General features: G+C 37.0%; 6 protein-coding genes across 7 annotated transcripts; 3 read left to right on the forward strand and 3 right to left on the reverse strand.

Moving 5' to 3' along the window:
- The first annotated feature begins 5572 nt into the window (after positions 1–5572).
- Positions 5573–8193, forward strand: LOC104222400 (probable folate-biopterin transporter 7). Of its 2 annotated transcripts, none has more exons than XM_070171109.1 (2): positions 5573–6237; positions 6695–8193. In XM_070171109.1, exons 1-2 carry the CDS (start codon positions 6094–6096, stop codon positions 7739–7741), a joined length of 1191 nt encoding a protein of 396 aa, XP_070027210.1. In that variant the 5' UTR covers positions 5573–6093; the 3' UTR covers positions 7742–8193. The 2 variants fall into 2 exon arrangements, with proteins under 2 accessions (XP_070027210.1, XP_009771933.1); XM_009773631.2 differs by having other exon boundaries at positions 5575–6237; positions 6684–8193.
- Positions 8194–8612: 419 nt separating this feature from the next.
- LOC104222401 (RNA polymerase sigma factor sigA) lies at positions 8613–14714 on the reverse strand. The gene is made up of 10 exons (XM_009773632.2): positions 14527–14714; positions 13036–13853; positions 12089–12287; positions 11874–11966; positions 11468–11596; positions 11325–11378; positions 11172–11249; positions 10701–10763; positions 9645–9757; positions 8613–9123 (listed from the first exon to the last, which is right to left on the reverse strand). Exons 2-10 carry the CDS (start codon positions 13722–13724, stop codon positions 9015–9017), a joined length of 1527 nt encoding a protein of 508 aa, XP_009771934.1. The 5' UTR covers positions 13725–13853; positions 14527–14714; the 3' UTR covers positions 8613–9014.
- A 1240-nt stretch (positions 14715–15954) lies between these two features.
- On the reverse strand, positions 15955–33847 carry LOC104222402 (dual specificity protein kinase YAK1 homolog). The gene is made up of 18 exons (XM_009773633.2): positions 33196–33847; positions 27954–28153; positions 27296–27449; positions 27094–27203; positions 26938–27007; positions 26759–26841; positions 26597–26675; positions 26479–26519; positions 25783–25905; positions 24599–24749; positions 21034–21148; positions 20838–20920; positions 19640–19714; positions 19084–19158; positions 18156–18955; positions 17645–17806; positions 16717–17000; positions 15955–16574 (listed from the first exon to the last, which is right to left on the reverse strand). The coding sequence occupies exons 1-18, from the start codon at positions 33352–33354 to the stop codon at positions 16498–16500; spliced, it is 2841 nt and encodes a 946-aa protein (XP_009771935.1). The 5' UTR covers positions 33355–33847; the 3' UTR covers positions 15955–16497.
- A 1955-nt stretch (positions 33848–35802) lies between these two features.
- Positions 35803–39111, forward strand: LOC104222403 (protein BOLA4, chloroplastic/mitochondrial). Its single transcript, XM_009773636.2, has 3 exons — positions 35803–36185; positions 38468–38535; positions 38656–39111. Exons 1-3 carry the CDS (start codon positions 35931–35933, stop codon positions 38801–38803), a joined length of 471 nt encoding a protein of 156 aa, XP_009771938.1. The 5' UTR covers positions 35803–35930; the 3' UTR covers positions 38804–39111.
- A 1486-nt stretch (positions 39112–40597) lies between these two features.
- Positions 40598–48619, reverse strand: LOC104222404 (DNA polymerase alpha-associated DNA helicase A). The gene is made up of 7 exons (XM_009773637.2): positions 47646–48619; positions 46762–47070; positions 46387–46670; positions 44062–45093; positions 42578–42746; positions 42012–42169; positions 40598–41211 (listed from the first exon to the last, which is right to left on the reverse strand). Exons 1-7 carry the CDS (start codon positions 48391–48393, stop codon positions 40969–40971), a joined length of 2943 nt encoding a protein of 980 aa, XP_009771939.1. The 5' UTR covers positions 48394–48619; the 3' UTR covers positions 40598–40968.
- Positions 48620–65683: 17064 nt separating this feature from the next.
- On the forward strand, positions 65684–67433 carry LOC138888220 (uncharacterized). The gene is made up of 2 exons (XM_070170041.1): positions 65684–66578; positions 66946–67433. The coding sequence occupies exons 1-2, from the start codon at positions 65684–65686 to the stop codon at positions 67431–67433; spliced, it is 1383 nt and encodes a 460-aa protein (XP_070026142.1).
- The last annotated feature ends 3763 nt before the right edge of the window (positions 67434–71196 follow it).

Raw genomic sequence — 71196 nt, forward strand, 5'->3', positions numbered from 1 at the left:
TTGTAAACCCATAAGTAGCAACTGGATATTTAAGAAGAAATTGAGACCTAATGGTACAATTGAGAAATATAAGGCTAGACTTATTATTAGGGGTTTTAACCAAAAGAAAGGCATTGCCTACTTTGACACTTATTCTCTCGTGACTAAAATAGCAACTATTAGAACTCTTGCTGCCTTAGCCGCTATTCATAATTTAGTGATACATCAAATGGATGTTAAGACGGCTTTTTTAATAGTGATTTAGAGTAGGAGACCTATATGACTCAACCTAAGGGTTTTGTGATCCAAGAACAAGAGAATAAAGTATGCAAATTGAGAAAGTCTTTATATGGTCTTAAACAAGCACCTAAGCAATGGTATGAAAAGTTTAATAGCACACTAGTAGATAATGAATTTGTTGTTAATGCATCTGATTCTTGTATTTATTCCAAGATGGTAGGATCAAATTGTGTGATTATATGTCTGTATATGGATGACATGTTAATCTTTTGCCCTAATGGATATTGTAAATGAGAATAAGAATTTGTTGTCTTCTAAATTTGAAATGAAAGATCTTGAAGAAGCGGATATAATTTTAGAGATTAAAATTAAAAGAATTGCTGTTTTCATTGTCTCAATCTCATTAAATACAGAAAATGTTGAAAAGGTTTGATTATTTCGATGTAGCTTTTGTGAGAACTCCTAATGATCCTAGCATACACTTGAGAAAGAATAAAGAATCTAGTGTTTCTCAAACTGAATATGCTAAGATAATAGGTAGTGTAATGTTTCTCGTGAATTATACACGACATGATATTGCTTATGCTATTAGTAGATTGAGTAGATATACTCACAACTCCAGTAGTGAACACTGAAATGCTCTTCATCGTTTACTAAGGTATTTGAGAGGTACTATGGATTAATGTTTGCATTTTAATAAATTTCCTGCTATTTTAGAAGGCTTTTATGATGCAGACTAGGTTACTGACAATGATAAAGTTAACTCCACTAGTGGCTATGTATTTACTTTGGGTGCATGTACTATTTCGTGAAAATCTTCAAAATAGGCTTGTATAGTACATTCGACCATGCAATATGAATTTATTGCTCTTGAGTTAGCAGCGCAAGAAGCTGAATGGTTGAGAAGCTTATTTGCAGACATGCTTTTATGGGGAAGACAAACTTTACCAGTTTCTTTACATTGTGATTCACAAGCGACAATTGGAATTTCCAAGAATAGTGTGCACAATAAAAAAATAAGACATATCCGCATTAGACATGGTGCGGTGAAACACTTATTGAAACATAGTGTTATTTTTAAAAAATATGTAAGATCTGAAAGAAATTTGTCGGGTCTTTTAACCAAGTGTTTGGCAAGGAGAGTTATCCTTAAAATGTCGAGGGGGATGAGGCTAAAGCCCATGGATTGATGAAGTATGGTGGATACCCATTTATGGTCAAACGAAGCCATATGAGACTTCAATATGCAATACATTTCCTGTCCCTATGTCGTATGGTAGTGCTTTATAAGGTCGAGCCTATTGTGCTCTTAAGGATTCCCTAGCGTTAATGTGGTCTAAATGTTGATAGACTTGATGGAATCACCTAGGTGAGTGTAAAGGTGCGATCACCTTTTATGAAAGAGGGATGTTTTTCTAGAGCACTCATGAGACCCAAGGTGTGTGCATGACCATAAAAACACTTTGTTAGTATCGCAGAGTTTGCATAAAGATTATGGACATAGTATGTGTTGTGGGGGTCTCAACTCATGTCCATTTAGTTCAAGAGTACTTCACTTTGTGGATATTAGTCGTTGCCTCATTTCACTACATGTCAATTCAAATCGAAAGATATTGACACTTAAGTACATGTTCCTTCCTTTTGCCCAGAAATTATTCTTATTCTTTATCTTTGCATTAGTGGGGGATTGTTGGTATTATTCCTCTTAGGCGTTATAGTCTAATTTGATAATGCAAAGAATAAAGAACTTCTAATCCACTATATGTGGTTAATTCTCATATCTCTACATCATTAATTTTGTAACATATCAAGATTGTATGTATATCAGAGTGGGAGAATAAAATTACTACTTCATAAATGGTTCACATTCATTCATACGACGGTTTCTTAATTTTTGTGACTTCATTTGTGAAAAGATATTAACTTTTTCGAAAGTTTGAAGTTACTGTCTTTATGACAATTTTGTCATTAAGACAAGAATAATGTTACATAACATTAATTCCCATTTCATTCTTATATTTTTCTGATGAAAGAAACCATAGATGATTTCCCTATATAAGCATCATCATTTATGAACTAAATAACCAACCAAAAATATTATTCTCTCATCCCCAAAAGACTATTCTTCTTCCTTTTTTTCTGGGCAATTCTTTTTTTGCAAACTCCAAACTTCCAGCCATGAGTGCACGTGTTTGGAAGTACTATGAAACCTTGGGGAGTGACCGGTCTTAAAGATTTGCACCTAGTCGGATCGAAATCACTTTCAAGGCAGTGGCTTGCCACAACATAATATTTATTCGAAAAGTTATTTCTATTCTCTTATTATTCTTGGTCAATATTATCAACTATTTTTCTAACATGATCTTCATCTTCACTATATCATCATATATATACTATCTCCCTAGGAGTTTGTTTACCCATAAAACAGTACATTTGAATTTATACCGTAGTTTATAGACAAGCTCCCAAGGAGATGTATAAAGACCATTCAAAAAATAAGTTCATCTCTAGTAAGACATTTTTAAAGATTCATATTTAATTTGAAGTTTACCCCATATATTTTATTTTTAGTACAAATAACCAAATACTCGATAAAACGTTACTATTAATCTCTGAATTATTATTATTAATCCATATATATATATATATATATGTTTGTTTGTTTTTAAAATCAAACCATCCATTAGAGAATATAAGATCAGATTATGACCAAACTCTTCCTTAAGTGTGTGCATCACGTTCTAATTCGTGGGATGTGTGAGCTAACTCACTCAAGACATAAAATACAGATGAAACAAATTACTCAACTATCAGACGTTAATCCCCTGAAATATTAGTCGCCCATAATCGTCTCAAAACATTGATTAGAGCTTTGTCTCATCTTGAAGCGAGTCTCAAAGCAGTCCAAATTTGTATTTTTTAAAACATTTCATTAAAACTACTGAATGGATTTGATTTAATTAAGCAAGTTACTGATGACAGATGCCACTATTTCCTCTTTTCCTTTTGCCCATCTTGTTTTTCCCAAAAGCATGTTGGATATTTGGTCAAGAATTAAAGTTGCAACTTAGTAATAATTTTTTTTTTTTTTTTACATCAGATCACTTTAAAGACCCGTCTGACTATAGATTATTTTTTTTTCAGAATTTTTTTTCAAAAATGTATTTGTTCATGTAATTTATAAGTTTTTTAAGATTTTTCGAAAATGAGTTTTTCAAAGCAAAAAGTGGTTTTGGCCACTTTTCAAGTTTTTTGAAATTTTTTTCTCCACTAAAAAATTGCAATATTTTTTCAAGTGAAATGTATTTCTAAACATAATTTCAAATTCTAAATATTATTTTTCAACTTTAACTCTGAATACTATTTTTTTTTAAATCGCAATTTTTATGTCCAAACGCCTACTAAGCTCCCGTTTGCACATAAATTTTTAATTGAAAACTTTATTCATGGAATTTGATCAGTTTTTAAAGAAAATTTTTTCAAATTCCAGAAATTGTTTTGGGCCAGTTTTGGGTGAACTTTTTTTTTTTCCTTCCACTCATAAAGCTTTAACTTTTTTTCAAGTAAAATGTATGTCCAAACACAACTTCAACTTCCAAATGTTATTTTTTAACATAATTTTAAAAATTCTTTTTTGCAACTTTATGACCAAGTTTATGTCCCAACGGTAGCTTAAACTTAGGTATGATATGTTGCCACTGAAAACTCTCGTCTTTTTTTATCTAATCTAATTTTCCCCATTCCCGCGCCCCTCCCACCTCATTTTTTTATTTTTTTTTATTTTTTATATATAAATCTTTTTTGAAAAGAAAGGTGCCAAAGGGAGTAAAGGACGATTTTTTTTTGGCTTGTAGAGCCAATGATGCCCAATTGCCCCATTGGCTGGAAATGGAATTTTAAAGTCGCAGAGGGGACGGCCGGCGGAAACGCCTTCAATTTCATTCAACTAACTTTGCAGAATTTGAGGAAAATATGTATGGAGTAATACTTATTTAAAACTAATGCTACAAGTGTATTTTATGTAAAATATAGCTTGACAAATAGTAGCGTCACATAAAAATCAATTCAAAATTAACAAGATCGACCTTAAAATTTAGGGAAAAGGGTCAAATATGTCTCTCTCCTATGCGAAAAGGAACACATATACCCTTCGTTATACTTTCAATATAAAGTATTCCCGACGTTAATCTAATGGTTCAAATATATCCCTCTTCTTTTAAAACTGTCCAAAGTGGACACTCAATCCCGTGTGGCTCTATAATTTGATGACATGGACACATGACGTTAAGCTAATGGCTAGTGATGAAAGAAGAAGTGGAGAGAGGGCATAACATGGGTTGGGGCTGATAAGATGGCATGCCACGTGGTGCCATATGAGATTGGGTGTCCATCTTGGATAGCTCTTACGGAGGAGGGGTATATTTAAGTCATTAGATTAACGTCGATGGTATTTTTGAACCGAAAGTATAACGGAGGGTAAATGTGATCCTTTTCGTATAGTAAAGGGACATATTTGACCCTTTTCCCTAAAAATTTATAATTACAAATCAAATAAGTTTACAAATCTTTTTGTAACAGTAAATCAAGTAATCAACACTGCTCGGATAAAATTCTGCATATGTCAATTAAGGGTTTGTTTGGTTGGGGCTTTAGCATAACTTATCTTTACATATAAATCGGCAGTAAATTATACAATGTGTGGTATGAGTTTGAAAGATTTTAATCTCCACACGAAAATCAGCATAAAGTTGTGCTTATAATGTTTGGTTGCTCTATGTTGTTTTCTTTATAAATAATTATCTACATAAATTATGCAGAATCGAACTGAGATAAAAATGTAAGGACAAATAATACATGACCAAATGACAAAGCTAACCTTTTTAAGTGCTATATCACACACATTGGGTTACGATCTTTCTCCTAACTCTTCGTAAATACAGAATATTTTGTATATCCGACTACTTTTTATATATATTATATATAATTTAAATATGTCTAATCACTATACAAGAAATAATATTTGTATTACTAATTTATACGTGACTAATTTTTATATTATTAAACTATAACTAATTCTCATATTACTAATTTTGCAAAATTTGTATTTAAACCAAACGATCCGAAAGGTGACTATGTGCCCTTTTAAACGAATTAAGGTTGCCAGTTGCCACCATGTGATTATGTAAAATGTGGTCCAAGATGTAACATGCTTTAAAGCGCTACCACGTCACTTTTTACCCAACTTTGTGTCCACAAATGAATTATTGAATCTTGTTAGTACCTCCTCTTACTTTATGCCCAAAAGACAAATGAAAAAGATACGCAAGTACTAAAATAGGCAGACAATAAAATACGAATCTTCCTACGCATACTCGACGTGAAAACTCGCCACGTTGCTATATCCAGAAACGTTGGAAAATCTTACCGGTTGCCACCCCCCTACAGAACCCTCCTTCCTCCCCCCACCAAAACTCTCTTTTTTGCTTTTACCTGCCACTGTCTTGGATCGCACAACGAATCTTGGAATCATACCCATTTCATTGTCTTTCTGCCAAATTGCTGTCAAAACCTTAAACCATTGAATCTGATCAAAGGTATCACCTTTTTGGGTTCTTGATACCTTACTGTAGTAACAATTAATCATAGTATATATATTATCAAGTCAGGTAGATCTGTTTCGGAGTAAAATAATTATGGTATCATCTGAGAGTATCAGAGAAAGAGGGAGAAGAAAAAGAGACAAAGGTGGTGATAATGATAGTAGTAGTGGTGGCAATGAGAGTGAAGGGATGAGGAAATTGTTGTTAGGGTTAGGATTTTGGGTGCAAGGATTCAGGTGTTTCCCTTGGATGGCTGTTAATTTCTTCCTCAAAGATGGCCTTAAGGTGGACCCCTCCACACTTCAGATTCTTCAGAGTTCTGCTAATCTTCCTATGGTTGCTAAGCCTTTTTATGGAATTCTATCTGATTCTTTTTACATTTTTGGCCAGCATCGTGTTCCTTATATTGCTATTGGAGGTGCGCACACATTCTCTTATTGCTTGTTTTACTTGCCCTGTTTTCTTCTCTTTTAGTGGCTGCTAAATTAGAAAGAAAAAAGAAAGATTGCACCTTTATATGTCCACCACTCTGTAGGTTGTATTTACTTTCTAGAGTTTTCTGTGATTTACAAGAGATTAGTTGTTTAGTGAATATGAAATTGCAGCTTCCTTGTTCTGTTGCAAAGGTGGGAGTGGTACTTGATTGATAATTTAGTTATCGAGATTCGGCAATTCTAGGCAGTAATCCTAAAGTAGTAAAAGGCAAGGGACAGAAGAGCTTCTTTATTTGTTTTGTACATTGCGTAATGGAGGTTGATCAGAAGATAGGTTCCAGAAGCAAGTCATTTTGCGGTTTTGCTGTAGTTTACTCTAGGCATACAATTTAATATGCATTTGAACTCACTTAATTATACTTTTGTTCAGCTTTTCTGCAGGCAGTGTCATGGACTGCTATATTCCTCTCCCCTTCAAATATTTCATTTTTTACAATCACTCTGTATCTCCTGCTTGGAAACTTGGGTGCTTCAATAGTTGAGGTTGCCAACGATGCCATTGTTGCGGAGTTAGGAAAACCACCTAGTTCTTCATCCAAAAATAAGCAACATTCTTCATCAGGTCAGCTCCAGTCATTTGTTTGGATCGCCTCTTCTGTCGGTGGAGTACTTGGTAACCTTGCAGGCGGTATTGCCATTGATCGTGTTTCTGCTCAAGTGATGTTCCTTATGTTTGGCATTCTCTTAACTATTCAATTTCTGGTTACGATTTTTATTCATGAAAGTTCCTTGGACCTTCCCAAGAGTCCATCTAATCTTGGAATCAAAAAGCAACTCTCAGAGCTTCTAGATGCATTGCGGAAGCCAGAGATTTGTTATTCAATTTTGTGGTTCGCAGCTTCTTATGCAGTAGTTCCAGCTTTAACAGGAACAATGTTCTATTACCAGACACAACATTTAGGTATTGAATCATCAGTATTGGGTATATCTAAGGTATTCGGGCAGGCAGCAATGCTGTTGTGGGGTATAATCTATAACAAGAACCTAAAATCAACGTCTCCTAGGAAGCTAATCTCAGCAATTCAGGCTACTATGGCTGTTCTGATGTTTTCGGATTTCTTGTTCGTAAAGGGGGTATACAGGATGTTTGGTATTCCCGACTCATTGTATGTGGTGCTTTTTTCTGGCTTTCTGGAGGTTCTCTACTTCTTCAAGATTTTACCCTTCACTGTTGTTATGGCACAGCTCTGTCCTCCGGGGTATGAAGGATCTGTCATGGCATTTCTCATGTCTGCCATAGCACTGGCTGTTATTATAAGTGGCTATTTTGGTGTTGCACTGTCATCATTTGTCCAAGTGACAGGGAATGACTTCTCGGGCTTACGACATGCCCTGTTAATACAGTCAGTATGCACACTTTTGCCGCTTTATTGGTCATCATGCATACCTGATGGCGTCAAACCGAAAACCAAATCAAAGGAAGGTTGATGAGCTCTAGCAGTGAGTGTTAGTCATTTCAGCTCAGCAGTAGTTCAAACTTACCTTCGCCTCGCCTCGGCCTTGGCCAATTTCCTGGGAATACACTTGTCATTCCAGGAGGATCTCATACAAAACTTTGGGAGGAAATTCACTTCATAATACATGTAGAGTTTACACAAGTGAATAGTTTATAGTTTAGGTTTTCGGTTAGTGCTATTCAAAGTTTAACATTGTGTCTTATATTAGCATTCGCTATTTAATAATTTAATTGGTTTATGGCTTTAGCTCCAATTAGCCTCTTGTTGATGTTGTCTTCAGTTTAAAGAAGCTCTATTCCCTTGAGATAGCTTCTGCTTCACTCTACACTCTGATTCGGCTGTTACTATTTAATATTCTTTTCAATGTGTTGTAACTTGTAAGCATATGATTTATTTCTAATGCTAGTGAACCTTTTATTTGTCTTCGAATATGTTATGAGTATTATAATGCAACGGATTCAGGTATAGTATTTAGAGTCGCAGTATTAACAAGAGAATAGAAGGAAAAAGCAAAAGAACAGAACAGTAATAGCTTCTCTGCTGTCTTTGAACCATAGAATAGTGTAAACAAAAGTAAATATGGCAGGTGTGGTCTAGCAATTAATAAAGCTAGAATGAGCCGTGTGAAACTTGGTTCAAGTTTCAGGAGAGACAAGAAAGCTAAGTTATTTTTTACAATCTAAATGTTGGTGGACGAAGTTACCCTGTACTATATTGGTGAGTAACATTAGCTCTAAAGAATTAGCGAAGTGTGCACACAAACTGATCTGGCCACCACTATTATTAAAAAAAAAGGAAAAAATTGAATGATAAAAAACGCTTTGAAATTCTGAATGCTTGACTTTTAGCTGGTAATCATGTAATACGTATGATTGGGAAGCATATATGTTCTCTTATCAACAATAAGCTATCAGCATCAAATCAAAGTGGAAACACATATTCATGCAGAATATATCCACATCATTTGCTTGTAATTATCTCCTATCTCAGCAAACGAACTCTTTGCTCTTTGCACGTCACGCATCCTAAAATATACCGACACAAAAAATTTTGCTACGTCTTTCTGTCTCTTCACATACAAATTTGGGGCTTGGTTTTGGGGAGAGGGGTGTTGACGGGTGGTCAAGAATGTCGTCGGGTCCTTATCTGTACGTTCTCCTCATCAAAAAAATAAGTTGGAGATGGAAGTTTCTCACATTTTATGTACAGTCAATTTGTATTATAGTCGCAGCAAATGTTCCAAATCACTGTTTGATCAACATTGCGTCTAGTTGCCTTTTCCTTGCAGCATGTTTTAGTTTCTCAAGTGCAACTAATCCCACCTGTCTGACCCTTTCTCTGGACAAACCTATCCTGTTAAAAAAATAAAAGTAGCATTTAGAACAACTCATTGGTGTGTATGCACTCAGGAAATGCGTGTCTATAACCAAAACATGAATTTCCATACAGTAAGCAACATTAGCATGGCGAATTTCAGTACAAAGTACGGGTAGAGGCTTGTGCAAACTTCCATGTCTTAATATGTCCCATTATGAAGCTTGATCAGTCTGTGCAGTTTCTTTACATTCCACTATGTACTTAATTGTTTCTCATTATTCACATGGCGATTGTGGCAACCTGAATACCTTATGTGCTTCATACCATTTCATTTTGGCTTCTAAGAGATAAGAGCTCTAGAGTTCTAAATTATCCCAAAACTACCCTAGTTAAACTAAGATAAGAGCTCTAGACTTCTAAAATATCCAAAAAGAACCCTAGTTAAACATGTGAGCAAACGTTCATTAACCATCAACATAATCTCCACAATGGAAGTGTATTGATGCGACAAGTAATATCTAATTAAAAGTTAACAACCACGGATATTTGAGTCTTACCTTTTACTAATATCCTCCCAGGTGAGACATTCATTGTCCAGACCATAGTACAGTCGGATAATCTCCCTCTCTCTGTCCCTAAGAGTTGATGAAATGAGGTTGTTTACTTCATCCTGTAAAACTTATAAACGTTAGCGATGATATTTCTTCACCAGCGATATAAACTTTTGAATCATATAGACATTGCTAAAAGAGTTGGTAGAAGCATATAATGGTACTTTTTCCTCTGAAGCAAACCTGATGAAAGTTTAAACATTTTAGTTACTAGTCAGTTTCTCCTTACATACTGGTTTTCTAACTGACAGATTACCGCTTCCTCCAATAGGAAATGGAACAAGAAGATGATCAAACCAAAAGCGGCATGGCACTTAGACATCCAGAAATCTAGAAGAGACTCCCGAGACATCACAAGCAGGGGCAGGTCTAATGCATTTGGTTACAGGTTCACGTGAACCTAGTAACTTTTTCCCAGACCCTGTATTTATAATAAGAAATCTACTAAATTTCTATAAATATTTGTCTGTGAACCAAGTTAATATTGTAGTATTAACTTGAGGTCGTTGTAGGAACTCATAAACTTCAAATCCGGGATCCGCTTCTCATCACGAGTTTATATCCAGCAATATATATGGAACTCAAGCCTCGATAATGGGATCGGCATGGGAAGGACACAATTAACTGCTATGCATAAAAGTACGAAGAATGTAAGAGGTTATTTTTCCATGAGAGGTTTGGAATTTACCCATCATTATGAGCTGATGTACTTCAGAACTGCATTACAGTTAAGGAAGATATATCTAATGGAAATAATGCTTGGCAAAGAATGCTAGAATTGAATTCCATTGGGAAGTAAGACCATCTCTGGAGATACATCAATTAGGGTGCAACCACTACTTTTTTTTTCTCATTGGTTTGGTGTAGGGAGGTAAATCAGAACATAAATATTCCAGTAGTTGGCTCATAGAGAATTCTTTGTTTTATGCCCCCAGGTTAGATATTAAGAACCATTTATATGTTAACCATTTTACTTGTGACAGCTCTACTTCACTAAATTACCTTGAGTGCCCATACATCGACACCATGCCATGGGTTGTTCTCCAGATGGTTATCAGCGATGTACTGCACAAAAGAAAAGATAAAGAAAGACACGAGATCATGAAACAATGCTCAGTAATGAAGTATTGACTGATAAAAAGAATCCACGTGGCCTCAATGACCTCAGGCTCTTTTTGCCCAGTAGCAGGATAGTATGATACAGTTACAGTTCACCTTATGTGAGTAATTCTAAGGCCCCCAGTCTCCCCCAAAAATGAGTAACTTTTATTTCCATTCTCTGTCACAAATCTTTGAGAATTAAATCTAAATTTCTGATAGCCAATACTGTAATTGTCAACTCAAATATCAAACGGATCGTCAACGTGCACTTTTTGAGATGCAAGGCGGTGCTTGAACTATTTGATAAAATCCATAAAAGTTGTCAACCACAATGTTAAATACAATATATGAACATTTGGAGTTTGGACTTACACTATGAAGGGTTTCTCCAGGGAGACCATTTAAAGAGGGAAATGCTTCCCTGTCAAGTGAATACATCTTGCTGCTTGCCTGTAAGAAGAAATGTTTAAGCAACATTTTCTGAAAAAATGCGCAGGACAAGTTTAAGCGACAAAATTATTATACCTCAGTTGCATTTCTGACTTTCTTCTGGGACATATTTAGGGATGCAGCTATATTCTGGAGAGTGCAACATGAGCCAGTAAGAAGAGAACCGCATAAGTGATATGAAAAATTTCTCTAATATATCAAAATTTGACAGAACTTACATTTACAGATGGAGTTATTCCCTTCTCTTCAAGTCTCGCCTTTGCATTACGGATTAGACTGAGTCTTTCATGCAGATATGTTGGCAATCTTAAGGTTCGTGAATTCTCAACCAGCGCTCTCGAGACACCCTGAACATAGGGCAAAAAAAGTTAGGAAAGGTCCTGACACTATTACAAACTTGTGACCAGATAAAAGATCTCAACGAGTGGAAGGTGGCTTGACAATTCTTGCCAAGACAAGAAATCAGAGAGTATATCCAGACGCCAGAGACAGAAGCCCCTCAATAAGCATGAACTTAATTGTTTTGGAGAAACTAGAAATAAGAAAAGCATGGGAAATAATTTGTTGGTTGAAATCTTTTATGTCACTTTGTTGGTTGAGGTTCTGGACAAACAATGACCATACCTGGCGAATCCACCAATAAACATAAGTTGAGATTTTGTATCCTTTAGAGGGATCAAATTTCTCTATCCCACGAAGCAGCCCAATAAGGCCTCCCTGCATGAAAATTAACGACTTTTCTTTCAGAGGTGCAAATTTTGATTTCAAACAATATTGATCAATATACGAGTGCAAGAAATTTGCATGTCTATCTTTTGATTGCACAACATTGGAGTCACCTGAACGAGGTCAGCCATTTCAGCACCCACGTTATCATATCTTTGAGCAATTGACATGACAAGACGAACATTGCTCATTGCAAGCCTTTCTCTTGCCAAGGAACACTCAATCAATGTAGATTGTAGATCAGTACGTGACATTTTCAAGGAAACAGCAAGTTGATCATCAGAAGGCTCGCATCCCAATCTTTCCTTAAGCCTGACGTTTTCCATGATTTTAAAAGACACTGTGTGAGACATCTTTAAAACCTTCAATAGTTAAGATTGTTCCTATTTAATGATAGAATAATGGAGCCATAAATATGGTAAAACACTAATTCCAACCCCCAATCTATCTCAAGAGCTTAACTACTTCCCCTGAACTGAAACATGTTAACAATAAGGAAGTAGCTAGAATTCTTGATACAGAAACTTTTGAAGTGTATAAACGAAATAAGTTACACAGGCAAAGTACACTGTCCTTCAGCATTCCAGCTCGGTTGTACTTTTTTCTTTTATGATAAGACAGGACATGAACCGTAATCACCCCCAAAATTCAATTACACAGTGGCATAGCATTTCTAAAGGCACAACAACCTTCCTCCTCACATGCTTTACTAAATTGTTAAGTGTAGAGAAGTATACAGCACAGTCCAACAAATGGTGCTAACAGTCTGACATCAAATTTTATGAAGATCTTTCTGTTTTTGAAATAAATAATTTTAGAGAAGTAAAGAGATCAGTCAGACAATCTGTGAAATAGACTGTTTCTGAATTTGATAACAACTACTATTAGTTTCATGAGTGTGTGTTTTGCCTGGCTAAAAAGCTAAAGAAAGTGGGATGGATCCAGACAGGTTTCTTTTACTTCATTTTGGTTCTTGTGCACTAGGTTCTGTTACAGTCGTGATATGCTCAGCTTGTAATCTCAGGTTTACACTTAAGAGAAGAGGCATGAAGTTGGTTACCTGGATTTCTGCTCTTCCAAATAAAGGCCAACTTGAATTTTTTTGGATAGTTGAAGCACTTCAGCATGGGTGAGCAGTTCTTCGCTTACTACACCCTTAACGTAACCTTTTAAACGATTTTGAAGTAGCTCTGGACCAATAATTGATCTCAGTGGCTTCGCTGCACTGGTTGGTGTAGCTGAACTATGTCGATCAAGAACTCTTTGTCGAGAATCCATTCTCCTCCGCCTAGCAGATGTCCCTGAGCAAGTAATATGCATCTTCTTACTTTTCTTTTCATGTTGCGGAGAAGCTGTCAATGTCTGCTCAAGAGAAAGATTCCATTGCTTTTCAAGCATAGACTTCTGCAGCAAGAGGAGAACCTCCACCGACTCGTCCTCATCATCGCTTTCATTTTGCAATTGTTCATACATTTCAAACCAGGACGGCACATCAGAAGGGTCGGCTGTAATGTCCACATGCTCTTTAAGAGACTTGGTGGATTGTGATTTTCGACTGGATACACAACTGGGGCTGTAATCGGATGACTTCTTCGCAGTGATCACATTCTTAATGGAAGGAACGTGATGGCAAGGCAAACTATGATCACTGGTACAAGTTAGCTTTTCATTAAGATCGGAATAATAGAAGGAAGAGCTGAGGAGTCTTTTTCCTGCACTGAGTCCAATAACTGCTGCTGTGGACATCATGAGGGCTATGCCTTTCTAAAAATCCAAGACCATCACACGTCGTTTAACAAGGTAGATGAATCACAACAATATCAGCTTATGACCAAGTTGCTATGCTGATATTAATCTCCTTAATCACTTAGCAGCTTCCTGCAGGTAGTCCACAAGGGACAAAATCCAAAAAAATTCAAAAAAAATTTGACAATAGAGAGAATTAGTTTCTAAAATAAGGAAAGCAGACAGAAATTTGGACAAACAACAACTAAACGTTTTCTGAACATTTAAAAAGTTCATTTTCTGGTCTTGGTATCTTCCGCAGTACGCGGTAAATACAGGAAAACAAATTATAGCAGAAAGAAATGGTATATATGTTAGTTTCAGTGAGCTAGCTACTTGTTCCATACTTAGGTAAGGGAATTAGAAGCCTCAGTAAAGTTGTACTAAGAAATTTCAATCATCAAGTAGTTTAGCAGGCCAGGTATGAAATAAATAAAGCGGAGTTGCTTAGGTGCAATCTCATATACACAATCTTCCTACAGAGCTCTTTGAAAGTTCCAATAAAGCTTGAAATTAACTACTATAAAAGCCATTACAACACAAAGTACAACCATAACAAGTACGCAATGTAAATAACAGCTTGCATCTCCGCACGAGGCGATCATTACGAGGGAATTAACAGATTTGTATACAAGGCGAACATTACGAGGTGAACAGATTGTAAAATTATGTACGATAAGAAAGTTAGAGCAACCTCTGTCACAATTGAAATCAAATGGAAAATGAACAAGACGAAGATGTTAAAGTGATCAGTGCAGCTACATACCTGGATTTGGCAGTTGAACCGCTAAAAGAAAAAATACAGATAAGAGAGAATGAAGAGAAGTAAGTGACAGTAATGCTGTTGCAATGGCGGTGGGACAAGTTGAGTTTGTTGCAACAGAATTGATATTCGTTAAATTTTTTTTGGTTGTATTTTTCATAATTTTATTTGTTTTTTTTTTTTGTTTCGATAATTAAATTGATGGAGGAAATGAAAATAACGCGAGGGGAGAAGAGTGCATTTAGTTCTGGATATGGGGGGTGGGGTCAGTAGAGATCAATAGCCATTGCCTATTGGCTGGAATAGATATGCGGGTCCCATATCGTGTGGCGTAGGACTTCTTATTTGTTTTGTCAGCAGTACACGTTTCCACTGCCTTTTTTTTTTTTTTTTTTTAAACTTTGTCCTCTTTCCTATTCGAGCTTTCTCTCTCTCCAACTCTTTCCAATCAATAGTTCTAGATCCTGCTAATGTTTATTTCTCCCTCAATCTCATTTTACAGATAATTTATTTATCATTATTTAAAAGCTAATTAGTGAAAGAGCATTGCACAACGATAAGAGGAGTCACTGTATAATCAAGAGATTTTATGTTCACATCATCAAAATAACATCTCGTAAAAATTTAAAGTAAATTTGCGACTGAATTTGATTCTACCTTTCCTTGTGTCGAATGTTTAACGAGAGCTTAGTGCATCTAATTATCTTTTTTCAAAAAAGATATTTCTTAAATAAAAATTATGGCTTCAAATTTAAAATATACAATAAATATTACGAATAGATGTTTAAATTCACATTAAAAGACACTGGTATTAAGTAAATTCCTGAGTCTTAGAAAGGAGACTGTAGGTTGCCTGGTCTTCTGGATATCATTATCTCAACATATTTTACCACAAAAAAAAAAAAAAAAAACAGTATTTCACATATCGAGGTCACCTGGTGTTTATCAGCCACGTTTTCGTTCTTGTCATCGTCTAATGAGAGATATTCATTCATATTTATTGATATCGACTAGCCAAGGTATATTCCGAGCCTGTCCAATTTTTGAAGCTTAATGAGATCTTTAACATATTCAGAAAGTGAGATTTACATATTGCTTAATTCTACCAAATCATTGTTAAATTTAGCATTCCACTTATCAGGATAAGCCAACAATGTGTTTCTAAACGTATTATCTTATTCCAAATTTAATGCTAACCAGCAACAAGCTTCTATTGAAATACGGGGGATTATTGAAATAGAAAATCAAAAAAATGAATCTCAAATAGAATCTTACTTTTATTTTTATGTAAATCAAAAGGAATAGATCACTGAAAAAGAATAGTACCAAAAAACTAAATAGCTGCTAGCCTACTACAACCCTCATAATTAGCTTCTGCTGTGAAGATTGACTTATATAGTTATATTTCAATGAATATCAATGGTAAACAAATTAAGAACACAAATTACACGCTTCTTCACGTCATTCCATTTTATGAGTAGTCACATTGATGTGTTAAGAGGATATTGAAATAAATATCCAACTTACAAGGAATCAAGTTTCCTGTCTTAGCTTACAAAGAGATTGCTAAAAAATAAACCTTAAAACTATGATTCAACACCCTACTCAACACAACCAAGCTTTGCTCAAATAAATAATTAATAAATCCCCCTTAATCCCCTGGAGCAACAATGCTAACAGACAACTTGGTTAGAGTTTTCTTGCAATAAATTAGATCCGGGGAATTGACATCCACGTCTTTTGGCCCTTTGGAACTGGAGAGAACAGCATAATTCGAGCTCCCAGATCGAGCATGGTGATGACAAACAGGCATGACCAGATCATGGTGGTGTTATAACCATTAACATTTATGCAAGCACTACAAAAGGACGTCGATGAGGATTTGTAACGCAAGCCACTAAAGCAGGCTTACCCGCTTTGCTTCACTTGTCTGAACTGCTTATCGAAATAATCGCCGATGAAGACTACAAAAAGTTAAACAACTCTCTTGTAGTCTTTTCTTGTCCTGGAAGTTGGTGGAATGTTTGGAATAGGGTTGCTACCTCTACGCCCTACAACAGCACAAGGTTGTGGTTGGAAACATGTCAAAACCTATCTAATCAACTCTTAAGAGGCTATTTGAACAAATACAAAAGGAGAAAAAAGAAAAAAAAACAGAGAGAGAGAGAGAGAGAGAAACTAGTGAATCTTTACCCCATGATGCACCATTCCTTGGAGCAGAATTTGGAGCATCCATATTATAGGTAGAATGAGATGACTGCGCCTTGGCATGACTTTCATTGTAATGAACAGCTGGTCTCCCCTGGTTAAATCGATAAAGAGGCTGCTGTCCCAAGCGGCTTGGAGAACTTTGTGCAAAATGAGGCATTAAATATGATGGATTTCCCATTGTGTGCATGAATCCAGCATGCGGCTCATGACCTGAAGGAGGGCTTCCTACCTCTCCAGGTAAAAATGCTTGAGTTTGCCCCGTTGGTCTAAATCATGCAAGCAATAGTGAAGAGAAAGAAAACAAGAGCACTTGCACAAGCAGGAATGGATAAAAAGAAAGGACAATAAACAAAGAAAGAAGTGTGCGTTCTAAATAATGTCCATATCCCAAATAAAGAAATTCCCATACATATCATATTCTATAAGATTTAAGTCAGACCCACTATTACTTTTTTTCAGTACAATTTCTCTTTAAAACCAAAACTCATTAAGTTGACCCTACATTTTTGAAAAAAATACTAAACAATACTAATTTCAAAACTTACCTGAAAAGCATGCAAAGTCAACTAAGACAATTTAGGAACAAGGAAGCAGAAAATCCATGAGTGTCCTAAAAAAGCATCTTGAAGCATAAATTTCAGCTATCAAATTGTTTTCAACTATTCATCAAAATTAGATATTAGATGTGAGTTCCTGGCGATCAGAGCCTCCAGTATCTTATGGGAAACAAACAAAAGTCTTAACTGCCTTGATACAACTTCAATTTTACCCAAAGCAGGCATGATGAGAGATATACCTGATATGTTTTGTCACATAAGACTCTTAAGGAAAGAAATGTATATCAACAAAGAAAAGGGATGTGAGGACATGTAAGGTTATTCCTTTAGAAAAATATAAAATTAAAACTTACCTCTGAGACATACTGGGATTTAGATTAGAGATCTGGCTTGGTCTTCTCACTCCAGTCAATGGTTCTTGGGAGACTGCAGCTTGACCAAGATGTATCCCCTTGGCGAATTCACTTGTTAAGTTGCTCATTTCTGAGCTATCTTCTTGCAGAAGCAGTTCTTCACTGATTCAAAAACGAGGCAAAACGAAACATGTTACGACTCATTATATGAGCTAGGGATTAACCCAACAATCCATAGAGAACTTCATGAAAGAGGTTTCAACTTAAAGCCAGTACATTAGATAATCATGTTTTACTGTACTACACCTATTGAAAAGGATAAAAAGGGAAACATTGATAGTCAATAGAATAAATTGATGTGTTAGAGCCCGAGATGTCAAAAACATAGAAAGAGATATAGCAAGGATACAGCTACCACCTTCTGCCAATGAGCTCTCTATATTTTCTTTTCAAAAAGAATCCAATTTCTAAGCTGTTTGGATTTGTTAGATGATGCATCCCATTAATTTACCTGTAATTGGGATCCCAATCGCCGGGATCAGGCAATGAGTTACTACCCTCAGGTTTATCATGTACACCATGAGTTTTCTGGAATTGTGTATGCCCACCTTGCATTGATGAACTTGTAACATTATGCACATTAGAGTAACCAACGGTCGCACTGCTTGATCCTTGCTGTCTGGGATTTGAGTTACTGTGTAGATGCAATAGAGAGCCACCAAAGACAGGAGAATTGGCTTGGCTGGAGTTGTTTCCATCTGCAACCTGCCCTTGCCAGTGAGGGGATGATGATATTTCTTGAGACTGATAGCTACCAGGATATCCCCACCCTTTTCTTCTATTATTATACTGACTACCTGCTGCCATCTTCCCTAAAGGTGATCCATGACAACTACCCCTTGATGGTGATGAAGGGCCATAATTTCCTGGAGAACCAGCAGAGATCTGACTATACATGCTAGGAGGAGTAAACTGTGATGGGCTCGTTCCAAGAGACATAGGAACAAAATTTCCTGGGCTGACACCAAGCCCATTCCCAGGAGGGAGCTGCTTAAATCTCCTGGTGTCTGGACTGCTTCCAAGAATTGATACACCATTCTGTGCATAGAGATGCATGCCTGATGGACCCGCAGGCGAATAAAATGCATGAAGATTACTGCTATCTCCATAACTTCCATAACTGCTACTAAGCCCAGCACCATCGTGGTAGCTACTATGACTTCCTAGACTACCATAGCTACCTACATGTGCATATTGCATAACCTGATAATGAGGGCTGCTCTGCACGGGCACTCGATTTCTGCCTGGAATCTGCATGACAGTATAAAATCCTTTGCATAACATTACGGAAACCCATATTTGCCTTTGAATGTTGATAAGGTAAACGAAGATGACAAGTAGGCATATTTAATTGTGTATATATACAGCAGTTTGCTCACATTAGGGGATAGACCAGCAGCAAACCAATGGCCTCCAGCTGGGTGATGATCCACCTTAACATTCTGAGAAACAGGCTACAAGAAAAGATAATCAGTCAGAAGATCAGACGTGATTACGTTATCAAACAAAAAAGAACATATGTGATTCCATAAGCCCTCATCTTCCGAAAGTTCATTTTAAATAAATAATTCTTACCAAAAGTGCATCGTACATTGGAAGCAAAGTGAAGAGTATGATCAGTATATAGAGAAACCATCATGAAATTGTCAACTTCAATCATACTAAGGCTTAGAGAGGAAAAAACAGCTCAGGTCAGAGCAATCCAGATTCTATGTAAAACAAGGATGAGCACAGGCATAACAATGAAGTAAGCTAGACAACGGAAATTCAGAATTCCTGTTGACATACATAGTTACTCCTAAGAACTGGACTGACAATCATATTTTTCTTATAATGTAAAGTATGGGCAGACAAGCATATGAGATAGATATAATACTCGAGATCAAATAGATAGAAAAACAAAATTCCTGGTAGCCTAAAAGATGATCCACTCACCAGTCGAGGTGTCTCTGGTGCAGGTCTATAAGGACATATGAAAGGCTCCCCAGTCACAAAAGGATGCTTTGATGCCTACAGCACAATATTTGAATCTCTTAAAATATGAAAAATGACATAAAATGCTGTGGGTGATTGTTAATTCTCTCTTATCATCGATCAACTTTAAGGAAAGTAATTTCCTCTCTATTCCATTACTAATGGTGCTATCTGACAACATTTGAATCATAGTTGCATAATTTATTATTGCTTTTGTAGGAGTAAGATGCATGAAACTTCTTAAAATTGTGAAAGTCAGTTACTTCCATTCTCCTTTAATAGAGTTTAAATGAAGTAGTTTATCATATAGCAGAAGATCTATATCAGTGGCTATTATAGCTTATTCTGTTTAATCTGAGAAATAAAAAAGAATAGAGATATTGAGCGAGAAAATAAACTCCATTTCTAAAGGGAGGGGGTTCTGCAGACATTAAATGAAATAACCTAGAGCCTGATGTCACCCTGAAAGAATATCCTGCATCCTCCTACTACAAAGTTAACAAAGCATTATAATCCATCTTCTAATATTGTGTCCACCTTTGGCCCTAAGACAATTATTTGCCTTAAGTTTAACTACCCAGTGACGTACATGAAATCCAGATTAAGTCTGAAGAATCAAACTAACACCCCATGATCTTTAACCTATCGGGTTAAAAATGAGTTGTTTTCATCAAAGAAAGGCCTTACTAAAAGTTCTTATTAAATATTCTTTAAACAGGGTCCCACCCAAGATTTCTCCAAAAGCATGATGACAGAATGACTTTATACCAAGGACATCACAGTAACAACCTCAAGAGTGAGTTACCAGTTAGAGAGCATGCAACTACCTGTGTTACGAATAAAAGCATTCAAGTAGCTGCTGCTGGACAACTTTACTGTAGCTGTGGTGCTCATTATTCCACGAACTCACAATTATATGATCAGAGGGAGGATGGAACTATTGAGAGTTTATGTGAGAAAGCATTAGAGTTCTCCGACTCAATAGGGTCAACTGCTTTTTTTATGGTACCACCAATTAAGAGTTGGTTTGCCCAACTTGTTGTATCAAGAACCATTTTCAAACGATTTCACATTGTTCACAAATATTTATCTTTCACCAAAAAAGGCATTTAACAGAAACTAGAAATCAAATTTTTTCTACAAGTAGATAATAAGCAACCTGCACAGGTGACCATCGCTTGGCTGGATCAAACTCCACAAGCCCCCTCAAGAAATCTATTAGTGCTGATCGTATTTGACTCTCTGCAACAATAAAATTTTGTAAAGCATCAGAAACTCTTCGGAAATATGTAAACAACATTCACGATTACCTATCTATATACAGTATTTATGCCTTGAAAAGTAAAAATTCTAACCTTTAATAATATCCTCCTCTGCCAAATTCTTCCTGTAAGGATATTTTCTGACGATTGCTTCAAGGTTCATGTGATTGAAATACTCCTTCCCGATTACTGGCTTTTTTGACTCTCTCTGAATGAGATGCAGTAATATGTCATTAGCGGCTGACAATATGTTAGCATTTGAAGACTATCTTGCAATATGACTTGTAAAGACGCATTGATAACTGAGATAACCATTCATAGAAGGAAAGAATCAATCGTTACGTGGTGTGCTAACCATTCATAGAAGGAAAGAATCAATCGTTACGTGGTGTGCTATAGTTAGCAATTAAAACTATCAGAATTTTCAGGAGAGGCTGTTTGGGTCGACCTTTTCCTGGGACATCTCGTACTATAATTGAGCTTAGAGATAGCATCCAACACAAATAAGAATATAAGTGTCTTGTTTGGATTAATATGCTGCTATGTACCCTGAAGGACAAAGTAGCAATTGAAGATTCTGAAAAGCAGATCATAGAAGTAAAATCTCTTCCCCGGAAACTAATTTCATGTAATGCTATTCTCTGAAGAAAATTTCCATTAAGTCTGCAAATATCAGTTGCCAAGGTAGGATATCAGATCCTGAATTACTTCAATGATGTTTACACTGCCAGATTCTGGAATGAAATGAAACGACTTGGAGCTGTTACACATGCAACAGAGCACTATTGAAATTAGAGGAAAAAGAGCTTAAACTCCACAGCAGCCATCCTCATGACTATCAAACTGATAAGCAACTTGTATATTTTCCAAATTCAAGTCTTCATAGTTTACTGGAGTTCCTACGCATTGAAATATCTTATAACATGAGTTATTGTCCAGGTGAAAACAAACCAAAGAAAAGGTCTAACAGAACCGGCCAAAATGCCAGATGTATGAAAGGAACCAATATCTCAAAGGCTCTTCTTCATATTCAAATTCAAAAACGAAAAAAAAAAACTAAATCAAGAAAAAAAGAAAATAGTTGATGTTTTAAAATAAAAACATGCAATACGGGGAAGCCATAGTAAAACATCCTACCTTTCATGTATACATCTCCTTGCATATCCTTTTTTATTACTGTATCTTTTTTATAGGTTACTTTGCTTAAACTGTTTTTTCTTCCACCTATACAGAGAAGAAAGAAAAGGAAGCAAATGCTTTAATCTCAGGTTAAAGATCATAACACTCACTAATGCTACATCAGCGCCAAAAATGATGCTAAAGTCCGGTTGTTGCATCTAACCACTTCCAAAATAACCTCAGTTTACATGGTTCAGCACACTCTTTCCTGCAGGTAGATGCAGGTCTTTTTGTGTAAAAAGTTACAGTTTGTCCGACAAATAGTTTCAAAAGCAGACATCATCAAGATCCATTTTTCATGCATGTCATGTTAGCAACTCCAATAGTAGCTGTAAAGGTACCAGGGTCCAGTTAGAAGTCTTGGTAAGGGGAAGCTTTGGAAATAGTGAGAAATCCCTATCTGTCTCTCATGTTAAATCTCTCTCCAACCAAGATAGAGACCTGAACATTTGTTCTTTATGCAATAGCAAAAACAAATGCACTCTCTCACTAAATGCAAATGATAAAAGTTCTGTGAAATGATGAAAGAGTTCCCTCTCTATGTACTTCTCATTAAGGAATTTGCATGCATGAAATAAATCCCCCTCAGCATGTCTATCACAATTTCTACTAGTAGGTAGCACTTCTATTATTCAGACATTACTATCACTTAAGCTAAAAAAGTAAGCCCCCTACCACGATGTCAGTAAACCTGAGCACATATAGGTTGACCTCTTAGATAACCGTGCGCGTGTGTACATATATATTCAGAGGTGGAGCTAATGTTCTAACTACGGGTTCGGCAGAATACAGTAGCTTTGGCCAAGCCCTGTGTTTGTGATAAGAAATCCACTAAATAAGTATAAATAATTTATCCAAAACCCAGTAACCTGCCTTTTCTAGAATCCATAAACTCAAAATTATGGATCGGCCTCAATATATATTACAATGATGGTGTCAGGGCCAGCCTGCGCGCACCTTGATTATTTTCGAGTATCAGCTACCTTTCACCAGTTCACCAGCACAAGAATTGGGTAACTCAACCAACCAAGGTTTAGGCAAATGGGATAAATCACCTAGAACTTGTCTCTGCTGGAACTTCATTGACCGTTAAGACCTATGTTGTGTGGACTCTCCAAAAATATAGCCGCACTCGTGTCGGATCCTCCAAAAATGCACTACTTTGAAGGATTTGACACACACCCACTGACATTTTCGGAGAGCCCGAGCAACATAAGTTAAGACACACCCTTTGGTGCTAGATTGCCCTCTTAAATTCTCATTCCTTATTTTTCAATTTGCTTGTAAACACATCTCATAGGCATTGAAGAACTTTCTTCCCTTCAACCTGGAAGTCTATTGGTATCACTTAGAGGTATAGCACATAGCATTCAAAATAATTCACCTCAAAGTAACAATTTACCTATACCAGTCAGATTTTTAGCTCAATACTGATAGTTGCAGACCTAAAATAAGTAAATAAATGTGTTTCTCTTAACAATTTAAGAGTTTTGATGAAGTTGTCACACAATTCAACACTTATCATCCAACGCCTGGTAATTTCGCTACTTTTCCAGCTATGTTGAATGTTAGACATCATTCTTTACTCAACTGACAAGAATGATAATGACTGTCACTTTTATCGTAAGCTGCCACCAGACACTGTAACCTGCTAGAAACCTTCACGAGAACAACATTGTGGCAATGGAAGTAAGGATGCTGGTCAAAAGTTCCATAATCCAGCATCAGATAAATTGAGAGACTTTAGGTTCCATCTTCCTGCTTCTGATTTGTTCATTCAGGTAATTTAACTCGTATGTAGTGCTTTTCCCATTGTTTCAAGAATTTTGATTCCAATTTTACCTTTACAAACTGAATTTCCAGCTAAGTAGGTGACAATGAAATGGACACCTTCTAGACTTGCACATCATGGGGCTGAATTTCGTATAATTCCCTAAAAGCAGAATTGCTGAAAGATTCTCTAATCAAAGAACTCTAATGAGTAGGAAGCAGTAAAGAAGATATAATACAATCCAGACATTTACTGAGTGCAGAAAAGACAGCAAAATAAACTGATCTGCATCTACTCTCACAGACGCTCCCCAGTTAGGGTACCACATGAACACAACCAAGAAGTAAAACAACATTCTTTCCAGCAAAACAACAAGTAAACACGTGAAGGTGCCACATATTACCAATGTAATGCACAAAATTATGTTCTTGTTTTTTCTATTAATGTTCTTCCTTGATCTTGGTATTTTAGATATTTCAGTTCCAAAAGAAAAACTTTTCCTAGTCCTGGCTACAATGTCATTTCCAAAAGATAGCATATCAAAAAAGAACTTAATCTCTAAACGCTACCAGCAAATACGAATTATTCTAGGAGACTAGACACCAAGAAAAGTACTCCAATTTTTAAGTAAAAGTAATGTATGATTTCCAGCAGCATGGGAGTGACCCTGTTGTCATAATTCATTAGTTTTGAATTTCATTGACTTACAGCTTCATATTCTTCTTCTGTCAAAGCTTGATAAACACTAGATCTGCTCAAAGGACCTGATCCACACTCTTCATGATTAATGCTCCCAACAAACTTGAAGAACTTGCTGGTGTTTTTTGCGTCCTTTAGTATGTGATCAGGGGGTTGCCCCCTGCACAAAAATTAAAATAGTATTCAACTAAGCCACAGGAGTTGATATATGAGAACCTTACATATTGCAACATAATGAACATCAGAGCAACCCAAATTTTTCCTTCATAACCAAGGAAGGACCAAATCAACTCGCATGCAAGATATAACTGTTATAAGAAGATAAAGCCTAGAGGCGTCAGCAGACAAAGCAATTGCCCTGCTGGACAAGGAACAAAAATCTTAACCAGTTAGATATAAAGGTCTTGGTGTGCAAGCTTCAAGAAGATAACTATTCCTTGTGGCACCTAACTCAGATGAGCATGTAAACTAACATGTTTGAGATCCCACAAGTGTGCAAGGTCAACATGTAAAAGATCCCACACAAATGTACTTGGGTTTTCAGTGTTTGAGTATCTTCACCAATTTATGTAATCTCCAAAAATAACCTCTACTAGAGAGTAGAGACAGGAGCAGTCCCCTGAAATAAGCCATTCCTAGGAACTCCGTCCAAAATTTACCCTATGTTTAATTTAGTCTTTAGATCTGATTCTGTTGAGCTGCATAAGCTTGTTTCGTGAGTTCCTAAGACTTGCAAATGCCTTGTCAAGGTCTTTCTTTTGTTCTTATTCAGGCTCTCTAGCCAGTCCTTAATCAATAATGTTTTCTACTCATAAGTCTGCTAGGCGCTAATAATGAGCATGACCTTGACCAGCTCCCTCAGTGTCAACCCATCACATGCAACTATCAGTATGATTGGTTCAAACTTCTCGGAGAGAAACCTTACCTTCCTTTTACTAGTTACATAGAACCATCAAAACAAGGTAACTACTACAGTTTGTAGAATCAGCTACCTAAAGTAGCTATAGAGTATCCAAGTTTTGATACCATAACTGTATAATTTTCTTGTTAGAAACTAACTGTAAAAACAATAAAAAAAAGACAAAAAAAAAAAAAAAAAAAAGCAAAAACCCGTAAAGTTTTTTTTTCCTTATTAAAAAAATGGAAAGAACTTGTAAGGCGAAATACGAGATTTCTAAGGCATGGGAGCTTACCCAAGTATTTTAATCATTCTTCTCAGAAGATCAAATTCTGAAGCTCCTGGGAACAGTGGAAGTCCTAGAAATAATTCAGCAACTATGCACCCAAACGACCACATGTCAATAGTAGTGGTATATCTGAGAAGGATTAAGGTATACAATACACTAAAACCATAACAAATTCAAATAATGAGGTACGATATTAGGAAATAAAATGTGAACTCCAGTCATTTATGATTGTCGCAATATGTTAAAAGACTGCATAAATAGAAAACTCTTTACATATATCTTTTGATGACTAAGTCTACTGGGGACAAAAACTGTTCACTTTAAACATTGTAGCAAAAGTTCCAAAATCAATGAATTTATAGTTGCGGAGGTTAAGGGAGGACATGACATGCTTCTCCTAACTGATCTAGCTAATTAGAGAATGCCCAACCTGATGGCTTGTGATTCTGGTGACAAAATATAAGAAACTTAGCATATTTAAGACAGAAGGACGGAAAGCATTCCAATTATATTGCCACATAAAGCTGAACGAATGATTTTTCCACTATTAACTGAGAGCCAATGAAAGTTACTACAAAAACTTCTCCACCCAATTACACATGCAGTCAAATTCTGTGGCTGCACCAGTTCAGCCTCCTGCAGGTACTTTTATAAAAAAAGGTGAAGAGAGAAAGTAGGATCTAACTAAAAACTTAAGGATACTGATATCCCAGAAGAACTTCAGGTGATCGATAGTACCGACTCTGCATAAGAAGAATTTAGTAAATATAGAGATATCAGCGCAATCAAGTAAATTTGAACAGAAAGAAGCAACAGTCACCTGGATATAAGAGTAAACAGTACGATCCTCCATGCATGCTGATCCAAAGTCTATAATTTTAACTTCAGCTGGCTTCACACTGCCAAGATGCAAGAAACTAAATAAAATGAGAAGGCAGTGAAGCACAATAATATCTCCGACCATGGTATCAGAGAAGCTTGCCTTGTGCATAAAAGAATGTTCTCAGGCTTCAGATCACAGTGAATTATAGCAGCATCTTTCATAAGAGCTAATCCACGCAATATCTATACACATTGGAAGGCAAACTTATTATAATCTTTATTACACAAACAGATGTGACCATCATCAGAAGTTCTACCTTCAGCCCAGCAACTGATTACCTGTTTCGAGAACAACTGGACAATGCTCAGTGACAATCCTCTAAAATGGTTCAACTTTATAAGCTCATACCTGCATTAAATCTCAGAATGTTGTGGCTGTAATTGATGCAGAAAACCACACGAAACATTTAAAACGCTGCTTCTCCAGCAACTTACAGATTTGTGTCAAGCAGTTCAAACGCAATGCACAAGTGACGTCGATATACAAAGTAATCATAGATCCGAACAATATGGTGCTTATCATCAGGATCAAACTTCTTATTTAACTGGAAAAAGAAAGAAAAAAGGAGCTAATGATATCCAGATCAACTTTGCTGACTTAGCACTGAAAGTACAAAACCAGCTGAGGGATTTTTACTGTTGTCAGGATAGAAACTTCAACAAGTGCTTGTTGATAATAAGCTGGTTGATTTTTGATGACCTTAACAGCAAGAAATCTGTGTGTTTCTTCAACCCAGCACTTCGCAACCTGACCAAAAGTTCCATGGCCAAGCATATCCTTAATAACATACCTGCATACAGTGAAAACAGTACAGAAATTAGACCAATTTGTGACAAGTGAGAGGATTTACAAGGAAACTACGATTAGAATGAAATATGTCAATTTGAGCGTGTAGAACTTTAGTGATCATCGAATTGCTCCATGGAAAGAAAAGCACTTCAGATTAATCACACAGCACCACTACCGTAATTTACTCATAAACAAGAGAAAGGAGTGCAGATTCATGTCATTAAAGTAGATAATCAAATATTTATTTTTCTTGTTAAGCCTGCAAAGCCGAAGCACTGCTACATAAATAAAGTGCACTAAACCAGAAAGTACATAATGTACAACAAAAAATACTCAATAGCGATAATGAGACAACTACCAGCAAAATATTCCGATTTAACCAAATCCGAAACTTTTGCAGGGGAAAGGTATAAAACAAATCTCCTCCTCTCTAAAGGTTTTGCATATCAAGCAATTAGGACCAAAAATGCGTGAGAAAATTGTGTAACAGGGAAGAATAACCAACCTTCTCTTTGTGTCCAAATTGACCAACTCCAGATTGACCGAAAGAATGAGGTCTGAGTTTGCATTATCAAAGCCATCATTCAACACTCCAACCGATGGGGAAGTCAGGAATCTCTTTGGATTCAATTCTTCAGAGTAGTTGAACTGAGGATTGCAGATGCGGTATGTCTCAACGATATCTTTAGTCAACCTTGCCACCAGCTGCAGTTTTGAGATCATGGTGTGATGGAAAACGCTTTATTGATGATTAAACTTAGATTTCAGGGCTAAATTAACAATTAAAAAAAATAATGATAAAGCACAATTGCTAAGATGCCAAATAATTTACATAAGCTCACAAACTAGATGCATTTTACATTCAAGAGAAAAAAAAGAAAGAAGCAAAGGTGGAATTTGGAGGACATACAGCCATCAAATGACCATGTAACTTATATATCATTTAATTGAAACAGATACACCAAAGTGAAATAAATGAATAAGTTGGAGGACATACAGCCATCAAGTGACCATGTAACTTATATATCATTTAACTGAAACGGATACACCAAAGTGAATTAATAAAATATTCTACACAATGTTATTCTAGCAAAGAAAGAAACTACTCCCTCCATTTCAATTTACAAGCCACAAAGTTGAAAGAAAAACTTTTGAAACTTGTGGTCTTAAACATGCAATAAAATTTCTGTGGCTATAAAAGAATGTCATTAAAGGTAAATGTGACGTTTAAAGTTAGATTATTTCCAAATATAGAAAGGTGTCTTTCTTTTTTGAATGGAATAATAACAAGATAGTAACACAAAATGGAAGGGAAGGGGTACATTATTTTTACGATGGTAGTGTCCATGCCAACTTGCGTACACCTCGGCTATTCTACCGAGTATCTGCTACCTCCCACCAATACTGGTAGCGGGTAACTCTGCCCACTATAGCTAAAGCAAATGGGAAGAAATCACCTAGTGTTTTTTTCTCTGCTGAAATTCTGAACCTAAGACCTCATGATTCTCTTCCCACTTTATTGACCACTAGGTCACACCCTTCGCTATTTACCGCTTTTAACCCTGTTTGCATAGGCTCGTGCACAAATTTACATTCAATAATACCAGGGGCGGCGGAAGGGAGGGAGTGCTTATCTGGGAGTTTTTCATACCTAAGTAAAAATTTTGGGATAAAATGATGGCTTACATTCTCTCTTCATCATCTAATGCAAACTTAGTTTAGATTAAACATCCTAAATCTAATTGATAAACACTAGAACGTTGAACCAACAAGTACTTGTGATCAAAGTTTCCTCAAACATTTTAACGGCGTTAAAAATAACTAGGTTAAGATACAAATGATGGGTAATTTCTTTTTTTTTTTTTTTTGAGAATGACAAATAATGGATAATTAATTGAGCTACACAACAACAACAACAACAACAACAACAACAACAACCCAGTAAAATCCCACAAGTGGGGTCTGGAGAGGGTAGTGTGTACGCAGACCTTACCCCTACTCCGAAGGGGTAGAGAGGCTGTTTCCGAAAGACTCTCGGCTCAAGATAATAAAAAGACAAAAGGAGAGAATATTAGATTCACCACGGAGATCATAGGGAAAAAGGAACATAAATGCAGAAGAAAAATGCAAAGCAAAAACGATGGCTAGTAAATGGATCCTGCGTCGAAAATAGAAAATAGTAAGACACGACATTGCCCCTAGCTATCTTATACAAAACCCCACCGGACTAGGCTCACAAAGGTACAAAATAACGCAAGACTCAACTACCTCCTAGCCTACAACCGTAATACTCGACCTCCACAACTTCCTATCAAGTATCATGTCCTCGGGAATCTGAAGCCTCGTCATATCCTGCCTGATCACCTCTCCCCAATACTTCTTAGGCCGCCCTCTACCTCTTCTCGTTCCTTCCACGACCAGCCGCTCACACCTCCTTGCTGGAGCATCTGGGTTTCTCCTCTGTACATGCCCGAACCATCTGAGTCTCGCTTCCCGCATCTTGTCATCAAAAATTAGGTGCTCACCGGAGCCACGTGCGCCTTCTCCCGAATGTCATCATTTCTAATCTTATCCATCCTAGTGTGTCCGCACATCCATTTCAACATACTCATTTTTGCTACTTTCATCTTTTGGATATGTGAGTTCTTAACAGGCCAACATTCAGCCCCATACATCATGGCCGGTCTAACCACCGCTTTATAGAACTTACCTTTGAGTATCGTTGACACTCTCTTGTCACACAAGACTCCAGATGCTAACCTCCACTTCATCCATCCTACACCAATACGGTGTGTGACATCCTCGTCGATCTCCCCTCCCCCGTGGATAACCGAACCAAGGTACTTGAAGCTGCCTCTACTTGGGATAACCTGTGACTCAAGCCTCACATCCACGTCCACTTCCCCCGGCCCAGCGCTGAACTTACACTCGAGGTATTCTGTCTTCGTTCTGCTTAGCTTAAAACCCTTAGGCTCAAGAGTCTGTCTCCAACTTCCAATTGAGCTACACTACAATGATAACTAAATAAATAGCTAATCTAAAAAGCCAGAATGTTGATAGTGATGATTAATAGCGATCCAACATCATTTCAAGGAAAAAGCGCGTAATGTGTAAATAAGACCCAAGTAGAGAAATGGAACACTCAAAAAGATACGCAAAAGTTAAGTAGCAAAGCGAGGTCTTCTTATCATGCAAAGTCTAAACAGCCATTCCCCATCCTCTCCCCAAAAGCATGATATCTTGTCATGCAACGTCTAAAAAGTTCTCTCCCCAAAAAGCATGGCATCTTACTAGTTTCATTTTTTTGCTAACTTCTATCCCCCCCCCCCCGAACCTATGAGGTTTAAGGTGTAAAATGATGCCCCATTGACAAAAAAACTAAACCCTACACCTCTCTACCTTAATCATTTCCTTCCGCGAGATTACCTTCCTTCACAATAGGCCGCTCTTTTATCGCAAATCTCGAAAGCAATTTCTTTAACAATGTCATGTTCAAGATTTCCGATCTCCAAATGCCCAGTCATCCTCCCCTCACCTTTACCTTATTCCTGCAAACAAGGTGGAGCTTATTATCTATATTTGTGTCATCTGATAAATAATTGGATCAATTTCTCTATTCTTGCATGACGGATTGAGAATAAAACACATGATATAAGTGTGAATACTTGACATTGTTGCTTTTATCGAGGTGATTCTTCTTCCTTTCAAGAGAGAGAATGCTTTTTCCACCATTCTATTCTTTTTTCGAGTTTCTAAATCATTCACTAATTAAAGTCTACCGTCTTTATATTATCCTTCCAACATCCAAATGTTTGATGTGGAGTTTGATAACCTTAAGTTTTCCTCCTCACCAACACATTAAAATTGTGCATACTCCGCTCCACCGGATCACCTCAAACATCTTCGTGTTGATTCGGCGGTTGTAGCACACCACCTTAAATTAAACCAGGGACCAAAAGCTTGGATTAGTCTCACTCCATCAAAAACAAATAAGCATCTAAGATAATGGACCCTCCCTCCTTCAAAGCCCTAGTACTTGCAAAAAAAAATTACTATTCAAAATTACGTAAATCGAGACTGTGGAAGGCAATGATGTATTAATTTCCTAACCCCGTCCAGCGAAGGAGATAGAGTAGGAACTTACCATCCACACGGTCATACACCTTGCCAATATCCAATTTAGGATCCACAACTTCATTTGCCATAAGACTAAAGTCCAGAATATCTCACTTCTACCAGAAAAGCATATGTGAAGTAGGTATGACCTTATCTATAACACCTTTAAATTTCATAGCAAGTACCTTTGCATTGTTCTCGTAGAAACTTCCTTAGGCTAAGAAGTCGAGAATTCTTGAGGGCCATAGCACCTGTAAGGATCAAGACAATGAATAGAGAGTCGAAGCTTCTCTTGAAAGCACAAGTGCGGTAACCGCTCCAACAATCCATAACATCCTCATTTAACTTCCAACAATGACAAAAGAAAGCGAGAGCAAAAGCATCAGACACAATGCCTTTTTCCCGTTATTATTCATCACTGCTTGCTCCACTTTATCCTCTTCAAAAGGCCGCTGAAGTGCTTCCTTGTTCTAGATGGCAAGTGGACGTCGGGAGAGTAAGTCTGCTTCCTTTTGAGAGATGTTTACAATATTGTGAAACTAGCTCCCTTAACGTTCGTCGCATGGTTTTATAGCTTCAGAGCACTACACAGGGCACTTAAAAAGAGGTGGAAACCAAACATTGCGAGGTTATCCCTCTTACCTAAGAAACTAAACCCAAACAAATCGCTCTTCAAGAGAGATATCAGTAACAGCTAACACGGGTATACCTGTTTGCAAAGTCATCTTTTGTCTAAAGAAAGGGCTCCCTCAATAAGCAAACAATTGATTCTATTATTGAAACTTTATTGTTTTCATGTATGCTAGTTCCTGATATATTCTTTTTAACAATGTGAAATTTTTTCCAGACAAAAGCTGCATACTTTTTTTTTCTTTTTCAGGACAGGGTGAGGGTTACAATATGACACCTTTAAGGGCATATTATCTGGGAGTAGAGACACCTCTTAACTCATTGATCATAATTAGAAGCAAGCTGTGGGGAGAAAAGTCAGAGCACCATTGGTCGCTGGTATAGCTACAAATTCCAGTCTAAAGAGTAAATACAGCAAGCATTCCATTAAAATAGTCATAAACCTTATCGCTGATCATCCGCAAAACACGTTTACCATACTCACCCCTCCTAAGAGCTGATATAACAAACAGTTATCTTCAGTCCACCCAAGATAATATGGCAGATCAGGCCAGCCATGTAGTGGACTCTTAACTCTCAGCTGTACTGCTTCAGCAATCAGCTGTTACATGCGACCCATAAGACAAATAGACCAAGACTCTTTCTTATTACTAGCAACACAATCTATGCTTATATCCAGATTGAACTAACCTCAAATGGATTCCTTTCTTGGTCATTTAACCCGAGGTTGAAGAAACCAGACAGTATAAACAGGACAGCTTTAGACTACCATATGACGAGCTTTAGGATAAACTTTTAACTCTAATTACTTATGACATTCTATGGATACAGAAAATCATTATCTGTAAATGTACTTCCACTGACTCCTCCTAACTCAAAATTTAGAATGCAGTAATGGACGGAATTTTATCTCACCCCCAACAAATAAAGCACAAATGCAAAGTGGAATACAGTAAACAAAGTAAAGAATTCTAAATAATATTGGAGAAAGAAACACTTACAGGTCTTCTAACAACTACCCGCAAACTTTGGGGCTTAGCATTTGGCTGAAGAACAGGCAAATAAGGACCAAACACTCCCTGGCTGGGTCGCCATGAAGATGATGATGATAAGGTTTCCTCTGCCGCCTGTTCCTTAGAACTACTACTGCCCTCGTCCATTAATAACTATTATCTGTATTACAAATTACAACACAAACGAAACCCTAAAGCAAAGGAATCATCGCAATAATCTTCCGGAAATCACGAGGATTAGTTTCACCAGAAGATTCTAATCCCATCCTCATTCACCAACCAATTTCCTCATCAGTCAAACCATGATCTTTATCATCCATAGATCCATCCACACAAGATTTTCAAGTCATTCCTCTACGGCGATTAACTCAAATATCTCTTCCCCTTTTTCGTAAAAAAAACTGGTCTTTATCGGTGATGATGATAGATAACAAAGAAGACTGTGGGAGGCTATCGGCGTGACAATTGATCAAAGCAGTGGGGCGAAAAAGAGAAATAGCGATTAAATAGAAATGGGCGAGTGAATCTGAGGTAGAAGAAGAAGTGTCAAATGGAGAGGAAGCCACCGTCGCTCGGTGGAGTTTGCTCCGGATTGGGATTTTTCTGTTTTGTTTTCTTTTGGGCAAAAACCCGGCTCTGTCACAGCTACAAGTTAATATTGTAAATCTTTTATTATTATCTACACTTATTTATTCCTCTATCTTTACAATTTTATTATCTTTTTGTTTCTCCAATTATAGGAGCACTAGTATTTATTATTCAAAAAAATAACAGTGTTTAAAAGGAATTATTTTATGTACCTTCAATTTTAAAAATTTATTACATTATTTATTGTAATTTTATCTGTTATAATTGATTACTTGCATTATAGTAAGTGTTTTATTTATCTCGCAAATCCTTTTTAAATGACCTAATAGTATTAAATTTTTTATGATTTATAGAAGTAAGATTATGTTTAACTAGGAATTTCTTTTTTCTCTCTCCAATGACTATGTAAATGCTTTTACATTTACATGTATTAAATTTCATATAATATTTAATTAACGTCAAATATTATTTCATTGACTAGCATGCAAGAGCTAGTCAAAACATCAAAACCATTACATTCCAAATAATTTCTAACACGGGTGTGGTGTTTACATAAATGTTACAGTAGTGACAACATTATGAACATAACTACAAAATCCTAACAGTGCAAAAATGATTAGCTTTGATATTGTTTAAAAGTTTAAAGGAAATAGCAAGCCCCAGGTGAGAGGTACTGTAAATGATCATAGTCTAAAAAAAGCAAGAGAATTCTTATTATTTATCAGTCTTGAAATTATGTTTGGTTTAATATCTTGATCAAAATGTTTGTTTATAAATTTCTGAAAATGATATATAAGAGGAAAAATTGGCATCATCATTGTTTCTTTATTTTTGCTTGAGAATATATAACCACAAACAATACGCCCAAATACATACCTTTAAGCTTTGCTCCTTAAATGATAAATAATGAGGAAAAAGAACAAGTAATGATGCCAAGAGAACTTGCAGAACAAATTTTTTTTTACATTTTATATTTATTTATTTTGTCCGAAGCAGACATAGGGCTGATAAAATTTTGAAAAATATACTTTTGTGTGCATAAAAATACTTAATTTTATATATTTTTTGAAGTTCAAAACCGTCTTTTAATTGGAGAAATAATATAGATACATAGCAATTAAAACTTTGACATAATAGCTCATGATGATAAAAACCACACTTACGACCAGTTTTTATACCAACTGAATAAATATAAGGTACATGTATTTTATACATATATTTTGCACTTCACCATAGTTAAATAATATGTTTTGACTTTAATTTTTAACTTTAATAATTAAATTACTTAATTTAATATAAATATCGAGTGTGATTAAAAATTTATGTGACAAAGTGGAATAGAAACTAAAGAAGATTGGGATTCAAATTTCAAATCTCAATCAAAAAAAAAAATTAGATGATTTTTTTTATGGTTAAACAACTCGAGGCGAGTCCAAGTTAACCAGATAATATTTATTTCTTTAAAACAATAACAATGGGCCAAATACATATACATCCCATCCAACTTGGCATCATTTTTTATTTTGGCACGCTATCTCTATCTTGTTCCACTTTGGCCCTCTAACTCTATTTCTTATGTTCCACTTTAACACAAAAGCTGAAACCAGTGCAAAAAATATAGCCTGTTAAATATGAGGTGTAATAAATATCCAATTAAATGTGGTCACCTAGTTTTTTCATCCATGTCAAATGAGTCAATACTAAAATACCTGAACCCGACCTTATTTTTTGTGGGTTTATTTCTTCTAAACGGGTCAGGTATGAAATCGACAGATGAAAGCTTTGGAACTTAGAGAATGAAGATGGGGCAACAGTGGATGAAAAAATACGATCGAGTTCAGGTATTTTAGTAGTGACCCATTTGACATGGATGAAAAAATCAGGTGGCAACATTTAATTTGATATTTATTACACCTTAGATTTAACGGGATATATATTTTTGCACTAGTTTAAGCTTTTGTGTTAAAGTGGAAGGTAAGAAATAGAGTTGGAGGACCAAAATAGAACAAGTTAGAGATAGAGTGCCAAAATGAAAAATAATGCCAAGTTGGATGGCTTATAATAAAGATACACAAAAGAGATAAAAGGAATAAGGTGTTAATTCGCTTTGACGCCGGACAGAAAAGAGAGTAAAGATGACGAAGGCGTTGTTTGTAAGGCCAAACGTGGCGGCGCTGTGTATCCGGCGATTGAGCAGCTCCGTTCAGCCACGTGTACCTTCATTACTCAAATGCGTTTCTATTTCTGCTCGTTCCTACAGGCCAATGAAGCTCGTTCCCCAAATAGGTTCAAAGATTGAGCTTTTCGCTGGTCGTCGGACTTTCTCTACTCGTGCGACTAGCGATACTGGCTCAATTGATTCTCCTCTTATGGAGTCTATGCAGAAAAAGGTTAATTTTATCGACCCTTTGTTTTAGTATGAGTGTATTGCCCTTTTTATGACCATAACTGCAATTTTGTTTTATTGGGCTTGTGTTATCTGCTTTGTGCAATTGTGCTATCTACAGCTTGGGCATTGCTAATATCTCGTTTAAAGCAGGTGGAACCAAGATTTCAAGATTTCAAGTTTATGGGTTCGGTATTTTAATCGTTTTAAGTTACCGGATTCTAAATTAATAATTTATACATATGCAATGGATTTTTTTAAGGCAAATACAAGATTCAAACCAAAGCTACCTGTTCGACCGAACCCGCCACTCTAGCTCTGCCCTGTTTTAAATAGTAAAACTTTAGGGATTTCTTTGACCCCGAAATATGTTCTTGGAAGCATATTTCTTTTGTTCCTTACGCTGTTACTTTTTAAGAAAAAAGATTCTAAAGCATCTGACTACCGAGTTCAAATGAGCCTGACTACTAGATAGAATATCTACGAAAGATAAGTAGAGTGAACTGAATAGTATTGATCCAAGAAAATGTTGAGTGAACTGAATAGTAAGCTAACTATCAAAGAAAGAATGAGAATTGGGAGGGAATTTGTGACCAAAAAGGACTTGAGGTCTAAACTCAAGGACCGAAAAGAGGTATGAATTCAAGGGGCTTTAAGGACAGAGTTCAAGTCGTTGGAAGGGACAGAGGAGCGAGATTTTCGGCTCGGGAAGAAAACATCCCTGAGTATGTGCCACCTTAGAGTATCACTTAAAAAGAAGGAAGCTGATAATGATCAACTGCAAAGTCACAAAATATTTATTACAATGGTATTTCGTAGAATTGAAGACGTTAGGATTTGAAAAGAAAAAAAGGACCAAGAAAAACAATGAATATGACAACCTCTGGATGTTCAGTGAACCATGCAATGAAGCCCCTTGCCCCCAGGTTTTGGTCTAGTTTAAGAGTGCAGTGCATTATGTGTGGGTTAGCGAACCACGCCACCAACAAAAGCTTGATACGTAAGTGGAGAAGAGTAGAAGGATGGGTCCATTATCCACCTAGTTTCAAACCGTGCACCACTAGCCTGCTGGAACTTATCGTTATCCAACAAAAAAAATAGTTGAACCAGCTTCCCTGGGATCACAGATGTCGCATATTACATCAAATAGCTAACTGGCGCGTTGGTACAGTGCACCACCTTGATCCATGTGCAGTAAACTATAAAGCTATGACAAAGATTTAAATTTATAGGCACCAGAGTTGTGATGAGTTCGAGTGGATTCCTGGATGCAGGAAGTGGATGAATGAGAAAGGAAGAAAGATATAGATGCTGAAAACTTCTTGGACTACGTAAAGAGAAGAGATAAAATATAGAGGGGATGAAAGTGTTAGTGGGTGGGGCGAGGAATTTATTACGCTAGCAGTAATCAAATATTAGGAAAATCTCACATTATTCGTCTGTGTCGTAACGAAGTTAATACAACTATGCTTATAGAAAGACTTCATCGAACCAAATAAGAAAGCACGGTTTGAATTTTGGACTAAACTTGTTGAATCCCTTTTAGAAGATCCTTGCATGTTAGTTTACAATATTCTCAAATTACTCAGATTTAGTTTACTTTTTCTGTTTCTTTTTCCTCTAGTAAGTATATAAGTTATTTGTTGGAATAAACTCTAGAATGCTTGCTTCTTTATGGCATATATTAGCACCTACTTTAACTAAAGCATGGCAGCAAAAGTTCTTAAGCGCAGCATGTCCACAATTACAGTCTGGTAAAGAACTACTCCTCCTTGTCCCATCTTTTCCAATCAGTTTTGCTGTAGCTAATTGTCCACCATTTCCAAGTGTGATCTTTATGTTATGTATGGCCATGCCTGAGGGCATATCGGTTGAAGTTGATTTTTCTTTATGAAATTCCATTCACGTGTGCCATTACAGAAACTTTTGATGTTTGATCCTTTTTACAATTTTGTCATTTTTTAGGGTTTAGGGTTTATCGGTTGAAGTAGATTTTTCTTTATGAAATTCCATTCACTTGTGCCATTACAGAAACTTTTGACGTTTGATCTTGGTTACATAAACAAGGCTGTGGCGGTGTGGCCAAAGATTACATTAATAAGGATTTCTGAACTTGCTTGGCTTCTGCTACAATTAGCTGTACAAATTCCATGCACCTATATTTTCAAAAGTCTAGACTACATATCTACCTGGGATATTAAACTAAAGTGCTTACGTTCATGTATTTTGTGATAGCGTCACTTCTGTCAATAACAGACCAATTCATATTTAAATATATGCCAATAGATCAAGGAGCAGTTGAATGCGGACACAGTTGTAGTTAAAGATGCTTATGGTGATGGTCGGCATGTCAGGTGAGGTTTCTTCTCTATTAGATGGTGCATTGGATGGAAAATGAAGCTGGTTTACTAAATCAAGTGGTGAGTATATCTGTTGCTAGTTCTGTAAAGTCATTGTTATTCTTCTCGTTGCAGCATTGATGTAGTCTCTTCAGCTTTTGAGGGACAATCTGCTGTGAATAGGCAGAGGATGGTCTACAAAGCCATATGGGAAGAACTTCAGAACACTGTGCATGCAGTTGACCAGATGACTACCAAAACACCGACTGAAGCAGGGAAGTGATCACAGCACAACCAAAGAGTATCAAAACACCACCACTGCTATATTTTTAAGTCACAACTTTTCAATTGATATCAGATACATTACTATGAACAAAGAGAACTTCGAGTGATGTCAACTCTAAAGTAGTACTGTATTGCTTTACATTGGTTTGTAACAGCAGTTTGTTCATTTTCAGAATCTAGTTCTTACGTACTAGCAGTTGAAGAACAATAGTTGAACATTCCCATCTGAAGGAAGAAAATTTAAGGTCTTTGCGTGATGTCTGAAATTTTGATGAAAAATAAGAAGCGTGGAAGAAATTGGATTTAGCTGTTGGCTGATTATTTTCAGAAATTTGTAGTTGGAAACTTATCAGCTCTCTGTAGTTGCCAATATATTAGCACGAAATATCTACTCTTGTTTGATTGTTTTTTAGATATCCATTGAATTCCAATGGAAATTGCATTTGAAAAATAGCTGTATTGTTGTAGTGTTGATTAGAAGTGAAAAAGACGAAATTTGCTAATCATTTCTGGTAAGTGATCAGATGGTTTAGGCACAGCTATCACATGCGTAAAACCCAATTTTCTTGATATATTTGTCAAAGTAACGATAGAACTAAAAGCATGAGTGGGTACAAGAAGTTGGCTTGTTTGAAAAAGCAAAAGAACAAGTAAAAAAGATCAAGATATAAGAGTTACTACAAATATTTGAAAGAGGAGCAGTCCAACTGCTCAAGCCAAAGAAAAGATGCGTCTCAAAAACTTGTTTGATATGTATCAACTCGTGAATTAAGAGATCGCGCTGAGTCAGAAAATCAAAAGAGTCCTAATGAAAAACGTCATTAACGTGTATTGCAAGTTCAATTGAATAATTATCAACACGTTAACCCCATACTGAACATTTAGACGCAGTACAGACTGCAATTGCGGCACGACTTGTGAGATATAGTAGTTGTTGTTTTACATCCCTTTTCCATCCCCACTGTCTTTGTTTTTTTGAGAAAAAATGACATTATATAGCCGCTCTCAAAACAATAGCTGAAAAATGTATATTTTTTGGATATATTTTGTATATATATACATTTTACAAAAATTATACAAATTTTATACACTTTTTTGGCTACCAAATATAAATAGTTTCTGGCGAGGGCTAAAAGTGAAAAAACCTCTTTTAACAACTTGGTCTATATGTAGCTTTGAATATGAGATTCTGGAGATTTTTTTTAACTTCTTGTTCGAAATTGATGTTTACTTTGCATTATTTTCTAGCATCCTTTTGGTCTGTGTTATTTAACTTCTAACTATAACCCCACAACTCTGTTTCTGATGGCAGTAAGCATGTTTTCCTTGAGATAGTATCACGATACATATCATACGTTTAATCATCATTTCATTCAATCACAGAGCAGCAGCAGTAGAAAAATGGAAAACTGATCTCTAACTGCACATTAACTCCACTAAAGTCTGAATGCAAGTCTTTAATTGCGAATTCCCCACTCTCAATTTGCAGTTACCATCTAGAAGTAAAAGTGTGTGTTTTTCAACATGTTATACATACGAAAAAAATGTTCGTCATAACATTTTTGAAGAAAGAGCATCCAAAGAATTAGAACACAATGAAGCACCCATACCTCTTTCATTGCAAAATTGGATGTAACTATCATTTTCTGTGGTGGATAACTAAAGTGGGGGTGCTGGTGCAGAATTGAACAACAAAACTTCCATATCATTATTTTAGTGCTTGGCAAGTTTATGTAAGATTTTGTTTATCAAAGTTTGGAGATCACTATGACTCTTTAATTTTCAGTCGATAAAAGCTTCCAAAAAGTACATATATGTACAACTCCTGCAGTTAGTGAATTTCAACACTTTGTTTATACATATAATCTTCATGCTGATTCGACTACAAAGGAAATCATTAACAGGAGTTAAACAATGAAGAATCGTATATAGACATTGAAGCTGTATGTATATATATATATATATGTACACTTTCACAAAGTTTTCGTTGAATTATATATACAAATAAAAATTACCCTGAGCTTTGTCCTCTTGGTCAAAAAGCTGATTTGCTTGAAGCACCTGAATATATAATTTGCAGATCAACCAGTCGGAAAATCCGCCCAGTAATCATCAGCTGGACGACAAGCATTAAAATTTCGGTCTTGGTTAACTCTTTCCAACTTAACTGGCAGTAGGCAACATTGGATCCATACCAAGGCCAAATTCCCAAAAGCTACCAGGTTCGACATGTTTTACTTTGCCAAAGTATCTAATATGACGAAGCAGCCTCGCCAAATATGTGTTGTGACATATAGTTGAACTGTCACAGACAACTGCTACATGCTTTCTTGCCCTTGTTATGGCAACATTCATTCGCCTGCTGTCTCCCAAAAAGCCAACAGCTCCTAGATTGTTTGAACGAACCTGGATTATCAAAGCAACATTATATAAGCGTGCACTTACATGCTCTCTTTCTCAATATTTGAACAACATATATTGAAGTGCATAACGTAGCTTGATCTAGTTTTGAAACAGATAAGCTGTGCTAAGGTTGAAGGTACTTGCCATTGTCAAATGCATTCGGCGAAAGAACCAAATAGTAAAACGTAGCCACCTATATAGGCTCAACTTCATGACTATATAAGAAAAATTCAAAGGTCTAAATAAGAATTATGTAAACATTTTTCCAATATGTGAAGTTATCCATGGAGAAATAAGAAGCCCAAAACCCCTTAGAGTGTAATCATAACTACAATCGTAGCGGAAAAAGATGGTCTTCCCAACTCACGAACTAATACAAGGTAATGGAGACTATTTAGCACACTGAGTAAACTACCTCTGTACTTGATAGAAACTTGAAACTTGTATAAATTTTCCAGATTGATTTCCTCCTTCCCTGCTAAAAGTTGCTGTTTGGGGAATGGCTTAAACTACTTAATCAAGGATATGAAACTGAAACACATAGTCATCCCCATCCAAATAACTTAGCATATAGTACTGAGCATTCAATCAGAAATTACTGTATTTTACTAATCATCAGAGGATACCACAAAATTTCCCCCAGGACACTTCGAAACCAGGCCTCCAAGATTTACCCAAAAAAAAATGCTTCAGGAAGTTTAATTAATTAAAATGGTCCTTATAAGGCAGAGATTAGAATGAAATAAAAGGACAATCCACAGAAGCATGTAAACATGTAACACATGAGTAGAGTGACAGCTTACCATGGATATAATCACAGCATCTGCTTCACGGCCTTGAAAGCTATCAATGGTTGCAACCTCAACGCCAGTGGCCATTGGAAGCTCATCGATTTTGTCTCTAAGAAGTTGCACTTGAGCGACATAAGGAGACTGCACTGCAATTGCTGCAGGGGGAACACCTGTACAAGATAATTTAAGATAACTGATACTACTTCTTTGGCTAGTCAATACTAATTTATGATATATGAAGAAACAAAGGAGGAATTTAGAAAGTATGAGCATATTCTCCAAGTGTAAATAAAAAACTTTTCTCTCATCTCAGACGTAAAAGATGCATTCATAAGCTATAATAAGAGAATACAAAGTTGTCATCAGTCCTGCTATCTCACCTAAGCTAGGTATTTTGGTGGATGGATAGGATATATAACAAGATATTTGATAATTGAATTCAATGAATCTGTATGTTGTCCAGTCGCTTGAGCCACAGAAACACTTATCATGCAAGTTTTGTTTATGAATACTTTCTGGGAAATTAAAGGATCTACAATTATTATTTGCAGAGAAAACTAATAGTAAAGAACATGTACCAGAATAAATTAAACTGAAGACGTGTTGAACAACGATATCTGCTTCGCCTTCATTGAAAAAGGAGCCAGTGCCAGCAGGGTCCAGATGCTCTTCACAACCAACTGACAAGCTTCCATAAGGCATTCTCGTATCAAGCAGTAGCAGCGGACACTGTGTAACCCATGTGGGCTGCATGCAGAAATTACAAGAATTAAAATCATCAATGGAATGCATTATATAACCATTTACTTATTGGTCAAACAATATGCTAAAGTTTCAAACAAGCAATAACCCTGCCTAATGTTTTAATGCAGTGCCAAGAACAACCAAATGGTAACTCCACAATAAAGTATTCAACAGCACCTTTATTTCTGAACATAATATGTATTGCATGCTAAAATCAGTAAACAAATGTTAGGGAGAGAGGTTCAAATTTAAAGATATTAAGGAATATGCAGAAAGACATTATTGGTGTTAAGGAGTTTAGGCCAAAATATTATTGAATGGTTTAAACTATTAGATTAGGTAGTTCACATAATTCCATGATATCAAAGAGGTTAAGTCTCACAGCCACCACAAGAAAAAGAATATCTACACCTTTATTTCTGAACATAATATGTATTGCATGCTAAAATCAGTAAACAAATGTTAGGGAGAGAGGTTCAAATTTAAAGATATTAAGGAATATGCAGAAAGACATTATTGGTGTTAAGGAGTTTAGGCCAAAATATTATTGAATGGTTTAAACTATTAGATTAGGTAGTTCACATAATTCCATGATATCAAAGAGGTTAAGTCTCACAGCCACCACAAGAAAAAGAATATCTACACCTCTAGGCTCTATCCCAAGCTAGTGGCTCACAGATCTACACCTCTAGGCTCTATCCCAAGCTAGTGTCTCACAGCCAGTCAGCCACACATTTACAAAATAGACATGCTTGGCCCGGAAAAAAAAAAAGAACTGGGCTCGCACATTAGCGATGATGTTGCAGATTTTAGATAAATAATCCTCTCTAACTATTGGAAAGTAAGATGAATTGGTTCACATGGTTAACAGTATGAAGCATTGTAATCTTAAGTTTAGAGTTCTATGTATCTATTCTTTCATATGCAGGTTGAAATTATCATTGTCCTTGAAATTAGGCATAAAGTAGAATTAGTGACCTTTACTTCAAAAAGTGTATCTTCTAGGTCCATATAAAATTTCATAAAATCACATAATTCGAAAAGGTAAATTCCTACTGAAAAGTCATCCTATTTGAACATTGCCAACGGCACAGATATTCTGCACTATATATTAACCTCTACACCTATGCTTTCCTATTTAACATTTGACGTGCATGAAGAAATTCATGAAAAGCCATTAAGTTTTACATTACAGAAATGACAAAGAAAGGAGCCTAAATCCTCCTTTATACTTTAGAAAAGAACAAAAGGTAGACAAGGTACAAGAATTTAAATCATAAAGTTATAATCCTAGTGAAAGTGGAGAAGTGTTTCATACCTTGACAAAAGGAGAATCCACCAGAAGATGAGAAGCAACGGTTGGAGATGATATTAAGGATCCATCATACATCTCCTTTGAAGCCCAGCTAGCTATGGCATTGTTCATTCTGTACTGTGTTGTTAACTTTGTAGACAGCATCCCGTCATGCAAACTTGCTGCCCTCTCCAGTAGGGAAACTCCAAGACCACCTTCTAACGCTTTTCTAGAAAGGATCACAGGAGCAAGTTGGAATTGATCTCCTGCGAGAATACAACGCTTTCCGAGCAATATCGGTATCCAACATGATGGTTCAATTGCTTGGCCAGCTTCATCTATAATAACCAAATCAAACGTGTCCAGCCGCCTAATTAGTGGATCAGCTGCCCCAATGTTTGTTGCAAGCACAACCTGAGCACTTGATAAGATTTCTTTCACAGTTTCCTTCTCTTCCCTCTTGATGGACTTTCCAAGCTGTTTCAGAAGTTGACGTATACCAGCAGCCAAAGAATCATCCTTAAGACAATATCTCAGGTCTCTTCTAAGATCTGACTTCTTCCTCTCAATCTCTGCTCGGAAATCAGCCAGCTCGGTATTCACAATTTCAGTCAAAGATTTTGAAGCTACAGCAGGGGATATACGTGCAGGATTTCCAACACGAACAATGTTGAGTCCGATATCAGACAACTTTTCAACCATGTTGTCGACAGCTGCATTCGTAGGTGCAGTTACAAGCACCCTTTCACCTTGTTTAACAGCTAGAGAAATCAATTCCTTCAGCATACCGGTCTTCCCTGTGCCAGGAGGCCCTTGAATTATCATAATAGGTCGATTCTTGTTTAAACCTAATGCAATTGCTTTTCTCTGGGAAGTGTCAAATGATTTTCTGTCTGTGGAATCCGGAAGTTCTACTTCAGACCAGTCTGCCATGCCATTCTCCTCGAGCCACGCTAGGTCTTCTTTATCTCCAAAAAGTGTAGCTACCACAGCTACTGAAGGATTTTTCTTCTGGAACCCTTTCTTCTGAAGCATCATTAAGGCTTCACAATTGCGCTGCCAAAAAGAAAGGGGTGAATACCACATTCTAAGATAGATAATTTTCTTCTCAAGCTTGATTAGAAGACAAGAATTCTCAAAAGATGCTGTAACATTTCACTAATTCTACAGAATATAATGTTTTACTCCATCTAAGATTTGTAAAGACGCAAGAAATCTAAAACCTTTTTATACAAAATTACTCTATTACGATATGAATAATACTGACCCAAGGAGGACAGAAGTTACCATAAAACATTCGGCAACACCTATCAAAAATCAATATTGCAAACATCTTGTACCAAAGATAAACAACCTCTTTACTCCCTCGGGGTAAGGGTAAGGTCTGCGTACACACTACCTTCCCTAGACCCCACTTGTGGGATTGTACTGGGTCGTTGTTGTTGTACCAAAGATAAAGAGCCAAATCAAACATAATCCTCTACCAGAAAGCATAGCATGAAATGATAATACTAGAATAACATAAAGAAGAAAGTGAAAAAAGAGAAATGGTGAAGGCACTTAGAACATTATGAGAACAAAAAGCACGACATGCATTGTTGATTCTACAGTATCAATCACCAAAGCAGTCCTAGTGGCAGAAGGTCATTCAAGATTTATAAGCATTTGCTGATACATAGGTTTTCCAAAGTTATACCTGAACCTTGGAAATGAAGTATGAGCTTCTTGCTACTACTTGTATACATGAGGTTCTCCCAAATCAACTAAATAATTGCTTTTACAAAATCAAATCTATGAGCTTCTTAGGTTTTTCAAAGTTAGGCCTAAAACTTGGAAATGAAGTATGAGCTGCTCTAAAAAAGTAGAACTTAGGCAATTTATGTCCAGTCTCTCTGCCCGCTAAGCGAAGAGGATCAAACTATACACTTGCGTTACCACAGGTCTTGCCACATGCAACAATGATTTATGGAGAAGAACCTTTTAATCAAGGAAAATTCAATAATTAAGAACACTTCCACAGCATAGCTTCATTCAGAAGAACATGGAACAGCAAGCTTAACCTCAATTCTTTGCTTTCAAAACCATAAGACAAATGTAGAGGATCACCAGTGGAGTGTGCATTTCCCTCCTAAGATCTACCAAGAAGAAGAATTGGGACGTCGAAGGGACTTGGTAGACCCCTTACAGTTTTTACTCATTTAAATTAATTAGGTTAATCGCATACTTAAATTATTTCTGCTTATAACCTAACCATTTAGTTTCACCTTTCCACATAGCTTTACACATTTACTTTTCAATATGATTGTAACAAGAAATATAACCAGGCAGAATTGAAGGACCGAAATATACCTCATATGTGAGTGCATCAGCCAATCCTTGAATGCGATCAATGCGCACATTTTTCCCAAAGAGCTTGGAAAAGGTAGAATCTCCATGAAGCGACTCAAGAGCCAAACTGATGCTACGTCCATCCTCCCCCAGATTATGCACAAATCCTTGCATGCAAGAAGTTGCGCCAGCTCCTCTACTATCACATGTTCTGACACAAACCATGTCCCCAGGTGAGAGGTTAGTTGGAGGCAATCTGTGATTTCCCTCCAATTTGAACAACACTAAATGCATTCCACCTAATCCTGTGCGTTGGTAAAGACAAAAACATGTCCCAATTCAATGAAGGTAATTCACACTGGCAAACATCCATGTTGTGAGAGAAAGTTATTTCACCTATAGACGTGCTAACTGCAGTCAGATTGCAGATAGTATCACACAGTTCCTGCTCGGGCTGAGCATGGCTAACCAAGAATTCAAATGGTTTCTGTTCCTCGGAATTTAAGACAGGTGCAGGGACAGCATTCAACTCCTCCTGAGTGAACTCCAACTCAGAATCCCTTTCGATACGAAGCAAATCTGACATCCGATTGGTGAAATCATCAATCCTACTCTGCATGGCTTTGGCTTTCTCGAGGTCCATTCCCATTACACCAGGAACAAATTTTGGTTGAGAAGTCTTCCTTGCAATGGCTTTATGCTGAGCTGCAAGCAAACAGCGTCAGGAAAAACAAGCTCATCAATCTGAGAACCCATAGTCAGAGTAGAAAAAAATAAAAAATGCTTTTCCTTTGTCGATCTATATAAAAATCTTATCTTCCTTGATGTCCTAAATAGTTTGACACCATTCTATTGATAATATTGCTTTATACAACTTCCAAGAATCCGATACTCCCTCCAATCCATTTTATAAGATGCTCTTTCCTTTTTGGTCTATTTCAAGAAGATTGACACTTTCTTATATTAAAGCTATGTGATTTTAACAGTGTCATTTAACCCTTGATGAAATGCCCTTATAGGAATGACATGACATGATGCAGACACAAGAATTTAGGAGTATTGAATTGTTATATATTTACCTTATGTATCAAGCCTTTCTTTTGCTTCAAAAACTCTATGTCCAGTCATACATCATCATATAAAATGAAACACAAAGAGTAGGTTTTCAATGATTAATCCTTTCTTTCACTACTATACTACGACTATTAATATAACATAAACCTTCCAGACAAACATGTCATATAACATGAGTCCAAATGGAGTAAATTTCAGGGGGTTACCTGAAATGGCAAGATCCTTGAGAAGCTTCCACGACTCAGTATCGCGCCAATCTTGGACCAAAGATTTACGCTGAAGGTTCTGAAGAACGTCCCTTAGCTCGCGCTGGAAGTTGTCGAAGAGGGTAGGATAATGAGTACAGGCCTTCAAACAAATAGCTTCAAGACCAAGAGGCATAGGTATAGCATTAAGATAAGGCTGAGCTTGAATAACAAAAGTCAATCCTGGTTCCATTCTCTGTTTAACCTCAGTAAACTCTCCCTGCATCTCTGCTGTAGCAAAATCTGTAGCCATAGCTTTCATCCCTTGTGATATCCACCTCACAACACACTTACCCAAATCTTTACGCCCCATTGGGTCACCATTTTCATTCAATGCTCGCACGTTAACCGGCCCACTATCCCTCTCCTCTTGTGAACATTCTTGGTTTTTCTCTGTCTTTTTTCCCAATGACCCTTTTGTTGTAACTGAAGGAATATCACTAGTTTTAACATTCTTGGGTTTTCTTCTCCTGGGACTGAGGGACTTAGTGCCACTACTTGAGCTGGCTTGAATATTGTAATTTGGGAAAGATATGGAGGAATCAAGAAAGATGCGATTTTTGGGGTTGGAAAGAGTAACAGAGCCAAAGAAAGAAGAAAGATTGGATCTTTTTTTATAGAAGCGGAGAGTGAGGCAGCTTGGAGCTAAAGTGGAGATGCTGCCACAGGAATTGCATAAAGATTCCATCTTTAGTAGTTTCACTTGCATCCTGAACTCAGAAAATACTCAGATCAGAATGTCATTGATGAAGTAGAAAAAAAAATCAAGATATCTAGGGATGGAGGCAGTTAATATAGGAGATTAAGATACAAGTGAAGATTTTTAGGGTAAATGGTGTCGTGGTGAAAGGAGAGGCTGTGAAAGCAATGGAAAGTCGTTATCTAAGAAAGGGTCCAAGTAGTATTTTGTGAGAGAGAGGATCTGAACACGTCTTTCTATTGGGTATTTGAGATTCTATAGTTAAAGAGGGCTTGTGACCTCTGTTTGTCCAACGTGTTCATTTTCTGTCCTCTTAGCCGCTGAAAAATGCTGTGGAGAATGTGGACTCGTTTTAGGGACGGAGATTCTTTAGCTGCCCCTTTGGAATTTTCTTGTTTTTAAACCAACAGAGTTTTGATCTAAGCTCCAATTGTCAAAAAATAAACAACCTTCAACGCTGTCTTTATCGCATGAGTAATAAATAGGTTTAACAAATATTTTGCCATCCAACTTGGTAACTAAATTCCTTTCGGACACATAATGTTTAGAGAAATATTTATTTTTGGCCTTTCCCAAAAGTAATAACCAACAATATATATATTTTTTGTATATATGTGTATTATATTAAAAAAATGGAATACATATTTTATATACTTTTTGACTACATTAGTTACATCTAACCGGCCAGTTTGTATTTTGCCCGAATGTTTACACAACAAATCTTCCCCAATCTATCTTCTACCCACCTCTTACAACTTGTTATGACACGCATCAATAATATCGTGACACATGTCATAAACTTAAAAAAAAATCACAATTCAAGCGAAATTTATTAGCCAAATTTTGTTAAATATTTGATGAAGAGCAACCGGGCTTATTTTCGACAAACTTAGATGACCAAAACTGTTCAGGAGTAAGTTTGAGGAATCAAAATTGTGATCAACATTTTTCTAGTATTTCAGAAGACTTGGGCCTTCTTTTGAGCTCCATATGTGATTTCCTGATTACGGCCTTAACATTATGACATTTATATATGATGTCCTTAATCATAACAGGTAAAAGCCAACATAGAACAAAAGAAAAAGTAAGATACTCATTAGTAATAGAAAATAACTACAGAATTAGACGAAGCAAAATTACATTATCTTTTATTGTTCGTCCCTTCCTCTTTTTCTAATGGTCTCGAGCGCTTTCCACTGTCAATGATGACGAAATGTTCATTGAATACCTCATTTAAGTGTGAGTAATAGTTTTACAATCATAAGCTGAAGATTTATCTGCATTTATCGTCACTAACTTGGTTTGCAGCAGAAATTCGTTCAAACATGAAAAAAAGACCTATAAATTCATGATATTCTCGTAGCTAAAAATAAGGAAATTTTATCTGAATCAAATGGCTTATGAATGAAGAAAAAGAAAGAGAAATGAGATAAATAGGATTAGAAGAAATTCAATGATGCAACAAAAGTCAAATAATTTATAAGCATTCAAACATTGCGATTACTTTTTTATTTAGTTCGTATGAGATTAATTTAGAGGAGTAGCACCTCACATTCATTTTCTAATACTTTTAATGGTTTCATAGACAGACCCTTTTGTTGACGTAGATTTTCAACTCAAAGTCAAAACTACAACAACACAAAATGAATCTCGAAAGCTATTGGTAGTGGCCAATTGGATGTTGTAGTGGTTGAGAGTGCTTGACTCTTTTCTTGCTCGTGAACGTGGCTCTTACATACGCTAAAAATTAAAAGACGTTATTTAGCTATACTTTTCACCCACACCAAAAATGAGTTTTGTCTTGAGATATCACTCGTCAGTTTGTTAGAAATATCTTGAGCTATCACAATTTTCATAATAGAATATTGTTGGTATGCAAACAAAGTTTCACATCGGTATCGGTAAATAAAAAAATTAAGAGTTTATATATTGGTGTAAAGATCTCTTAATGGAGTGAGACTTTTTAGAAAGAATCGTAGGGATTTTTCCCGAAACGGCATCATCGTTAGATGCCATGGCTATCAAAGAGAGAGAGAGAGATGAGTTTAGAAGAAGAGAGAGTTTGAAGGAAGAGGAGAACAAATCGAGAGAAATGGAAATGAAATATGTTAAGTTTCTATTCAATGTGCATTGTATATAAACTGCAATTAATTAACTTCTAACCACCTAACTTTTAACTAACTAACCTTACACTTAACTAACTAACTATACACTCTACATTTAAATCTATGAACTAACTATGGTTAATTAACAGCTTGTAATCATTTTAGTCAACACTTTCCCTCAAGCTGATACGCTAAACAAATTCTCAACTCCAAGCTAGTTAAACAAATGATCATGTTGTGTCTTACTTAGAATTTTAGTAAATAAGTGTGCCAGCTGATCTTATGTATGTGTATATTCAGTATGTAACAGTCCTTGGCTGATTTTTTCTCTACCAAAGTGGCAGTCTATGTCGATGTGCTTTGTCCTTTCAAGGAATATAGAATTAACTGATGTATGTATTGCAGCTTTGCTATATGATATCATCTTTATTGGCATCTGAATGTTCACTCCAAGTTTGTTAAACAGGCCTACCAGCCATGTGATTTCTGCTGCACAAGCAGCCATGCTTCTAAAATCAGATTCTGCTGAACTTCTTGAGACAGTATCCTGTTTCTTGGACTTCTAGGATACCAAAGACTTTCCCAAACTTAAATAGGTAGTCAGTGACTGGTCTTCTTGTTTCTACAAAGGCTCCCCAATCAGAGTCACAGTAGCTAGTGAGTTGTTTAGTGTCTCATGTAGGCATAATCAATCCTAGACCAGGAGCTTCTTTGATATATCTCACTACACTTAAAGTTGTTTCCATATGAGATACTTTAGGGCAATGCATATATTGACTTAATACCTGCACTACAAAAGCAATGTCAGGTATGGTTATAGTTAGATACAATAATCTCCCCACAAATCTTTGATAGCTACTGGGATCTTTAACCTGCTTTATCCCCACTTGATTCCTTATATTTGTTACGCTCATCATATTTTATTGATGTGAGTTTCTGGTTTAGTTCTAGTGGAGTCCCGACTGGTTTAGCACCTCCTAAACCTGCCTCAGCAACTAGCTCAAGGGCATATTTCCTTTGACACATAAAATGTGTTTATTTGATCTTGCAAATTCAATACCAAGAAAGAACTTTAACTCCCCTATATCTTTCATCTTGAACCTCCGCTGTAGTTTGCACCTAGTGTCATTAATCAGACTTGGATTATTTTCAATGACCAATAGGTCATCCACATACACCAGAACTATCACCACATCACCTGCAACCTTCTTGGTAAATAGGGAATAGTCATAGTGACTTTGTTCAAATTCCATTAACATCGGAGCTTCAGTAAGCTTCAAATTCCATTGCTTAGGAGCCCGTTTAGGATCATATAGAGATTCGCGTACTTTCTTGACCTTTTGACTCTGTTCCTGTCTAGCAAACCCTTCAGGAATTACCATAAAAACTTCCTCTAGGAGATCACCATTGAGGAAGGTATTATGCACATCCATCTGATAAATGAGCCACTGCTTTAAAGATTCAAGAGCAATAATAGATCGAACTGTCACCATCTTAGCTACAAGTGAAAAAGTTTTACCGTAGTCTAAGCCTTCATTTTGGCTATAGCCTTTGGCTACCAACCTGGCCTTAAATCTCTTTATCTCCCCGAAGCTTTATGCTTGATCTTAAAAATCTATCTGCAACCAATAAGCTTCTTCCTAGGAGACAAATCCATAATACTCCAGGTGTGATTGTCTTCTAACGTTGCTATATCAAGCTTCAAGGCATCCACCCATTTAGAATCATTGGATGCCTCTAAGAATGATTGAGGTTCATTACATGCAGAGTAAGCTAAAAGAATATGACAGTATAAATGAGTGATATGTGAGTATATCACATGAGCTAAGATAGGATAAGCACATTTGGATACTTTGGATTGGATTACATAGTCCTATAGCCACAGAGGGGGCCTACTGGTTCTAGAGATTTTTTGAGTTCTTGTGTACTCAGAGTATCAATCATAGGAGCTTCACTTGCAGGTAAAACTTCAGTTGTGTTTGAATGATGGAACTGATTAGGATCATAATCATCTTCGAGGCTGCTGGAGAAGGTTTTGAGACATTGTGGGGATTTGTGGTAGGGGAAAATGAGTTGTTAAGAGCAGAAAGAACAAACTCCAACACAAGAAATAAAGGATTGCTGACTTGTTTAATGTGCTTAAAAGGATAGATTTCCTCTTGAAATGTAACATTTCTATTGACTAGGAATGCTTTTGAGTAAATATCATACAAGATATAACCCTTCTGAGTAGATGAGTACCGCATAAGAACTGTTGGTATAGCTCTAGGTGAAAACTTGTCATGCACTTGGGGACTGGATGCATAGCACAGGCACCCAAAGACTCTTAAGTGTTGTTGTGGAGGAATATGCAAATAAAGCATTTCAAAAGGAGTCTTGTCCCAATCACCTTAGAAGGAAGTCGATTGATGAGGTATAAAGTTGTAGTTACACACTCACCCTAGAATCTTAGAGGGATTGAAGCTGGAAATCTGAAAGTCCTGGTCATTTCTAGGATTGTTCTGTGCTTCCTTTCCATAACTCCATTATGTTGTGGAGTATATCCACACAAACTCTGATGTATGATCCCAAGAGTGGCTAGCAAATATGTAAACTCATTGTTGAAGAACTCACTTACATTATCAGTTCTCAAGTACTTTATACCAGTAGCGAACAAATATTTTGCTTTTACTAAGAAGTTTTCCAATAGTATTACAGCTTCAGACTTAGAGTTAATAAGAAATATCCAAGTATATCTAGAGTAGTCATCTACTAGAGTGACAAAAAATCTCTCCACATCATAGGTTGGCACCCTGTTGGGTCCCCAGATATCACAATGTACTAATTCAAAAACAGACTTAGTAGTTGAATTACTCAGGTGAAAAGATAGTTTGTATTGCTTTGCCAAGGAGCACACAGTATATTGTTCATGAGTACATGTTTTCACATCACTGATTACATTGAGCTTTTTTTATTATATCTACAGGGGAATGGCCCAACCTTTTATTCCACAGATTACTAGTGGAGCAAGTACTAGAATTAACAGTAGTACTAGAGCTAGAACTAGACTCAGAATCAGAAGATACACCAATTGAATTGAGACACTTTTCAACATACTTTGTGGAGGAGTTATGAAATGCTTCTCCTTGTAGAATGTATAGTCCAGGATTCTCCCCACCAATACCCTTCACCTGACCACTACAGAGATCGTGAAAAATACAAAAGAAGGCAACAAAGCACTTATAAAGCCCGAGAAATTTTTTTCTAACAAAATTAAGCCTAATTCGATCTTAAGATAATAATTTGTAAGGCCTCAAAGTACGTGCAGGCCCACACGAGGGTATCGAGATCATTAAAATACTTGTACATGAATATTATGAGGGTTGAAGGTCACTAAGTTGCATGAATAAAGGCATAGCTTGGAATGATGGAGAAAAAAGGGAAGAAGGAAACCTTGCAAGCCTGCGTAGCCTTCTTGCGTGGCCTACGCAAGCTGCGTAGGCAAAATCAGCATGGAAGGGGAGGGCTTAATCTGCGTAGGACTACACAATCCTGCGTAGCCAATCTATGTAAGCTACGCGACACATTTTCTATAAAATATGGGAGATTGGGGGAGAGGGAAAAAGATAACATTTATGGCTAAGTCTTGGATTCTAAAGAGAAGGTGGAACATTCTTGACACAAATATACATCAAAGGTGAGTTTTATGTTATTCTTATAATGGATTAACACTAGTTAATAGTAGTATTAACATTTACATGGATTGAAATTCATAGGGATTCATCTAATCTTCAAGAATCATTCAAAAGGGTTCAAGTTAGGGTTTGAGCTACAAGAGGTAAATTCTCTACCCTACACTTAAATACAACTATGAAAAGCATTTGGAATGTATTGTGAATTAGAAAGTACCAATTGGTTGAAGAATTATGTTAGTCCTTGAAATGGGTATTGTGAATTAGGGTTCTTAAATGGGGGAAAAGATGAATAATAAATTTCTGAATATTTTTAGGATGGTTGATGATTATATTGCTTCAATAGCTTAATAATGATTAATTATTGAATCTTATAACCTAGATTGGGGCTTAAAGGCCAATGATGGAATTAATTAAGGATAAAAGGGATATGTTTGGGTGAATTGGGTTTTTCAAAAACTTATAGTCAACTTGTTAATCTTAAATGGTATCGACATATATATTTGGATAATTTTTTATGTCTTGGAAGGTGTACTGTAGATAATGGCTTGTTGGCGATGTTTGAGAGTTCTAAATGATTGGAGCGTCATACTATTATTTGAAGCTTGGACTTCCGTACTTGTGGGGACAAGCGGGAAAGGATGTCACCATTTATTTTGAGTTGTGTTGTATAAAGAAGGTCTTGTTATTTTATAATTAAAAACTCTATTTTTTTTAAAGATTTGATGTTAAATGATGCTTGAGAAAACGTTATAATTTTTATTTAAACCTATGTGTTGGAAAGAATATAAAATACTTGAGTGCTAAAGATGTATTTTATGAAAAGTATTTCTTTTGAAACTTGATTAATGGATAACACTCGTCATATCATTTAATGATGGATGTTAAAATGCTAAAGGCTTTAACATGAAGAATATCATGCAGTTGATTGTTTTTATTCAAATGGTTTAGTTTGTCCATGAGCTATGATTTGATAAAAATTGATCTTTTAAGGCTACTATGCTATGAATCTATTTTAGAGATATCAAATGTTTTGGGAGTTACTAGTGGAGACCATCGAGATTGGTTCAAATGTTGAGTTCATTACCATGGAACTACGCGTGTTAGTGTAGGGAAACATTCCAAGGCTAAGCCGAGGTTTGTGGGATAAAGTCCCCCATTGAGAGGTCAAATGATCATTACTTAAAGTAATGAGGTTAAGTCGACTCGTACGGTACTATGAGAAGCCGCCCAAACAAGTAGGGTCAAATACTTGTTACTAGGTTGATCACTTAGTAGTTATTTATTATGTCGGTGTCGGTGGCAGTGTCGGTGTAGTACTCCCGGTAAAACGTTAAAAGATAATTTTGTTATGTTTAGGCGTAAGGAGCCGAAAAATGATTTCAATGACTTAATAAGTTGAAATGATTTTGCATGATTTTTATTAGAATCATGGTTGATATAAATATTTTAAAAGTTTGTATCATGATTTATATTTGTCACGACCACAACCCGGACCCGGTCGTGATGGCGCCTCTCTGGAGATAAGGACAGCCGACACATTTCCAATCCAATTTTAAGCAATTTAACAATAGGCATTTAATCTTAAACATGCTATAAATCCAAAAGTAAGCAGTGACAATACAAATAATTTGCGGGATACAATCCAACACAGCCCGATACCGAGTGTCACTAGTCATGAGCATCTAAAAATTCGGAATAAGACAAGAAAATCTACAGAGTTCAATACAAATATAAAACAAAGAGAAATAAGATAAGGGAAGAAGCTCTAGGCTGCGAACGCCGACAGCTACCTAGAGAATCTTTGGATCCGCCCGAGATGGAAAGATCAACACTCACTAGCAGGATCAGCAACGCCTGAATCTGCACACGGGGTGCAGGGAGTAAAGTGAGTACTCCAACTTAGTGAATAGTAATCATAAATAAACAAATGAGAGATATAAAAACATGTAAGGCACATTACAGGCTATAATGAAGCAGTAAAACTAGTAGAAGCAGTGAAGCAGTGATAATGTGTAAAGTCATTTTTAATTTAGTTCAAACTTCATGAAATACCTTTTTAACAATTAAGCAAGTAAATGACAGATAAATAAGATAGATAATCACATAAAGTATTGCCCCTCGGGCACAATGTCAACAATACCAGCCCTTCGGGCTATCTCTCACATCACAATGGGTACTCACGCTCACTGGGGGTGTGCAGACTCCTGGAGGGGCCCATTACGACCCAAGTGCAACATCAAGCCATCTCGTGGCATCATCACTAGGCCCTCGGCCTCATATCAACAAGCCACCTCGTGGCATACATATCTCAGGACCTCGGCCTCATAATCATAATTAGTGCTTCTTCACAACATAGACCCTCGACCTTACTCCGTCAGAATCTCACAACCACTCAGGCAACAATAAAATATAGTGCTCAGCCCAAAATATCATTTAAGATGTCATTTAAGTGTTAAAGCAGAGTAAACATGACTGAGTTATGAAAAAGTAGAATATAGCATGTTTGAGTTCAAGTATAAAGTCAAAATAGTGAGGAAATATCAATAAAAATTTCCTAAGGGTTCAAATAGTTGGCACGAAGCTCAAATATAGCATTTAGCCAAAAATATGATGATAGCAAATAGTTTTCAGTCAAATACACGGTAAAACAGTCATTCGGGACGGACTAAGTCACAATCCCCCAACAATGCATGATTCCACGCTCGTTATCTAGCGTGTGCGTCACCTTAATATAGCACAATGATGTGCAATCTGAGGTTTCATTCCCTCAGGACATCATTTACAATCATTAATCACCTCAATTCGGTCCAAATCTAGCCCGTGACGCCTTTGCCCCTCGAATCGGCCTCCACTCGCCTCGAATCTAGCCAAAATTAGAATCACGACGTCAAAATATTCTAAGGGAACGAAGCCCAAGCAAAAATAAGCAATTTACAACTTAAATCCTGAAATTACCGAAACCCGACCTCCGGGCCCACGTCTCGGAATTCGAAAAAATTCACATCAATAGATTCATCATCTCCCCATGAGTTCATACATATCAAACTTACCAAAATCCAACCACAAATGATCCCCAATTCTAACCCTTAAATTCTATTAATTATAGCTCTAATCGTTGAAATAATACCATAGGAACGAGTTTTAGGTCCAAAATCCTTACCTCAATGAAGTTCCCTTAAAATCCTTCTTCAAAATCGTTCAAAAAGCTCCAAAGCCGACTTAAAATGGTGGAATAGCTCAAAAATCGCGAAGGAAACAATTTATATGTTTTGGCCCAGGCATTTTTGCATCTGCGGTACTGCTTTTGCGGTCCAAGAGCCACTTCTACGGTTTTCACTTATCCTCCAGCTTTCCGCATCTGCGATGCACCAGCTGCACCTGCGCCATCGCGGGTGCAGTTCACCAACCACTTCTGCGGTTTTTGCCTCCCTCACTTTCTTCCGCTTCTGAGGCCTTCCCCTCGCATCTGCGGCATCTCACCTGCGGTCCCCAATCCGTAGGTGCAAAAATACCAGAAGCAAAAAATCTGCAGCTTCTACAAAAATTCCAAACTCTCTGTCAACCATCCGAAACCACCCCGAGGCCCCCAGACCTCAACCAAAAGCACAAACATATCACATAACCTTATTCAAACTTATAAAAATCTTCAAAATACCTCAAACAATATCGGATTAACCAAAACACATCGGATTCAAGCCTAAGTTTCCAAATTCTTCCGAATTACGCTTTTGATCAAAAACCCAACTAAACCACGTCCTAATGACCTGAAATTTTGCGCACATATCCCAAATGACAAAAAGGAACTACTGCAACTCTCGGAATTCCATTCCAACCCCTATACCTAAATCTCACCTATCAACCGGAAATCGCCAAAATACCAACTTCGCCAATTCAAGCCTAAATCTACTCCGAACCTCCAAAACTCATTCCAATCACGCTCCTAAGTCTCAAATCACCTCCCGAAACTATCCGAACCATCAAAATTTACATCTGAGCCCTCTAAAACATAAGTCAACATCCGGTTGACTTTTCCAACTTAAGCTTCCTCAAAAGAGACTAAGTGTCTCAAACCTTACCAAAACCTTTCCGAACCCAAGTCAACCAACTCGATCACATATAGAACCGATAGACAAAGCAGTAAGAAGCAGAAATGGGGGAAATTGAGTGGTAACTCATGAGACAACTGGTCGGGTCGTCACAATATTTCTAGTTTTTTTCATTTAAAATGATAAAGAGCATGAATTGATATAATTGTTATTATTTTATATCGAATGTTAGTTGCATTATTTTTGTAAAGCCTTGTCCCAGGAACTTGAGTTAGAGAGAGTCTATGACACTTATCGAGTACCGTCATAGTGTACTCAGTCGTCAGGGGCCCCTCTCCAGGGTCCCGCTTACTTTATATGTTTAGGATGAGGTGTGGTACGTAATGAGTGGATGAGACTAGGATGACTCTCTTTACGAGGTGCATGGTGATGCACCACTTCTATTTCGTGGTAGCTGTCATGTTGATTCTTTATTCTCTCTTGGTCGGGATTGTCCAAAGTGTTTATTTTATTCTTATGTCTTAGAGATTCCATAGACTATTAGTATTCTTTTAGGGTTGTAATTAATGATCATTCGTATATCATGAAATAAAAGAGACATTGTTATCCTTATGTATTTTCAATTATTGAAAATGATATATTAAAGATTATACTTCATGTATGATTTTAATCATTTAAAATGATTATGTTTTCAAAGTGGCTTCCGTATGCATCTATTAGTCATATAGATGGATATTCTAGTATGGATTGGTTTACCCGGGTTGGATAGTATGTCGGGTGCCAGTCACGTGATCTTGGGTCGTGAAAAACTTGGTATCAGAGCACTAGGTTCTAATTTGAGTCCTATAAAGTCTATGGAACCGTGTCTAGTACAGTTCTCCTGTCATGACCCCAAATCCTTCCATAGGATGTCATGATGGCGCCTAGTCTCTAAGACTAGGTAAGCCTAAGAAACGTGCAATATAACTGAATAAAAATTTAAATCTAAAAAAAATATCAACAACTATATGAAATAAAATCTGCAACCCAACATGTACATCTCCTAAAACCCGGTGAAAATATAAGTTACAAGCTCTAGATACATTACTGAACACTCCTATACATCACTATCTATAAAGACGTAAAGAAATAAGAAAAGAACAGGGTAGAAGGGGACTCCAAGACCTGCGGACGCGAGCAGATGTATCTTGAACTCTCCAAGTAGGTAACTCACGCGCTAATACCGAGGCTGAAAAGATGTACCTGGATCTGCACAAAACATGTGCAGAAATATAGTATGAGTACACCACAATAGTGTCCAGTAAGTGCCAAGCCTAATCTCGGTAGAGTAGTGATGAGGTCAGGTCAATGCCTTACTAGAGATAATAAGAAACAAGACAAGAGATATAATGATATAATAAAAATGAATGGAAAGTGAAATAATAAAGAATTTACGGGAAGTAACAACACGGAATCAAGGAAAACTACTACAGCACGAAAGGAAAATAAGAATTTTACACGTTAAGAAAACAACAACTAAACAATACAACAAATAAAGAATATCAACATGGGTACTCCTGAGGTACCACCTTAGTCCTAAATCATAAAATTAACTCACAGTCTTTTCCTTATATTACCACGGGAGCCTTTACATTTAGTTTTGAAAATTATTTTTTCCAAAATTGCAACTCGCGTTTTAGCCCACCTTATCACTGTTGAGGAAGGCATTATGCAGATTAATGAGCCACTACTTTGAAGCTATAAGGGAAATAATAGATCTAACTGTCACCATTTTAGCTACAGGTAAATAAGTTTCACTGTAGTCTAACCCTTCCTTTCGGATATAGCCTTTGGCCACCAGCCTGGCCTTAAATCTCTCCATCTCCCCTAAAGCTTTATGCTTGATCTTAAAAATCCATCTGCAGCAATACGCCAGGTCTGATTGTTTTCTAAGGTTGCTATCTCAAACTTCAAGGCATCCACCCATTTAAGATCTTGGACTGCCTCTAGGAATGATTGAGGCTCAGTGCATGCAGAGTAAGCTAATAGAATCTGATAGTATGAAGGAGTGATACGTGAGTATGTTATATGAGCTGAGATAGAATAAGCACATTTGGATCTTTTGGATTGGACTACATAGTCATGTAGCCACAGAGGGGGCCTACTGGTTCTAGAGTACTTTCTGAGTTCTTGTGTACTCAGAGTATCAACCGTAGGAGATTTACTTGCAGGTAGAACTTTAGTTGTGTTTGGATGATAGAACTGATCAGGAGCATTGTCATCTTCTGACGCCGTTGGAGAGGATTGTGAGACATTGTGAGGATCTATGGTAGGGGAGACTGAGTTGTTAAGATCACAAGGAACAAACTCCAGTACAGGAAACAAAGGATTGTTGACTTGTTTAATGTGCTTAAAATGATAGATTTCCTCCTGAAATGTAACATTTCTATTGACTAGGAGTGTTTTTGAGTAAAGATCATACAATATATAACCGTTCTAAGTAGATGAGTAATCCATAAGAATTGCTGGAATAGCTCTAGGTGAAAATTTGTCATACAATTCGGGACTGGTTACATAGCACAAGCACCCAAAGACTCTTAAGTGTTGTAGTGAAGGACGATGCAAATAAAGAATTTCAAAAGAAGTCTTGTACCTAATCACTTTAAAAGGAAGTCAATTGATGAGGTATACAGCTGTAGTGACACAGTCACCCCAGAATCTTAAAGGGATTGAAGCTTGAAATCTGAAAGTCGTGGCCATTTCTAGGATTGTTCTGTTCTTCCTTCCCACAACTATATTATGTTATGGAGTATATATACATGAACTCTGATGTATGATCCCCAAAGTGGCTAGCAAAGATGTAAACTCATTGCTGAAGAACTCACTTACATTATCAGTTCTCAAGTACTTTACACCAGTAGAGAACAGGTTTTTTGCTTTTACTAAGAATTCTCTCGACACTACTACAGCTTTAGACTTAGAGTTTGATAGTTTATACGAGTCTCACCAAACTATATAGTACCTGGTCCTCTAGGTGTTTTTACTGAGAATGCTACTAAAACAGTAGTAAATGAGACACAGAATTTTTACGTGGAAAAATCCCACATAAGGGGACAAAAACCACGACCTACACTTGTAGGCTTTCAACTTCACTAACTTGTAAACACTCTATTACAAGCCACTTGTAATGACTTTATTACAAAGACTTCAACTCAACTAACTTATGATACTCTTACCACAAGCCACTTTTTCACTCACTAGTTACAAAGACTTCAACTTATGACTAACTCTAGTCACATCACAAACTCAGAAAGTTTATGGTTTTACAAAGGAGTTCCTAAGTAATGCTTCTAGCTAAGCAATTTAGGAATTACAATAAGAACACTCGCAAATTCAACTCAACTAAGGACAATAAAATACTAGATTTAGGACCTGGTCCGTAGTAGCGTTTAACTTTGTTCTTCAAGCTCTTGAGAATTAAGTTCATTATTTTGCAGAAGGCTTGAATGCTTGAAGTAAATTGTCAATTGTTCAAGTGATGTTTTGATATAATATTCTTGTTAATACATCTTGATGACATCACTTGAATGATGTAAGCCCTTTAGTTGGTCAAAGGACAAGTGACCGCTGGAAATAGTGTAGGCAGTCACATCGCTTTCTAGTTGTGTCCAATTGACTTCGTACTACTATGAGGGAACCACAAAGGTATCAGGTACCTGTTTGGTTTTCTATCTCCTGAAGCTATAGCAGTTCACATTTAGCTAGAATCCGTTGATTTTCAATGTAGCCCAAGTGTGTCAGGTTCCCTATCTGGTTCTTGACAATAAGTTTGTTAGATCATCAAAACATAAGGAAAGACATTGAAAATCCATCAATTTCCCCCTTTTTTATGATGATAAACTTAGACATTGATAACATGTATTTAAAGCAAAGAGAACCAGATAAAGTAACAGGTACTTCACAAGTTCCCCCTTAATCAGATTCTTATCCTTGATTCAATTATACTTCCCCTTTTGGCATCATTAAAAAGGCACAAGCAGCCAAACAACATAAAAAAAGTCTAGCCTAGGTAACCCATGCCACATATGTGCACACAATATGATAGAGAAGAGAAACAGGAAATTCAAGCAATGGGATATAAAAGAGGATAGATTTTATATATTGAAAACATATGCCTTTGCTTAAAAAGCAAAGGCAGAATTGGACTGTTAAAAACAGGAGTAGCACTGTTATATCCTAACCACATAAAAAAAAAGAAACAAAACATCTGCCAAATCAAAAAAAATATTCCTGAAACTGGTCACTGAAGGGGTTACTTAGGGGCACTAGGAGTAGAGGGCTTGGAAGCTGCAACAAGAGTTTGGAGAACTAGGTCTATTTGGGTATTTGCCGACTTTTTCTCATTGAGCAGTTCTGCTTTCAGGTTCTCCACTTGTGCCCTGAGATCAACATTCTCTTTTGTCAAACGAGCCACTTCCTTATTTGACTCCGGAGCCCCTTGGGCCTGCTGACCTTCCAGGATAACATTCCTAGTTTTCAACCTTTGAATATCCTCAGTTGCGCTATTTTGAGAATTAATGAGCTGTGAGATGGTTTATGTATTGCCTAACCCCCCCATTATTCTCTATGCACTTACATTCTTCCAACGTTGTCTTTGAGAAAGTCTGCTTCTTGGTTCCTACCATGGTTTGCCCCAGTGGCACTTTGAAAAACTTGAATACTTGAGTAAGTAAAAACCCGTATGGAAGACCATGATTGCCATCTTTGAAGGTTGCTACCTTCTGCATATGTTTGATTATTATAGCAGGCAAGTTCACATGGTTGAAGCCATCAGTTGTTCCATGATAAACAGATTGTAAAGCCCCAGAAAAAAATTTGCTTAGTAATTTAAGATTTCGTGGTGCCAAGGTAGGCCAAATATTTTATCTTACGTACAAATGAGGATTAAGGATATTATGGATATCAATTGGATATGTTAAGAATTGTATAAGTCATATTAGAGGTGAATTGGGGTCTAAGGAGAGGCCTAAGTCTAAGCCAAGTTAGAAAAGTTTCATATTAGACGAAATCTGTAAATGAGTGCGCACAAGACCTCACTTTGAACTTTCATATCTCCAGTTATATAAGGACTTGTGTGATGAATAACATATAAAATTAAAGCCCTTTGAGTCTAGTTTCCAACTCAATAAACCATTCGTCATTTGGAGGTGTATACGGAAAGTTATGACCATTTTACTGGGCATATGTCTCTAGCACGAACATTAGCGCGAAGTCACACATTATGCTGAGTATTCTGCCTCCCGGGCGCGAACATAGCGCGAGCTCGCGTGCCTGGAAGGTTTTTAAATATCCTAAAGACCGGAAATAAGAGAATTTGAGTCATTTCTCAAGCTTAGGGCTTCCTCTACACCCCCAACTCGACCAAGGCATCCAATTGCACACCTAAGGTGAGTTTTTAAGTGTGTTTTCATGGTGATTTCACTTCTCAATCACTAGTTACAACATGATTTTGATTGGGTTTCATAGGGTTTCTTCAAAATCTCAAGAACACCCCAAATTTGTCTTTCAAGATTTGGTCTACAAGAGGTAATCCTACACCTTAGACTTACATATATGGAGTTATTATGGAAATATGAGTATGGATTAAGTATTGTAACTCATGGGATGGGGATTGGAAGTCATAGGTGCCTAACCTAGGTTGTGTTGGTATTGTAGAGATTGTGAGGTGGGTTATTGGGGTATGATTCTTGGGGTAATAGTATTATGTATACATGCATGTACAAATTAGGTTTGTGGGAAGATTGATGAATATAAATAAGTAAAGATTGGGTTGGGGAAAGAAGAAAATCTTGTAAAAGGAATTTAAAATCAAGATGCTCAACTAGTGTTTGATAAAATGCTCAAATGAGCTGAAACCATGAATACCTTCCTAATTTGTGTTAATTTTGTTATGTCTCAAGTAGATTGGGATTGTTAGAATTTTCGAAACGTCGTAGTAACTTAAGGAAAGCTCAAACGAGGTATGTATGGCTAACTTTGACCTTTGTAAAGTCATTTTGTTTGGTGTACGAATATTTGGTATGTGATATCTACGTGGATTATTTGTTGAATTCTTGTGATTGGTATGATTTGATTGTTCGTGGTTAAGTCTCCCGATATAATGGTGTACGTAATTGGCAATAAACCAAATGTGTGATTGTGAATATGTTATGTGGTAAGAGTTGAGAAACAAATGATGGAAGGAAATCGTAAATGATGCAGTTGGAACGACTGTGGTAATAACATATATGGCTTGTATTGGCAATTATCGCGGTGACATAAAATGCATATGAGTTGTTGAATATGATGGAAATAGTATTGATAGCTATAGAAATTCTTTGAGAATTGTTGTTGTTGTTCTTTGTGAATTGTTGCTGTTGTTGTTGTGTTGTTTGTGAATTGTGATTGTTCGGTGGGATCGGGTTGCGTGCCGCACAACACGAAGTAATAAGGTGTGGGTTGTGGTGATAAGGGTGGCCGAGGTAATAAGGGTGGCCGAGGTAATAAGGGTGGAAAAGTGATCGAAATCACTATTGAAATGAAAATATGAGAAAGTTGTGAAATCATTGATGTGAAAATGTTGAAGGGGAAATGGAGAGATTGTAACTTGTTTGGCTTGATGGTTTTCTTTCATGTGTATTTGATTGTTGGTTCCATTACTACTTCTTACTTATGTATGGTTTGAGTTTACTTAGGGCAAGTTTGTTCATACATATCAGTACAATTCAAATATGCTGACGTCCCTTTTGCCGGGGGTGCTACATTCGTGTTATGATTGTAGGTGGACCATAGCAGGTACTCCAGTCCACCGACCGTAGCTCCCCTTCACTTTCCGCCAGAAGCATTGGTGAGCCCTTTTCCTCCCGGGGCCTTGCGTGGCTCATGCCGCTTTTTATTTCGGAGTCTTGTTTGGTTTTTGGTGTAAGGTATAGCCGGAGCCTTGTTACCAGCAAGTATTGTATCACTCTTTTGTATCCCTAGAGGCTCCGTAGACAGGAAATGTGGGTTATGTACTTATGTATTTTGGGCAGTATAACTTGTAAACCAAGCTAAGTAACTATGTATGCTATGTAAATCTCGTAAGAATGTGTTTAAATTTATAAATGGCTATTTCACTTGGTTAATGGGAAATGAAAATGCGGGGTAACACATGGAATAGGAAAGGAACCCAGGTCCGCTTGGATGGGGCTTCCCAGTCGAGCGCCAGTCGCGCCCCTCAGTTTTGGGGTGTGACAAACTTGGTCTAAGAACCTAAGGTTTTAAAAGGGTCCTAGGATGTCTCGGAGCCATGTCTAGTAGAGTCTTTCTTATCGGTGTGTTGTCGACCACATATATAAGTTGGAGGCTACATGGACATTTAGGAAATTACCTTCTTCTTTGTTACTCTATATCGTGCGGTGAAGTGAAAAGTGGAAGTATTTACCTCTAACTCGTGCTCTGTTCCAAATTTTCAGTAATGGCACCTAAGAAGAGAGCTAGACTCGGCCTCAGGGCCAATGCCACCCCAAGTGTGGCTATGAATCATGTACCTGATGTCGTGGGTGAGAGTGACTCCCTAGTCTTGAATTTGCCTAGCCCATTTATTCCAGATCCAAGTATTCCTGTTCCAGCTACGGCAGAGGGTGCTACCATCCCTCCTGCTGATATTCCAGATCCTGATGCAGTTCCAGCTTTCGGTCCCAGGGTTTCTGATGGGGACGTTAGAGGAGCCATCCATATGTTGATCCAGTTAGTGGTCGCTCAGGCCCAGAGATCCCATGATGCCCCTACATCCTCCAACGGACAGGGAGATTTCGCCAGCTCCAGAGTCAACCAGTTTCTGCGGTTGGCCCCTCTAGAGTTCACAGGCACAGACCCAAAGGCCGATCCGCAGGATTTCCTTGATGAAATGTATAAGACCATTCGAGTGATGAAGGCTACAGAGATGGAGGGGGTTGAGTTGGCTTCATACAGGTTGAGGGGAGCAGCGTATTCATGGTTCAAGATGTGGGAGGATTCCCGTGGGGAGGAAAGACCTCCAGCTAGATGGGATGAGTTTGTAGATGCATTCATGGACCACTTCTTGCCTGCCGAGACAATGGCGGCCCGTGCCACTGAGTTTGAGGTCCTCAAGCAGGGCAGTATAAGTGTTTGGGAGTACCACATGGAGTTTGTAAGATTGTCCAAGTATGCTCCCCAGTTAGTGTCGACCATGGGTGATCGAGTTTGGCGATTTGTTCAGGGTCTTAGTCCCTTGGTGGTGAACGAGGCTGCTACAGCGGCCTTACACTCAGATATGAATTATGGGAAGATTGTGGGATTCGCTCAGGCCACAGAGGCTAGGAAGTTGAAAATACGGGCAGAAAGGGAGAGTAACAGCAGGGCCTGATCAGTGGGTCACTCAGGGCGACCAGTTCAGAGAAGGGAGCCATCAGGGTCATCCCAGTCATATGCTCAGTCCTCAGTGAGCGCACCGCCATCTGTGCACAGTTATCTACAGAGCAGTCATTTGAGACCAGGTTCAGATAGTAGGAGACCCCATCAGTCCGGTCGTCCAGGAGGGGGATCACAGCAGTAGGGGGAGCTTTATGCCCCAAGTGTGGGAGATTCCATACGGAGGCTTGTTATTTGGATATCCCAGTGTGTTATAGATGCGGGGTGAGAGGTCATATCCAGTGGGACTGTCATGCACCCAGTCAGGGCACGGGTAGGGATTTGCTCAGACATCTGGTTCTTCAGCTGCTACATCATCCGCGTGCCCTCCAGCTCCAGCAGGGCGTGGTGAAATTAGGGGTGGAGCTCGTGGTAGTAGTGGACCTAGCCAATTTTACGCTTTGAGTGGTCGCCAGAGTGCAGAGGCTTCACCAGATGTTGTCATAGGTATCTTGTCTGTTCAAGCCATTGATTGTTATGCTCTTATTGATTCAGGGTCCTCTTTGTCTTATGTCACCCCATTCATTGCTTCACGTTTTGGGGTAGAACCCGAACAACTTTATGAGTCGTTCTCTGTATCAACTCCGGTTGGTGATTCTATCACAACCGCGCGAGTTTATAGGAATTGTATTGTCACGGTATGTGGTCATGCTACCACGACCGATCTTATTGAGCTTGGAATGATGGATTTTGATGTGATTATGGGAATGGACTGGTTTTATTCATGCTTTGCTAAACTTGACTGCCGAACGAGAGTCATGAGGCTTGGGTTCCCTAATGAGCCAGTTATTTAGTGGAAAGGAAATGGTGTGGTGCCGAAAGGTAGGTTTATTTCCTACCTTAAGGCTTCAAAGATGATTAGGAAGGGGTGTATCTACCATTTGGTTCGGGTGGCGGACACCACTTCAGAAGTGTCTGCCCCCGAGTCCGTGCTAGTTGTGAATGAGTTTCTTGAAGTGTTTCCGGATGAGCTTCCAGGGATCCCACCAGATAGGGAGATTGATTTTGGGATTGATGTATTGCCAGATACGTAGCCAATATCTATTCCACCATACAGGATGATGCCAACGGAGTTAAGGGAGTTAAAGGAGCAGCTGAAGGATTTATTAGAAAAGGGGTTCATACGGCCAAGTGTGTCGCCGTGGGGTGCTCCGGTTCTTTTTGTCAGGAAGAAGGATGGGTCGTTCCGGATGTGTATTGATTATCGGCAGCTTAACAAGGTCACCATCAAGAATAAATATCCCTTGCCTCGGATAGATGATTTGTTCGACCAATTGCAAGGTGCGAGGTTCTTTTCCAAAATTGATCTACGGTTTGGGTATCACCAATTGAAGATCAGAGAACAGGATATATTCCTAAGACCGCTTTCAGAACTCGCTATGGTCACTTTGAATTCTTGGTCATGTCTTTTGGGCTAACCAACGCCCCGACAGCTTTCATGGATCTTATGAATCGGGTCTTCAAGTCGTTTCTAGACTCCTTTGTGATTGTTTTCATTGATGACATCATTGTTTATTCGCGGAGCCGGGAGGATCATGCCGATCACCTTGGGGCAGTTCTGCAGACTCTTCATCAGCACCAGTTGTATGCTAAATTTTCAAAATGTGAATTTTGGTTGGAGTCTGTTACCTTTCTGGGTCATGCTGCAAGAGCCTGTTTTACTACATTGTCAGCAGATCTCTTCCTTTTGAAGTCCTTGTCAGCAACCAGGTTCCTCTTAGCTGCTTTCTCATGATTATACTTGGGGAACTCTTGCTTCAGGAGAGGACAGTCTTTGATGAAGTGCCAAGGCCTTCCAAATTTATGGCAGAGATCATAGTTCTTTGGTTTGCTAGAGCTGCCCCTTTTTAGAATTCTTCCATTTCTTCTGACCATCTTCTGAAATATTTTGGTTAGTAAGCCATGTCACTATCTTCCTCACTTGAGTCATTGCTATCAGCTTTGAGAACCAGGTTCTTTTCTTTCTTTGGTTCTCTTCTTTCACTGTCTATCTTCCTCTTCATCTCATAGGTTTTCGTATTTCCAATCAGCTCATCTATGGTCAGCTCTTGCAGGTCCTTTGATTCAGTAATAGCATTCACCTTGCTTTCCCAAGAACTAGACAGGATACTTAGAATTTTTCTCACTAGTTTGTTTCTAGGAATGGTTTCACCAAGTGAGTGTAACTCATTTATGATGGAGGTGAATCTTTTGTGCATATTTTGAACAGATTTAAAGATTTTAAATTGGTTTATTTCATCCTAAAGAGTTCATACTCGGTAGTGAGCATATCAACCTTGTTGATATCCAATTTTTCCATATATATATATTTTTAATATGCATAAATACTTTCAAAATAGCATATATAAGTATGCACAAGGTTTTTATAATTTTTCTATAATTTTAAAGATTTTAAATTGATTTATTTCCTTCCCTTTTTACTCATAAAATCCCCCAATAATTATCTCTCAAATTATTTTTGTGGTAATTTAGTCATATAAATTCTATATTTATGCCAAATATTGTTAAAATATTCTTAGTGCATTTTTATAATTGCATTTTGTATTTTAAAGCTAATTTGCATATAATTGCAATATTAGCCTTATTAATGTACAATTACGTTTTATGTACATAAAATGATCTTTTATATTTTTAAAATGTTAAAAATCTATTTTAAATCATTTTAGCACACAAAATTATTTTTAGAAATTATTTATTATTTATTATAAATTATATAGGTTTAAATTGGCTATTTAAAACTTAGCCAAATTGGATTTCAATTATTGCCTTAATTAAGCCCAATACCCAGCCCAATTTCAGGCCAAATTACCCGACACAAACCCTAAACACACCTACCCGACCGAGAACCAATTAAATCATAGCCGTTGATCTGAAGATCAACGACCCGTATTGATTCTTGTCTTTTTTAATTCTAAACCACCCCCAACCCAAATCATTTTCCATATACCACAGCTCTAAAATCCACTATATTCTCAGTACACTCTCAACCTAACCCTAGCCCTTCAACCGCCGACCTCTCTTCTCCGGTCATCTCCGGTGACCTCTCATGGTCTCCTACGCCTCCAATGGCTTCTCTCATGACATGATTGCCTTCTCTAAGTCTTCAAGGGACCAGAGCCATGCCAACTTGCATCTAGGGTTTGTCACCTGCCTTTTCTTGGCTACTCCAGTGTAATTTCAAGCAAAATCATGTTGTATTTGCAACGATCCTTAGGATTCTAGACAGGTTCCTTCATCTCTATATGGTTTCTTTTGAAACCCTAATTTCTTTTTATATCTCCTAGATCTATACAGATCTAAGATGATTTGAGTTTGTTCCTTTAATGTTTCACACTGTCCTTGAGATTCTTTATAAGAATCGTTGATTTTAAGTGTTTTCACATGCTTCTAAAAACTAGGGTTTCAGAACTTCTTTTTATAACCTTGTTTAACTGATTATTTGTGTTTAAACTTTTATTTCTTGCATTATTTTAACTGATTCTATGGCTTACTACATCTTCAACTCATCTATGTCGAAAGCCCTATTTTTCTAGGTTTTTTCGTTTAGTTCTGTGTATCAGCATGACTGACTGGTTCTTGTTTGAGTTTCTGTGAGTATCTTGCCTCGAATATGTTCCTACTGAGTTTCTTAGCTTAACTTACATCAACTCTGTGTGTTTGTGTTCATCTTGACTGTTCAAGACTTGCCTCTTTCTATCAGTGTTGTTTAACCTCCATGTTTGTTATGTCTGGTCATTCTTATCTTACTCTATTTATATGCTAAAACATTGACTCATGATTCTCTCTTTGATTGATTCTAAGTTCCCTGTTTCTTGGCTTGATTTGAAAACTTTTCTTTAGACCTTCGATTCTTCCTGTTTAAATTTGGTTTATTTGCTTATTCATGGGAACCTATGTTATTCTCCTTAAATCAGTAATTTCGAGTCCTTGATTCACTGATTTGCTATATGCTGATTCTCGATTATTTCTATATTCTGCAACCTTATTTAGTTTTCTTACCTTATTTGGGTTAACCATGTTATTTGCTAATTCTTCACTAACTATTTCCTAAATTGAACCCTCATGTATTTACCCCTAATTGTCTATTTTGTACCTAATGCCTTACTTGATTTCTTTCCTTAAACATTTTCTGCCCAGTACCGTTGGTTAATTACCCTTTAATTAAAGGAGTACTTGCATTGATTTGATTCTGATTAGTACTTGGTTCCATAATTATTGCTAATCTTTGATTCTTGCCTTATTTTCTACCTATTTTCAAACTATAAGTATATTAACACAACACACGAACACATTGGTTCAAAATTCTCCCACACTCAAACACTTTTCTGCTCTCTCTCTTTGGTTACTTGCTATTATTCTGAGTTAGTCGGCTGCAAGCCAAGGCTAACTATTGTGCTTTCCTATTCCTCACTTTGTGTTTACTATCTCTCTACTGGTATGTTTTGATTTCAATTCAAATCTCAAAACCAATATGTTTCTTTTACTACTTCAGTTTATCATGTTTCTAATTTGTTTCTATCTATGGTTCTATTTTTCAACATGCAATTGACATGTTTA

The sequence above is a fragment of the Nicotiana sylvestris genome, chromosome 3, assembly GCF_000393655.2.
Source record: "Nicotiana sylvestris chromosome 3, ASM39365v2, whole genome shotgun sequence".
NCBI lineage: Eukaryota > Viridiplantae > Streptophyta > Magnoliopsida > Solanales > Solanaceae > Nicotiana > Nicotiana sylvestris.

Coding starts and splice junctions, on each gene's coding strand:
- LOC104222400 (XM_009773631.2), top strand. CDS start 5,913: ATGGTATCATCTGAGAGTATCAGAGAAAGAGGGAGAAGAAAAAGAGAC. Junction 6,238..6,683: donor TCCTTATATTGCTATTGGAG/GTGCGCACACAT, acceptor ACTTTTGTTCAG/CTTTTCTGCAGGCAGTGTCA.
- LOC104222401 (XM_009773632.2), bottom strand. CDS start 13,724: ATGATGTCCACAGCAGCAGTTATTGGACTCAGTGCAGGAAAAAGACTC. Junction 12,288..13,035: donor TTGGAAGAGCAGAAATCCAG/GTAACCAACTTC, acceptor GGAAAACGTCAG/GCTTAAGGAAAGATTGGGAT. Junction 9,758..10,700: donor TCGATGTATGGGCACTCAAG/GTAATTTAGTGA, acceptor TAAGTTTTACAG/GATGAAGTAAACAACCTCAT.
- LOC104222402 (XM_009773633.2), bottom strand. CDS start 33,354: ATGGACGAGGGCAGTAGTAGTTCTAAGGAACAGGCGGCAGAGGAAACC. Junction 27,204..27,295: donor AAGTTTCTATCCTGACAACA/GTAAAAATCCCT, acceptor TTCTTTTTCCAG/TTAAATAAGAAGTTTGATCC. Junction 26,520..26,596: donor CTGTTTACTCTTATATCCAG/GTGACTGTTGCT, acceptor CTTCTTATGCAG/AGTCGGTACTATCGATCACC.
- LOC104222403 (XM_009773636.2), top strand. CDS start 35,931: ATGACGAAGGCGTTGTTTGTAAGGCCAAACGTGGCGGCGCTGTGTATC. Junction 36,186..38,467: donor TGGAGTCTATGCAGAAAAAG/GTTAATTTTATC, acceptor ATATGCCAATAG/ATCAAGGAGCAGTTGAATGC. Junction 38,536..38,655: donor GGTGATGGTCGGCATGTCAG/GTGAGGTTTCTT, acceptor TTCTCGTTGCAG/CATTGATGTAGTCTCTTCAG.
- LOC104222404 (XM_009773637.2), bottom strand. CDS start 48,393: ATGCAAGTGAAACTACTAAAGATGGAATCTTTATGCAATTCCTGTGGC. Junction 47,071..47,645: donor CAAGGATCTTGCCATTTCAG/GTAACCCCCTGA, acceptor GTTTGCTTGCAG/CTCAGCATAAAGCCATTGCA. Junction 42,170..42,577: donor CTTCAGTTTAATTTATTCTG/GTACATGTTCTT, acceptor TATCTTGTACAG/GTGTTCCCCCTGCAGCAATT.
- LOC138888220 (XM_070170041.1), top strand. CDS start 65,684: ATGGCACCTAAGAAGAGAGCTAGACTCGGCCTCAGGGCCAATGCCACC. Junction 66,579..66,945: donor AATACGGGCAGAAAGGGAGA/GTAACAGCAGGG, acceptor CTGGTTCTTCAG/CTGCTACATCATCCGCGTGC.